General features: G+C 35.4%; 13 protein-coding genes, 2 long non-coding RNA genes and 1 pseudogene across 19 annotated transcripts in view; 7 read left to right on the top strand and 9 right to left on the bottom strand.

The window, feature by feature from the left end:
• Positions 1-2,131, bottom strand: part of LOC104746226 (transcription factor TCP18) — a 2,151-nt gene extending 20 nt beyond the window's left edge. Inside the window, exons 1-4 of one of the 2 annotated variants that reach the window (XM_019236956.1) lie at positions 1,245-2,131; positions 1,035-1,130; positions 464-909; positions 1-168 (exon numbers count right to left, since the gene is read on the bottom strand). The exon at positions 1-168 is cut by the window's left edge and continues 20 nt beyond it. In XM_019236956.1, coding sequence (XP_019092501.1) covers positions 97-168; positions 464-909; positions 1,035-1,130; positions 1,245-1,923 — 1,293 coding nt within the window. In that variant the 5' untranslated portion in view covers positions 1,924-2,131 and the 3' untranslated portion in view covers positions 1-96. The remainder of the gene's footprint in view (positions 169-463; positions 910-1,034; positions 1,131-1,244) is intronic. The other variant, XM_019236957.1, reaches the window with a different exon arrangement.
• Positions 9,089-13,813, top strand: LOC104746225 (DNA mismatch repair protein MSH2-like). The gene is made up of 13 exons (XM_010467654.1): positions 9,089-9,349; positions 9,472-9,521; positions 9,707-9,739; positions 9,850-10,923; positions 11,068-11,622; positions 11,790-11,900; positions 11,991-12,080; positions 12,181-12,252; positions 12,331-12,441; positions 12,534-12,660; positions 12,808-13,001; positions 13,142-13,285; positions 13,409-13,813. The coding sequence occupies exons 1-13, from the start codon at positions 9,301-9,303 to the stop codon at positions 13,610-13,612; spliced, it is 2,814 nt and encodes a 937-aa protein (XP_010465956.1). The 5' UTR covers positions 9,089-9,300; the 3' UTR covers positions 13,613-13,813.
• On the bottom strand, positions 16,116-17,226 carry LOC104746224. Its single transcript, XR_760837.2, has 3 exons — positions 17,002-17,226; positions 16,707-16,908; positions 16,116-16,591 (listed from the first exon to the last, which is right to left on the bottom strand). It is a non-coding gene; the product is annotated as an uncharacterized LOC104746224 (long non-coding RNA).
• On the top strand, positions 21,542-22,797 carry LOC104748300 (putative F-box protein At4g09790). The gene is made up of 2 exons (XM_010469964.1): positions 21,542-21,907; positions 22,084-22,797. The coding sequence occupies exons 1-2, from the start codon at positions 21,542-21,544 to the stop codon at positions 22,795-22,797; spliced, it is 1,080 nt and encodes a 359-aa protein (XP_010468266.1).
• On the bottom strand, positions 23,164-28,026 carry LOC104746223 (histone deacetylase 15). Of its 2 annotated transcripts, none has more exons than XM_010467653.2 (18): positions 27,839-28,026; positions 27,431-27,599; positions 27,153-27,335; positions 26,940-27,042; positions 26,777-26,841; positions 26,556-26,631; positions 26,389-26,453; positions 26,215-26,270; positions 25,920-26,043; positions 25,715-25,840; positions 25,548-25,598; positions 25,365-25,433; positions 25,052-25,160; positions 24,830-24,909; positions 23,967-24,049; positions 23,839-23,884; positions 23,599-23,773; positions 23,164-23,515 (listed from the first exon to the last, which is right to left on the bottom strand). In XM_010467653.2, exons 2-18 carry the CDS (start codon positions 27,563-27,565, stop codon positions 23,400-23,402), a joined length of 1,662 nt encoding a protein of 553 aa, XP_010465955.1. In that variant the 5' UTR covers positions 27,566-27,599; positions 27,839-28,026; the 3' UTR covers positions 23,164-23,399. The 2 variants fall into 2 exon arrangements, with proteins under 2 accessions (XP_010465955.1, XP_010465954.1); XM_010467652.2 differs by having other exon boundaries at positions 27,431-27,582.
• Positions 28,178-28,708, bottom strand: LOC109129025. Its single transcript, XM_019236468.1, has one exon. The coding sequence runs from the start codon at positions 28,658-28,660 to the stop codon at positions 28,505-28,507; it is 156 nt and encodes a 51-aa protein (XP_019092013.1). The 5' UTR covers positions 28,661-28,708; the 3' UTR covers positions 28,178-28,504.
• LOC109129042 lies at positions 31,885-32,347 on the bottom strand. Its single transcript, XM_019236571.1, has 2 exons — positions 32,136-32,347; positions 31,885-32,052 (listed from the first exon to the last, which is right to left on the bottom strand). Exons 1-2 carry the CDS (start codon positions 32,241-32,243, stop codon positions 31,957-31,959), a joined length of 204 nt encoding a protein of 67 aa, XP_019092116.1. The 5' UTR covers positions 32,244-32,347; the 3' UTR covers positions 31,885-31,956.
• Positions 32,499-35,486, bottom strand: LOC104746221 (carbon catabolite repressor protein 4 homolog 3-like). Of its 2 annotated transcripts, none has more exons than XM_010467649.1 (13): positions 35,085-35,486; positions 34,789-34,958; positions 34,636-34,701; positions 34,403-34,455; positions 34,219-34,300; positions 34,038-34,124; positions 33,672-33,764; positions 33,554-33,586; positions 33,350-33,462; positions 33,138-33,237; positions 32,962-33,050; positions 32,775-32,859; positions 32,499-32,686 (listed from the first exon to the last, which is right to left on the bottom strand). In XM_010467649.1, exons 1-13 carry the CDS (start codon positions 35,422-35,424, stop codon positions 32,555-32,557), a joined length of 1,443 nt encoding a protein of 480 aa, XP_010465951.1. In that variant the 5' UTR covers positions 35,425-35,486; the 3' UTR covers positions 32,499-32,554. The 2 variants fall into 2 exon arrangements, with proteins under 2 accessions (XP_010465951.1, XP_010465952.1); XM_010467650.1 differs by having other exon boundaries at positions 34,789-34,952.
• On the top strand, positions 37,850-39,238 carry LOC104746220. Its single transcript, XM_010467648.2, has 2 exons — positions 37,850-38,614; positions 38,741-39,238. The coding sequence occupies exons 1-2, from the start codon at positions 37,900-37,902 to the stop codon at positions 39,169-39,171; spliced, it is 1,146 nt and encodes a 381-aa protein (XP_010465950.1). The 5' UTR covers positions 37,850-37,899; the 3' UTR covers positions 39,172-39,238.
• Positions 43,709-45,626, top strand: LOC104746219 (protein ASPARTIC PROTEASE IN GUARD CELL 1-like). Its single transcript, XM_010467647.2, has one exon. It carries the CDS (start codon positions 43,758-43,760, stop codon positions 45,264-45,266), a length of 1,509 nt encoding a protein of 502 aa, XP_010465949.1. The 5' UTR covers positions 43,709-43,757; the 3' UTR covers positions 45,267-45,626.
• LOC104748298 lies at positions 46,534-48,807 on the top strand. The gene is made up of 4 exons (XM_010469963.1): positions 46,534-48,097; positions 48,174-48,378; positions 48,458-48,630; positions 48,728-48,807. Exons 1-4 carry the CDS (start codon positions 46,534-46,536, stop codon positions 48,805-48,807), a joined length of 2,022 nt encoding a protein of 673 aa, XP_010468265.1.
• LOC109129204 lies at positions 52,856-53,973 on the bottom strand. The gene is made up of 2 exons (XR_002035398.1): positions 53,919-53,973; positions 52,856-53,244 (listed from the first exon to the last, which is right to left on the bottom strand). It is a non-coding gene; the product is annotated as an uncharacterized LOC109129204 (long non-coding RNA).
• Positions 54,416-60,453, bottom strand: LOC104746218 (protein CASP). 2 transcript variants are annotated; one of them, XM_010467645.2, is made up of 20 exons: positions 60,168-60,453; positions 59,703-59,813; positions 59,372-59,550; positions 59,127-59,276; positions 58,806-58,894; positions 58,607-58,716; positions 58,352-58,446; positions 58,195-58,250; positions 57,929-58,094; positions 57,720-57,812; positions 57,451-57,579; positions 57,201-57,320; positions 57,012-57,092; positions 56,427-56,534; positions 56,184-56,327; positions 55,991-56,092; positions 55,811-55,890; positions 55,632-55,724; positions 55,479-55,531; positions 54,416-54,804 (listed from the first exon to the last, which is right to left on the bottom strand). In XM_010467645.2, exons 1-20 carry the CDS (start codon positions 60,271-60,273, stop codon positions 54,776-54,778), a joined length of 2,094 nt encoding a protein of 697 aa, XP_010465947.1. In that variant the 5' UTR covers positions 60,274-60,453; the 3' UTR covers positions 54,416-54,775. The 2 variants fall into 2 exon arrangements, with proteins under 2 accessions (XP_010465947.1, XP_010465948.1); XM_010467646.2 differs by lacking the exon at positions 54,416-54,804 and having other exon boundaries at positions 55,362-55,531.
• Positions 61,912-62,615, top strand: LOC109129298 (annotated as a pseudogene).
• On the top strand, positions 63,525-64,504 carry LOC104746217 (protein PLANT CADMIUM RESISTANCE 5-like). The gene is made up of 4 exons (XM_010467644.2): positions 63,525-63,798; positions 63,891-63,962; positions 64,055-64,264; positions 64,394-64,504. Exons 1-4 carry the CDS (start codon positions 63,603-63,605, stop codon positions 64,465-64,467), a joined length of 552 nt encoding a protein of 183 aa, XP_010465946.1. The 5' UTR covers positions 63,525-63,602; the 3' UTR covers positions 64,468-64,504.
• LOC104746216 (aluminum-activated malate transporter 9) overlaps positions 64,924-67,724 on the bottom strand; it is a 2,874-nt gene continuing 73 nt past the window's right edge. Inside the window, exons 1-6 of the mRNA XM_010467642.2 lie at positions 67,313-67,724; positions 66,862-66,999; positions 66,511-66,780; positions 66,288-66,424; positions 66,044-66,190; positions 64,924-65,853 (exon numbers count right to left, since the gene is read on the bottom strand). The exon at positions 67,313-67,724 is cut by the window's right edge and continues 73 nt beyond it. Of these exons, the coding sequence (XP_010465944.1) occupies positions 65,155-65,853; positions 66,044-66,190; positions 66,288-66,424; positions 66,511-66,780; positions 66,862-66,999; positions 67,313-67,712 (1,791 nt within the window). The 5' untranslated portion in view covers positions 67,713-67,724 and the 3' untranslated portion in view covers positions 64,924-65,154. The remainder of the gene's footprint in view (positions 65,854-66,043; positions 66,191-66,287; positions 66,425-66,510; positions 66,781-66,861; positions 67,000-67,312) is intronic.

Below are 67,724 nucleotides of genomic sequence, written 5' to 3'. Positions count from 1 at the left end.
TCGATAATAATTAAAAACAAAATAGCATACAAATTACATTAGTTTTTTTTCGTCACATCAACCGATTTTAACGGTAAATCACTATCAACACATGTTTTAATAGTTGTACATGAGGTCTCTTGGTTTCGCCCAGAAGCGATGATGAAGATCCGTAAACTGCTGCTGCTGCTGCAAGGTACATAACCACTGACAATTATATATTACAGCTAATAGAAGTTAGTTAATTAAAAAAAAAAAAAAAAACCGGCGCCTTCAAATCTCTGATGTGGATCCACAAACACACCAAAACTAGTATACTAATTAAACTATCTAACGTTAATTAAATGTTTTGATACATTGGTGATATTAAATTTGAGATAGCCTAAACTTGAATAAATATGCATAACTTTAGTTAATAACCATATAAAGAAAAAAATCATAAAAATTATAAATGGGACTCGTAGTTATAGAATAATTAAGGTACCTCAATGGAATTAGCTGCCCCTTGGCTGCGATGGTGACTAATCATTGGAAATGATGAGTTCTTTCTGTTGATTATATCATAAGATTCGTTCGAAATGTGATCTTTCTTATTCATCACGAAGTCGTTGCAAACTGCAAAACGATCGTTCTTGCAAAGTTCTTCGATATCTTCTACGCATTGCGTCACCTTGAAAGAACTTTGATTCCCTTCGCTTAAATTATTTTTTACTATCTCACCCTGATGATGAACTTCTTCTTCCACAATGTTAACCGATTGTGATCTTCCTTTCATCTTCATCATCCTTTTCTCCATTGTCCTATCCTTTGCTCTTTCTCTTGCTTTCGCTCTTTCATCCTTGGACAACTTCTTCAAAATGGGCGTACGTGGTTCTGGCCTCTTTCTCTTCCCTTTCATTGATCTCCCATTGACCTTGTTTCCTGTTGTTTCTAATGTCAACCCATGAATATATAAGTTTTTTAAAACATATACCTCTTTTTTATAATTTTTTGTTACAGAAAATTGTAACTCTATAATCATTGTAAAACATTAAGGCAACCGTTAAGGTACGTACCGGTCGAGTTAGTATTGTTGCCTCTATCGTCGACCGTCCACATGGGTGTAAGTTCACATAGACTAGACGATGTATCCATGGATCCTAACGCTGATCCTAAATTAATTACGAAATTCACAATTTCAGATTAACTATAAAGATAAAATCTTTTCATATAAAGTAAGATAAAAACTTGAATAGACTTAAAACTAGAAAATATTGCATATTTACGGTTGTGAGACTCGTCGCCGCTGCTGAAGCCGCACCGGTGAGAATGGCTTTTCGCGATCTTTCTGATCTCTGGTTTTGCTTGTGTGAGCAACCACTCAACGGTTTTGCTGGCTTTGTCGAATCCAAGCATGTCTTGTAAGCCAAACAACTCTTTGGCGACATCTAGAGAGAGTCTCATCCTACGATCGCGTGTCCCGTTGGCCGTTTTGATCTTGCTGTGCCTGTCTGTTCTGCTTGGTTTCTTGGCTTTTTTCATTTTGGGGTCTTGAGAAGTTGAGATTGTCTGGGAATCTTCTATGTGGGTTATAGTTTCCGAGGGCTCAATGGGTTGATCTCCAATGGTGTTGTTCATCAAGGGAGGGAGAAGTGATGGATGATGATTGTCACTGGTGACGGTTTGATTATCATCATGGCCATTGTTTTGTGGGAGGAAAGAGTCCAAGAGGGCGCAGTCTGGGACAAAATCGAATTGAGGAAAAGGAGAAGGTGGTAGGAATTGATGATGATGGTCAAGATGATTGTTTGATGTGTTGGAGGTAGAGTGAATCAAGATGTCGTCAATGGAAGAAGAAGGGCTAAAAGGGATCACTGGTTGTGAGGGATAATGGTCATTATAAGGGAATAACATGTAGTCGTCGACACTGATGGTGGTAGAAGTACTGAAAGTGTTGTTGTTCATGTCTTTTTGGGGGGGTTTTGAAGCAACAAAATTAAAATTAAAAAACCCTAAGACAAAATTTTGAGAATGACACTTGTACCAAAATCTTCTTCAGACACACAAAAAAAAAAAAGGCGAAATCAAAGAGAAAGATTACTGTTCCAATGACGAAGACATTGATCTCAGCCAAAATCAAAACTAGAAAAGAAAGAATTTTAAATCTTTTTCCTTAGCCTGCAAAATCAAGAAAAAAAAAGAAAAGAAAGAAAGAACAGTAATAGTGATTAGTCAAATAATAGTACAATATGTCTTTGTTCAAGAGAATCTATGTGTGTGTCTAAATGTGTAGAGAGAGAGGATACCTTTATTGAAGCAAAGGACGAAATGGTTGAGAAAGACAACACAGGCAATGTACTTAAATGAGTTTACGTTCTATGAACTAGAATGGAGAGAAAGAGAGAGAAAAAGAGAGAGAGAGAGAGAGAGAGATAGCTATAGAGAGAGGCAGAGAGATATCAGTATGGGGGAAGGAACAACATATACGCTTTTGAAGACTCGTTTATTTTCTTTATATATATTTTTTAAACTCCTAGCTTTGGCATGAAAAAATATATATTCGTTTTGTTTTGTGAAAATGTTATCATAGATGTTCGTTTTATTTGGTTATATATAAAGATTTTGTTATTTCTACTAGTATTAGGACCTTGTGTTTGTTTATGTTCTTATACAGATAAGAATGGAGTTTAATTCTTTGATAGATATTAAATTTTTGACAGCTATATTAACTAATCCAAAGATTATATGTCTCTTAATAATTAATTTCATGGAATAAAAGATTTCTAACTATAGTTAGTTCAATAAAAAAATATTTCACTATATTGAATTGTTTCTTATATAATATATGTTATAAATTTAGGTTTTAGCTATCCCAATAATCAATTTCATAGGATATTATTTTTTTAGTTGGTTGACAAAACATATATTTTACCAATTATTATAACCTTTACATTTAAATAAAAATATATATTTAACTTATTGAAATGACATGTAAAACCCACTTATAGATTTTTATGACCTTAATATTGTTTAGAAGATAAGGATCAAGATATAATGAAATGAAAGAAACAGAAGGTAATAAGATTATAATTTAGAAAAAAATATTAGGTAGACAGATAAATGTTTATTGGCATATATATAAATTTTGGAGTTGTGTATAAATAATATTAAAATAAATTAAGTAATTTCTGAAGAACAGAATAAAGAAACTATAAATTATAATTAACATATTTTTAAAAAATTGATTTACATTCCAAATGAGAAAAATTAAAGGAAAATAAATATTATATTAAGATTTTCTGGTGGTATTTCCAAAAACACTATGAAGTATGATCAAGTACAAAAATGTTATATCTTTTCAAAGAGTGATTCTTTTTAATACCATTTCCCATTTTCCATAATCCATACTAACTTAAGTTTTAATACATTTATTATATATTGCTGAATATTATATATGAAATAAATCAATTGTAATTTAAAATATAAAATATGAATTGTAATATATATATATATATATGGCATATATGCTATAGAGGATAATATCAAATAAATCTAAACAATATTATAACAATTTATTACCATCATGGATCTTTTTCTAAATTTAGAGATAGATATGATTGTTCTAAATTGTTATGCATACAATATAAATTTTTTTGTTATGCAACATCACTCTTCTATAAAATTTGGTAATTAAATTGCGAATAGACCAGATAGTTTCTGAAAAAGGGCAGCTCCTTTTTTTTTCTTACGTAGACTTATTGGATTCCAATTGAGTTCAAATAGCAAAACTGACGAAAGCATTGGAATAAATAACCTCTTTTTTCTTTCGACGTGGCATTGGAAGTAAGTAATAGTACTAGTGTTGTAACTTGTAACAATACCATTGGCAAGAAAAAGAAAAAAACGTTAAATAATCCATTAGTATGATAGTATCTATCTCTATACCTACGAAACTTCAGAATTAAATAACTCATCAATCAATTTGCATCCATTAACAAAGGAGCCAACTTTTATTCATGATTAACCAAAAATGTTCAGCAACTAATCAATAAAAACATGCAAATATTAGTTTATACTTTATTGTGCAAAAACCCATCTACTGTAATTTTCGTGATGTAGAGTTAGCAGATAATTTTTAGAAGGTTACCGTTGTAAGAAGAGCTAGATTAAATTAATTTTCAAATAGGAGGATTGCACGTGGCAGTTTGAAGCCCTAAGAAAAAAAAAACTGCAATTTTAGGAAGAAAATAAATTAAAAAGCTTTAGCTCTCTGAGAGTCTCTCTGTTCAGTATGCCATGACCGACCAATCTTTTATTTTCTTTTGACTCTCTCACACACACACAGTCACACATACACTCTCTCTCTCTCTCTTATACATATGTTTAGGAGTCGCTTTCGCTAAAAAGGGAACTTCTTTTCTCTCTCGTGCTTATCTTGTAAGCTTTTGCATCATTTCATTATTTTTCCATTTGTATTTTTCCACGTAAAAGTATTTTTAAAAACATATTTTAGAAATATCTCTTCTTCACACAGAAAAAGATACATTTTAAAACTAATATGAGAAGTTAATACGGTTAACGGTTGATTAGAGTTTCTTAATTAGGTGGTTAGTATTATACTGTATGTTGATCTTGTCCAAAAAGAAAAAAAAACAGTTAGCTAACAGGCTAAACCATAACTTACAACCTAATTATCAACTTTTGACCAATCAATCTTTAACAGATAATGTGTCAGTCTAATTAATATATAAAGTTGTGTCATCTGCTTATTTTGTACCTTTTTTGAAGTTCAGATTGTAAAACTAATACAAATCACTAAAGTAAATCTGGAGACGAGGATCAAAGTCTTAATAATTAACACCTTAATTAAAGCTACTCACCACAAGTACTTGCACATCTGTTTACGTATTTATATGCATGTATTTGTACGCAGGTAGAACACAAACTTAGGAGTTACGTGCAAAGATGAAACACTGTCCTTGTAAATAATAACTCCTGTTTTGGTCATCCATTGTTATCCACTCTTTTCCATTTCTACATGCCGCCTTCTCACCTAATTATCTAGCACATCCCATGCTCTCACTTCTTTTTGCTCTCTTCCCTCTCCCTCTCTCTCTCTCTCTCTCTCTCTCTCTCTCTCTCTCTCTCTCTAGGCCTGCCATTATCAGGAGGACCACATGACTATAATGGATGGACTCGCTGGCTTCTTCTAAGGTTGCTTTCAATTCTTCTTTCTCATAACCCATGAAGAAGACAACAACATATATCATATCAACAATTTGAGTTTGTTTCTTTAAATTTTATTTTAAGTTGTAATTTATTAGTGAGACTCAAATTAAAGTTTCAATATTTGGGTTATTTCAATCCTTTTTTTCCCTTACAGAAGGGGCCATTGATTTTGCTTTTCCCCTGAGTGCTTTCATTATGTGTTCTATTATATATCTATCTATTCCCAATGTTGTTGGTTACAAATCTCAGTCACTCATTATCATCATTCTCAAAGTACAAAATTTATTTTACTTTGTAATGTGTTGTCATCTTTTTCTTTTCTTTTTTGGTTCTTGGGTAGAGAATGAATCCTTTTCTATATATAGCAACGAGAGTCAATGCTCTTTTAGATTACCATTCATTTGCGCAATTTCCTTTCATGGAAATGTGTTGGAAAATTATGTGTGTTTTGTCTCCCCTTATATTCATGGGAAAATACTCAATATTGACTTCTTCTTCCTTCCATATTCCTGATTATTAAAACGATGTTTGAGTATTCTTGTTTGGACTACAAAAGATGATAAAAATTCTCTAAGAAAATTTATACATCACCACGTCACTGAATTTTGTGCTTATATAGGTACTAGAATTCAAAATTCACTTCAAATTTTCTGAGTGAATATACTCTATAAAATATCTTTGAATTAGTCAGAAAACAACTATACAACATACGCATAAGTCTAAAATAAATAATGAAAACCATCATTTATAAAGAAAAAAACCGCATAAGGGTCCGTCTAAACTTACTATTTCGGTTCAAATGATTTTATTTACAAATTCAATTACAATCACCTCTTGTAAATATATCACGATTTTTAAAGTTGATTTATATCAAATATTTTATTTCTTAGAGTATCGAACAAATGATCGCGACAAGCTTAATGGAAGAGTAACATGTTGATGTAGAGCTTGAGCTTCTTTAGGTTTAGGGATAGTGAAAAGATAGAGATAGCCTATGTTCCTACTTTCACGCTTAAGTTAAGGAGATTTGACAACACCATATCTTCATATTAATGTTTTTTCATATATAATCTAGAGGCATCACCGGGTTGATATCAGAATAGAATAGTATGAGACCAACCAAAATTGAATGCCTAATTTTCATTACAAAAATGTTTTGAATTGTATCTAAGTGTAGTTAGCAGTTATACGGAAGTTGTAATTAGAAATTGATGTTCTTTTCCCCCTGACGATGTACCATCATGATACCCTTTTATTCTAATCATTTCAAAATCTTTATAAATGGCTTCGACCACACACAAATAATGTTCAATTTAATTTGCTTACTTTATTTTTGTTCCATGCTTCACCTCTAAATATAAAATATGGTTTACGATGTAATAGGTTTCTTTTTGTTAAAATATGATGTAATAGGTTGTGTACATGTAAACATACATCTTTATTTATGTACCGTGTATATAGGTGAATTATGCTAAGAGTCTAAGACGTCATGTCGTGATATGGTGTATGTAAAGTTTAATTTAGATAGAATGAATAATCAATATTTTCAGATGATGGATGGTTTAACTTTTGGATGATGGGTTTGGTAATTATTAAACGTGTGCTAATTGGAACTTAGTGTTCTTGAAAGTTCGATGTCACAGAATGTCGAAGTGGGAAAAGACATAAAAAAATAGGTTTTGACAACGAATTATAAATGCACAAACACATATACATAAAGATCACACTAGTATCACTATATAGAGAGAACTGAATATATCTATGTGGGTGTGTGTGAATTATATATACACAGAGATAAGTTTGTGTGCATCATGGGTTGGTTAGGTTGGCTGTACTCTATAAAGTTTATTGGTATATCATCATGACAAGAAACTGGGGACCCTTAAACTCTGTGATGTGATAATAATATCTTCTGTCAATAACATTTTCGAAAACTTATAAAAACCTTAACATAATTTTTGCTGCTAATATACCAACTTTTCTATTTTACTTTAATTATAAGACATATATATAGTAATGTTTGCACAAAAAGACATAGTATATCTTAACGTTATAAGTATATATATGTATATATTTTTTGTTGTTAATTTGTTATGTCATTGTTTTGTCACCATCATGCTCTATTCGATAATACGTGAAACTTAAAACTGTGGACATATAAGCTTTAATTAGTGATTTATTAACATTCAAATTAACCTTGAAATAAATTTACAAACTTAGCCTGTTAATATTGTACATTACTCCTTTGTTTCTGGAAAATGATTAAAAAAAAAAAACCTATTAGATATTCTGTACGAACTTATCCTTTTGGCTTTGAGTATTCCACTAGTTAGTTTTTATTTTCGGGGAAATTGATTTAAAAGGACATTTTTTCTTCAATTTGTCCCATTATGCTTTTTTTTTTTAAGTTTGGTAGAGTAGGTTTTAGAATACAGAAAAAATTCAATTATACCCTTAATAACTCAATTATACCCTTAATAACTCAATTAAACTCTTAATTGTAAAAAAAACCAAAATTTCATTTTTCTGTATTTCTTCTTTTTTGTATACTTCCTAAATTTAATCAAAAAAATACTTTTTTCTTAATCCATTTCCTCATTTTTTAAGAATATATATGATTAGCATAATTTCAGGATTACGTAAATATTTTGTTTCCTTAAATTTCGGATTCAGTTTCTAAATTATGGAGAACATAGAGTAAAGTGTAGAATTAGTGTTCTAATTTTCGCAGGACACATGATAAAATGTAGATTTCATATTCTGACTTCAGTAGAATATGTATAAAGTGAAGAAAACAAATTCTAAAATTTGTAGAATATAGAGTTATGTGTAGAATATATATTCTAATTTCTGTAGAACACATACAAAATCCGACTTCTAAAAGTTTTAGAAGATATATTGATTCTAAAGTTTTCAGAACAAGTAGAGTGCGAAGAATTTGTAATCTACATTATTTAGAACATGTATAGTATGTAGAATTTATAATCTAATATCTTCAGAATATATACAATTAGTAGAAAATGTATTCTAAATATTGCAGAATATTTTTTTTTCAATGTTAAAACACCAATTTTTCATCAAAAACACCATATGGCAACCTATTTCTTATTTCTAGAATTTGTTTTTAGGTGACAGAAATTTTAAAATTGCTTAAAAGTTAGTTTCATTTTTTTAAAGGGTAATTTATGCATAATGACAAATTTAGCGTAGAAGGCATAGTGGGACAAATTGAAGAAAAAATGTCCTTTTAAATCAAATTCCCCTTTATTTTCTTCCAAAAAGGACAAAGCGTGTTTAAAAAAAAGGATAATATTAATGAGGTTGATGAAAATTAACATGGTCGAAGCTCATACATACATATAAAGAATTATTTCAAAAAAACAAAGAATGCAACTCAACATAAATCCAATATAGAAATCAATAAGATAAATAAAGAAAGAAATAAAAAAGGGGGGAATATACCTGACTATTTGGAACCATAAATGACATAAAGATAAGTTCATACGACTTTTGTGGCTCATCAAAGGCCATCATCATCGTCCTCTCTATGCAATTTAGTGCTTTATAGTACAAAACCTTCCACTTCCCTTTGTCCATAGTTTTCCATATTGATTTTTCAACAGAAATTAAAAATTTTCCGGATAATATGTAAAGATATCTACTCATTATCCAAATAATTTGGTCGCTAATCATGTTTTTCTTCTACAAGTAAATGAAATGTTTTAGCATAATTTGGTTTTTCTTTCTGTAACAAAAAAAATACTCAAAACCATCAAATTATTTTGTTTTAGCATATTTCGTGACTTGATCTTCAGTTAGTAGTGAGCTAGGTAATAATATAAGCCCAATACATGCTTTAATGGGCCTTTTATCTTTTATAGACCAAACATCTCGAACGAAACATAGAATCGTGGTGTGGTCTCAATGAACGTCGATACACGCGCCGCCGGTTGCCGCCAATCAGTTTTCCCGCCAAATTAGACAACCATAAATCTCCCTCTAGTCGCTTTCGATTCCAGTTCCTTTGGAAAAAAAACAACGAAAGAGGAACATTTGCACCGTTAGTTGCAGAGCTCAGGCGAAGGATTCTATTCTAGCTTTCTGTATCTTCCAATGGAGGGCAATATCGAGGACCAGAACAAGCTTCCGGAGCTGAAACTGGGTACTGTTAAAAACCCTAGTTTTTTTTTTCATTTTTCGTATTCGATTTTCCAATTTGGGTTTATGGGTTTTGCAAAAGATCTGATATTATCGGTTGTGACATTTTTTAATTTTGTTGGGTAGATGCAAAGCAGGCTCAAGGGTTTCTCTCCTTCTACAAAACCCTACCAAATGTAAGTCTTCTTTCTATTCCTGGGAAATTATAGAGAGCCCTCAATTGCAATAAACCCTTAAAACTAGGGTTTGAAGCAAGTGTAGACATTTTTGTTCATTGGGAAGCTAATTAGGAAAAAAATATGGAGTCTTTAACGGTTTCTGGATCTATGCTTATGTGGGTTTTGATTGTTCTTCCCTTCAGGACTCGAGAGCTGTTAGATTCTTTGATCGGAAGGTGAGTTTATAGTTCTTTAATAATGATAGACTTTGGTTGTTTATACAGTGTACATGATTCTTAGCTTGTTTTGTCATTGATTTATTGAAATTTCTTAAATGCGTTTGCAGGATTATTATACAGCTCATGGTGAGAATTCAGTTTTCATCGCAAAGAGTTATTATCACACAACCACTGCTTTAAGGCAGCTTGGGAGTGGTTCAAATGCTCTTTCAAGCGTTAGCATCAGTAGGAACATGTTTGAAACGATTGCTCGGGATCTTCTACTGGAGCGTAATGATCATACTGTTGAGCTTTATGAAGGAAGTGGGTCGAATTGGAGACTTGTGAAAACAGGTTCTCCTGGAAACATTGGAAGCTTTGAAGATGTTTTGTTTGCAAACAATGAAATGCAGGACACACCAGTTGTTGTCTCCATATTTCCAAATTTTCAAGAGGGCAGATGTGTTATCGGAATGTCCTATGTTGATCTGACTAGGCGAATTCTTGGACTAGCTGAGTTTCTTGATGATAGCCGCTTCACTAATCTGGAGTCCTCACTGATTGCTCTAGGCGCAAAAGAATGCATTGTTCCAGCTGAATCCGGAAAATCCAATGAATGCAAAAGCCTGTATGATTCTCTTGAGAGGTGTGCCGTGATGATAACAGAAAGGAAGAAACACGAGTTCAAAGGACGAGATTTAGATTCTGATCTAAAGAGACTGGTGAAGGGTAATATTGAACCAGTTAGAGATTTGATATCCGGGTTTGACCTTGCCACTCCTGCTCTAGGTGCATTACTCTCTTTCTCTGAACTTCTCTCGGACGAGGGTAACTATGGGAACTTCACAATCCGCAGATATGATATCGGTGGATTCATGAGACTCGACTCTGCAGCTATGAGGGCGTTGAATGTGATGGAGAGCAAAACTGATGCTAATAAGAATTTCAGTTTGTTTGGTCTCATGAACAGAACATGCACTGCAGGGATGGGTAAGAGACTGCTTCATATGTGGCTGAAGCAACCTCTCGTGGATTTGAATGCGATCAAGACGAGATTAGATATAGTTCAGTGCTTTGTTGAAGAAGCTGGGTTAAGGCAAGATCTTAGACAGCATCTGAAGCGAATCTCAGATGTTGAGAGGCTTGTGCGGAGTCTCGAGAGAAGAAGAGGTGGCTTACAACATATTATCAAACTCTATCAGGTACTTTCCGCGCTTTAACCTGACTCTCTGGAATTTTAAAAATTGCACTTTCATTGTTATAAATATGTTTTATGTATCTCTGAATTTATAGTATGTTCTTAGGTTTCTGTGATTGTTAATTCAGTTTTCATCGTCTCTGTGCAGTCAACTATAAGGCTTCCCTTCATCAAAACAGTTCTGGAACAGTACACTGGAGAATTCTCATCACTCATCAGCGAGAGATACTTGAAAAAGCTCGAGGCTTTATCAGACCAAGATCACCTCGGAAAGTTCATCGATTTGGTAGAGTACTCTGTAGATCTTGACCAGCTAGAAAATGGAGAATACATGATATCTGCAAGCTACGACACCACATTAGCATCTCTGAAAGATCAGAAAGAATTGCTGGAGCAGCAGATTCACGAATTGCACAAAAAGACGGCTATGGAACTCGATCTTCAGGTCGACAAGGCTCTAAAACTTGACAAAGCAGCGCAGTTTGGGCATGTGTTTAGGATCACGAAGAAGGAAGAGCCAAAGATTAGGAAGAAGCTGACGACACAGTTTATAGTGCTGGAGACTCGTAAAGATGGAGTGAAGTTCACAAACACAAAGCTTAAGAAACTTGGGGACCAGTACCAAAGTGTTGTGGACGATTACAAGAGCTGTCAGAAGGAGCTTGTTGATCGTGTAGTTCAGACCGTTACCAGCTTCTCCGAGGTATGTTTATTATTCATTTTAAACTTTGCTGTTACAGAATTGGTTGTTTATAATCAAGTAACCTGTCTAGAGATGAATTCATATTTTCATGAATGGAAATGGATGTTTAAAATCAAAGGCAGTAAACTACATTCATTTCTGAAAGCTTATATATTGTATGGTTTTAGGTCTTTGAGGACTTAGCATTGTTGCTCTCTGAAATGGATGTTTTGTTAAGCTTTGCTGACTTGGCTGCCAGTTGCCCTACTCCATACTGTAGGCCAGAAGTCACCTCTTCGGTCAGTACAATCTCAAGTGACTGTTTTGTTCCGAAAATTATTAGATTTTTTTTCCTGACATAATATTGAGAGCATGCTTATAAACTGTAGGATGCTGGAGATCTTGTATTAGAAGGAAGCAGACATCCATGCGTAGAAGCTCAAGACTGGGTGAATTTTATACCAAATGATTGCAGACTTGTAAGTATTGTAATGGTAAAATAAACGCCTTTGTTTTTCTTTGTTTCCTGTTTGACTTAAAGCAATTCCTTGTTTGCCCTTTATTGTTCTTTGAAATCAGATGAGAGGGAAGAGTTGGTTTCAAATAGTAACAGGACCTAACATGGGAGGGAAGTCCACTTTCATTCGCCAGGTATGATGATTTCTTGTACTTCGGTTTTGTTTCATAGGCGTATGATTAAAACCAGCTTCCTGCCATTATAAATCCCAGGTTGGTGTCATTGTGCTGATGGCTCAAGTTGGTTCCTTTGTTCCTTGTGATAAAGCATCAATTTCCATCAGAGACTGCATCTTTGCCCGTGTAGGAGCAGGCGATTGTCAAGTGAGTTTTAAGTTTATCGCGCGATGAATGAAACTGCTGATTTCCTGCACACAGCTTATTCCAACTTTTTTTCTTTTTCTTTGGTGTTTTAGCTACGCGGAGTGTCTACTTTCATGCAAGAAATGCTTGAAACTGCATCCATATTGAAAGGCGCTACCGACAAGTCACTGATAATTATCGATGAACTTGGTCGTGGAACATCAACTTATGATGGTTTTGGTTAGTTTCTCTGCAGTTTATCTTTTTCATTTGGATGTTTTTAGCAAGTTTGCTATTCTCGTCACTTCATACTTTTAATTTTCATTTTTTGGTCATATGTGAGAGAATTCAATGTTCTTGAAAATATCTTGGTGAATATATTATTAGGTTTAGCATGGGCTATATGTGAGCATCTAGTTCAAGTGAAGAAAGCACCAACTCTGTTTGCTACTCACTTCCATGAACTTACTGCCTTGGCTCAAGCAAACTCTGAGGTTGCTGGTAACACCGTTGGTGTGGCAAACTTCCATGTAAGCGCTCACATTGACACTGAAAGCCGCAAACTCACCATGCTTTACAAGGTTGGTATAATAAAAAGAAAATGCATCTGCATCTGCTGATCTGTTGCAGTAAAAAGTGTCTCTGTTTAATCTAAATTGCTTGCTTGATTTTCTTACAAAGATGAAATTAATTTTGTGTGGTGTGTTGTTTGTCTGGTTAGGTTGAACCAGGGGCCTGTGACCAGAGCTTTGGGATTCATGTGGCGGAATTTGCCAACTTCCCTGAAAGCGTAGTCTCCCTTGCAAGAGAGAAAGCTGCAGAACTGGAAGATTTCTCTCCGTCTTCCATGATAATCAACAATGAGGTCTTGATTCGTTTTTCCCTTTGTCTTTTGGTTGACGATGGAATCATTCACCCATTCTGCAGTTTGTGCTCTATTTGTAAAATCTAGGTGACAAGTATTAAATTCTCGTCTTGTTGATTGCAGGAGAGTGGGAAGAGAAAGAACAGAGAAGATGATCCAGAGGAAGTATCGAGAGGGGCAGCGCGAGCTCACAAGTTTCTGAAAGAATTTGCAGCAATGCCACTTGATAAAATGGAGCTTAAAGATTCACTTCAACGGGTACGTGAGATGAAAGATGAGCTAGAGAAAGATGCTGCAGACTGCCAGTGGCTCAGGCGGTTCCTGTGAACAAGTACCCATGACGTTTTTTTGGTTTTGGTTTTGTAAATAGCTCAAATCGGTTCTTGTAGTTGTGGTCGTCGCTTGGGATGAAACTGAATTGAGGGCGAAAACTTTATATTCCATGATTTTTGTAATTAAACGTCGTTTCATTTACTCATCAGTTTGTTATGGGACACTTGATGCTAAAGAAATATCGAACTGAAATGAAATATATATCTGAAGTACTGAACCAAATGAAACAATGTTTACTACAAAATGCGATGCGTAATTTTTTTTATATGTTATAATGGGTATTAGAAGAAAACAATTACATCGCCTAAGAGTCATTGCAAAGCTTTTCTTAATACTATACACCATTATCTTATCTGTTATCTGTTAAGTGGGGTTATTGGATTGAGATTTTAATAGAGTTTTAAAAACTTTAATGCAGTAGTATTGGATTTTTATTTATCAAGATTTTTGAAGAGTTCAACAAAATCATTAAAAGTGAATAAGTGAAAGATTGATAAAAATTGCTAGAGAGTTTTGTTGATTAATATTCTAAAATCTTGTAAAGTCCTCCAAACAATTCCTGTATTTTTGTGATATTTTTCATGATTTTATTTTGTAAAGAAAGTGTTTAAAATCATGAACCAATAACATAATAATTGAACTCATTAACAATCCTAAAATCATTAACAATTCAATTATTATGTTATTGGTTCATGATTTTACACATTTTTTTTACAAAATAAAATCATAGAAAGTATCCCAAAAATACAGAGATTGTTTGGATTACTGTACAAGATTTTAGAAAACTAATCAACAAAACTATAGAATACTCTCTAGTAATCTTTCACTTATTCATTTTTTATGATTTTGTTAAAGTCTTCAAAATTCATTATAAATTAGAATCCAATAACTCAAATTTGTTAAGATTTTAAATGACTTTTTACAAATCATTTAACAGATAAGATAATGGTGTATAGTATTATTGTATTTGGTCATGTCAAAAGAAAATAAAATGTATATTGGCAAGGTACACAGTCAAACAAATATCAAGCATCAAATGGCAAACAACACACAAGTTCAAATTAAACAATTTTTTGCCAAATTTTAATTAAAACTGAACCGGTTTTTTATTTACTTTCTTTTGAAACGGAGAGATGGTTTGGTTTTGATACGGAGAGATGTAATCTATGATTGTTAATGAATTCAATTATTATGTTATTGGTTCATGATTTTACACATTTTTTTTACAAAATAAAGTCATAGAAAGTATCCCAAAAATACAGAGATTATTTGGATTACTTTACAAGATTTTAGAAAACTAATCAACAAAACTATAGAATACTCTCTAGTAATCTTTCACTTATTCATTTTTGATGATTTTGTTAAAGTCTTCAAAATTCATTATAAATTAGAATCCAATAACTCAATTGTTAAGATTTTAAATGATTTTTTACAAATCATTTAACAGATAAGATAATGGTGTATAGTATTATTGTATTTGGTCATGTCAAAAGGAAATAAAATGTATATTGGTAAGGTACACAGTCAAACAAATATCAAGCATCAAATGGCAAACAACACACAAGTTCAAATTAAACAATTTTTTGCCAAATTTTAATTAAAACTGAACCGATTTTTATTTACTTTCTTTTGAAACGGAGAGATGGTTTGGTTTTGATACGGAAAGATGTAATCCGATTGGAATAGGTAAATTTGTCTAATCCAATAGTAAGAGCTAGTTGGTTTGAAATATCAGATGAGAGGGATCTAAGAGTTGGATTCAAATAGTAACAGGGCCTAAGATTGGATGGAATTTCACTTTCGTGATCTACCGTATTCAGGTTGAAAACCTCAAATTTGAGTATTCTCGTACGAATTTCAAACGCTAAAAATTATATATAAAAAAATAGTTGGATTTGAAAGTTTTGAATGTCTTCTTTGTTTGAAAATAATATATAATAAAATTAAAAAATAACTCGATATGGAGTACGAAAAAATAGAATAATCGAAGGGCATGTACATATTCGACATGCACCGTTACTATGACCACATGGAGTGGCGACTTCGCGGCGGCCGCTTTAACGTGAGGTAGACAGTTACGTTGCCTCACAATCTTATTCTCAATGTCTCAGGAGCCACCGGCGTTGGTACGAACCGGGTATCTACCGACGCACCTACCGGAACTACGGCGTTTACGACTTTCTCGTAGTGGTTCACTACCGCCGCCTGTTTTAGACTCCTACTACTTGGAATAATTCCAATGTTCTCTCTTCTCCTTTTCTAATTTCTTCAAACGTTATTGGGATTTGTTTTTTTTTTCTTTTTAACTGTTGTCGGGATTTTATGTTTGTGATACTTCTTTTAATCATTCTCTAATCTGTGCGNTTTTTTTTTTTTTTTTTTGACTTCTTAATAAATGTGGAACATAAACAGTGTGACCTATGATTAAATAGTGTCACCTATTAAAAAAAAAAAAGAGTTGAACAGAACATTCCAGAAGTTGTGTAAATTACAGCCCTCGAATTTGAAGGTTACATCACAGCATCCTAATGGGTCTCCTCTAGCTGCATCAAATCCCGCTGATATGATGACAAAATCTGGAGAAAATGCAGAAGGGAAGGTACCAACCTACACGCTTAGAAGATATTCCTCTGCTGCACAGAGAAAATTCAAAATAGACTTCGGAAACGAGCAGAAAGTTAAAAAAAAAATCCCAAAATTTCAGATATAATGCACACCATATACATATAAGGTATATGCATATATATACCAACAACTACATCTACTAATGAATGTTGGATGAGACATGTAAAACAAAAGAGCATAGGTACCTCATCAGCCGCTCCAGTACCGGGATAGAAGTTTCCTCCCTCATGTCTGTGCAAGGATATGTACAATACCTATACAATGGTTACAGATCATAAGTGCAAGAAACTCCTACCTCCATATTCCTCTTCGACTTCAATTCCACCCACCTTGATGAGAACAAATCATCTGTAAGAAATAAAAATAAAAGAGCGAGCATAGTTATAAGAATGTCATATTTCAAGAAACAGCAGATATAATCCCTATGCACAATTTTCAGAAAAATAGGACTCGAAAGAGTTACCCGTAGAGATGGACAAAGGTCGAGCATTGATAGGCTGCCTAAGATTCACACACCAGTCCGGATAGTTGTCCTCTCGTATCTTCAAATTTAGGTTTTTTCCTTTCCAGGATTGGTTCCAATTCGCTTTGATCCAACTCCCTAAGAATACCATATGTTGAGTGACTAAACAGCTCATTGGAATCCGTCTTCGTGCTCATTTGTCCTGGTAAGTAAACAAATAAGTTCATTAAATGGTAGATGGCAAGAAGGTGCAACCGTGCAATGAAAAAAAATGTTGAAAAAGAAATAACATTACCCTAGGGTAACAAGTTTAAGCAGATTCTGGGAGGCAAGGTCACTAAGGTATTTCATGTACACGTTAGCATGCTACTACCTCTACCAAATAATCCCACCCATCTGTCGAGCTGGTTGCAGATGAGTTTAGGAGACAAAATCGAATCGTTTGTTCCGATATATGGCAAATCATTTTGAGTGTCCATTACATGACATTAACAACAGTTTTGTAGACAACAGTATTACATTTGAGTGTTCAGTACGTCATAGAGGGGCAAGTCGTTCTGCGGGTTTTTAGCAAGTAGCAAGCCAAAAAAAAAAAGGTAAAGAGCAAAAAAGAGACAGATGAGGAGTAAAACAAGCAAGGATACTGAGGGTGGACCGTGGACCACTAAAAAGTTACGAATGGTTTAATGTTCCAACCCATAGAGTTATCAACAGCATCAATATGCTCTGAAGTGTGGACCTCATAAGGAACCGCAACAACCCCACCGTTCACATGTCTTCTTTCTCTTTGAACCCTCACAGGAACTCTCAAGAGTTTCCACAACCATGTACAGACGTGACTCTAATAAATATGACTCTAAAATAATGCACACCCCCAAATTGTTTACTAGGAGGCCGACTTGTAATAATATTATGGAAATATTCTATTAAAACGGAATATTTAGTAGTTGTTACCAAAAAAAAAAAGTGAGACAAAGAAAATGGTAAACCTCTTTGGTTGTTATAAAAAAAAAAAAAAAACAAGAGAGTGTGGGAAGATATATATATCCTACTATATTAATTGAGAAATACAAAATTAAAAGAAACCTTAAAAAGTGTAAGAAATTACATGTAATTGCCATTAGAAAATTTTAAATAAAGACTAAAACAATAAAGGCTATAAAAGATAAGTAGTAATTAGTAATTATTTATTTAAAATTAAAATTCCTACTCGAGTACTCAACCAAAATTGCAGGGTTACATAGATAATTAATCCAACTAAATCAAACACATAAACAAACAATCGAAACAAAAAAAAATATCTCTTAACAAAATCTTTTCTCATAAGATATTTCCTTAACAACATCTTTATCCTCTTATAACTAAAAAGAAGAATATACTCTTTAAAAAAACCAAATACAGTATCTTTTAAAAAAATACTCACAACTATATCACTAGAATACGAAGATAAAGAAATAATCATCCTTCACCCTATAAATACAGCAGTCTATTCTATACCAAACCATCATCGAATCATCCATTCAATAAACATTTTAAAGATTGAAAAAATTCCAAAGATTCTAAACCAACAATTTTAATCACAAACCATTGTATTTTTCCAAATTTTTCTAAAATAAAATATTCAACCCGCGGTAGTACCTAGTTATCCCAGTGTTCAAGAAAGCGCTAGGCGGTATCTGGGCAGTGACCCAGCGCCTAGCGCCTAAAACGCTTAGTCGGGGCCTAGACGGTTTTTAGGCGGTTTAGCGTTTACAACATAAAACATTATATATATAAAATTATGTAAAAATATATGTTAGAAAAATAAAAAAATTATAAATTATAAACAAAAGTAAGAAAAGTACATTTATTTAAGTTATATTAACAACATATAAATGATTATAATTACGTATAAATATAAAAGTTAATAATTTAAATATATTTAGTTAAAAACAAAAATAAATATTAAAATAAAATTTATGTAATTTTAAGCGGTTTAGGCGGTCATCTAGGCGTCTGCTGAGCGCTTAGCGCCTAGACGGCGCCTAGACGGCCGCTTAGACCGCTTTCTTGAACACTGAGTTATCCTAATTAAAAAGGCCGTAATTTATTTTATATCCCAGCCCGATATTGAGTTCTAAAAGCAATGACGACGATGTCTGATCTTCCACGGGATTTGGTGGTGAGGATACACTCAAGGTTCCATTGACATCTATAAGAAGAGTGCGATTCACATGCAAAAAGTGGAACTCTATATCCAAAGATCCGAGGTTTGTAAAGATCCGAGGCAGTTAATAATAATGATGTCTGAATCCAGGCTTTGGTTAATGAGCGTAAATCTCCATGGATACGAGGACGACGAGTTGGAGGGAATAGGTAAGCTTACTAGCTTAACTAACAACAACAATTCAGATGATCAAGTGGAGATATCAAAAGTTTTTCACTGCACCGGCTTACTCTTAGTCTTGCCCACGGACAAGACTAGGCTCGTGGTATGGAACCCTTATTTCAGACATTTCACTCTTACATGGACGATACCGTGACTCTTTCTAGTATGAAACCAAAATATTTTTCTAAACATCCTATATTATGAAACGGAGAGAGTATATTTGAACCAAATGAAACAATGTTTACTACAAAATGCGATGCTAATGTCTCTAAACGTTAAAAAGAGAGCACCAAAAAATATGATTTAACAGATAAGATAATAGAGTATAGTATTATTGTATTTTGTCATGTTAAAAGGAAATAAAATGTACATTGGCAAGGTACACTGTCAGACAAATATCAAGCATCAAATGGCAAACAACACACAAGTTCAAATTAAACAATTATTTTGCCAAATTTTAGTTAAAACTGAACCGATTTTTAATGGGATTATTATTGATTTTGCCACTTTTCACTCCAATTATTTTGAATCTGCCATTTTATTCACTTTAAAATCTATACATTTGTGATTTTTTTTTTGCAAAAAAACATATTTCATAACAAATACTAAACCCTACAAAAAACTGGAACCAAAAGAACCCAAATATAATGTATAAAATTGTGTTTTTAAAGTAGATAGCTTCTTCGGCAAATAAAGTTGCAAGAGCCTTTGCAGGGAGCGTAACACGGGATGGAAGGCTTCAGTCCTACCTTGCCCTGGGAGGACCTTCCTGGCTCCATGAGGTTCTGGCTGCGGACGAATGTTAACGCACGAAGATGTTTTGGTTCGCTTTGATCTTCATACTTGGAGGGCTTATTAGCCTCACGATTTGAAAAACAAAAAAAGCTGAGCAACGAAGGTGAGTTTTCACAGCTTCGGTTCTTCATTTGGAGATTGATTTCGAGTTTCAAATTCTTCTCGTGCTTCCCTGTGTGTTTTTTTTTTATCCTTGATTTTGAATTTGCTCTCTGTCTGGTTCAGCAATGATGGAAGCAGCTGGGAATCATCAAGGTCAACGTAAATTTGCTCTCGCTCATCGTTAAGTTATCTCGTGCTTCTCTCTGACTTTGAGATCCCTGTGTTTGATTTTTCCCCTTTTTTTTTTCAAAATTCTATGTGTCTTCTGCGCTTACTGAGATCGGTTTGTGTTAGAATTTTTTATCCTCGAGATGTTGTGCTGTGTTGTGTTGAGTTGGATCTGAGAATTTATTTGCCGGTTCTTGGTTTAGATTTTAATTTGTGCTGGTTCCATGTTGGAATTCAAAATTTCTGTTCTGTGTTGGAATTTTGGAATTCAAAACCGGTCTGTTTGTGTGTTGTGTTGAGTTTGGATTACAACCGGTCCTCCAGACCAGGGTAGTAGTAGGCCTGGAGGACCACAAATCCATCCATCTAGAGGACCAAAAGACACAGCCAACACAACACAACACAATAGTGAAAAAGACCTCAACGGAGAAATTCAAAAGTTCATAAAAACTAACAAATTTACAAAATCAAATCCAGAACTAGGAGTCCAAACTAAAACTCAACACAACACACAACACAATCGATCCATATAAAAATTCAAAAGCCACAAGTGACATCGACATAGAGATACAAAAATAATTCATGTTGAAAACCCTCAAATTATTTCCTCCAGATACATCAACTATTAGATAAAAGTGAAATTTCATCCAATCTTAGGCCCTTATTCATGTTGAAAACCCTCAAATTTGAGTATTCTCGTACGGATTTCATACGCTAAAAAATATATATATAAATAAAATAGTTGGATTTGAAACTTTTGGATGTCTTCTTTGTTTGAAAATAATACATAATAAAATAAAATAAAAATAAAAAACTCGACATGGAATACAAAAGAATAGAATAATAAATATCATTGACATCCAATTATACTAATGAATTATTTTCTTTTCATTTTTGAATGGCAGTTCCAAAAACATATAATTTTATCTCGAAAATACGTATTCGAAAAGAAAAAAATTGGAAAAGGAAGAAATATGTAATTCAAAAAAAAAAATTGTACAGCAAAATAAATATAAAAAAAAAAACACTATAACAAGTCGAATTAGCATAACTAAAAACCAAATTTTGAAAATACATATAAAACAAAACAGGAACCAAAAAAAAACCAAAGAAGAGGACAATTTATAGATTAAAAAAAAAAAAAAGGTTCACATTCTTTTTAGTTTCGTATTTTCCCCATCACAACCTTATACAATAAAAAATAACGATCCGAGTATGCCGACTTGTTACATCATGCAAATTCAATTAAAGCGGAATATTTACTAGTAGCTGTTACCAAAAGAAAAAAAAAACAAAAAAACAAGTGAGAAAAAAAAAATGGTAAAGAAGATGTATATAATCTCCTAATTGAAAAAGCCCTAATTTATTTTTATACCCCAGCCGATATTGAGTTGTAAAAGCAATGACGACGATGTCCGATCTTCCACGGGATTTGGTGGTGAGGATACTCTCTAGGGTTCCATTGACATGTATGAGAAGAGTGCGATTCACATGCAAAAAGTGGAACTCTATATCCAAAGATCCGAGGTTTGTAAAGATGCACATTGATAACGCGGCGAGGCAGTTAATAATAATGATGTCTGAACACAGGCTTTGGTTAATGAGCGTAAATCTCCATGGATACGAGGACGAAGATCAGTTGGAGGGAATAGGTAAGCTTACTAGCTTAACTAACAACAACAATTCAGATGATCAAGTGGAGATATCAAAAGTTTTTCACTCCAACGGCTTACTCTTAGTCTTGCCCACGGACAAGACTAGGCTCGTGGTATGGAACCCCTATTTGGGACATACCAGGTGGATCGAACCCAGAAGGGCTTTCCACATGTATGACATATATGCTCTCGGACACGACCAAAACTTTGAAAACCAAAAAGTCTTGAGGTTTAAAAAAATTGTTTCTTCGGACTTGGTGTTCCCGAGTTCGAAATCTTTGATTTTAAGTCTAATTCATGGAGGGTTCTTGATGGCATCACCCCTGACGACTGGGAGGTAAATCCGTATAAACGTGGCGTGTCGGTGTCTTTAAAGGGTGATACTTACTTTTTTGCTAAAGAAAAATTAGTGGAGGATGCGCAAGGATACGTAAATCTGGGGGACGTCCAAGATTTCTTGATCTGTTTTGATTTTACAAGTGAGAGATTTGGACCGCGGCTGCCTCTGCCATTTCACTCTTACCCGGACGATACCGTGACTCTTTCTAGTGTTAGAGAAGAGCAGCTTGCAGTGTATTATCTGCGCGACACGTGGACGATGGAGATTTGGGTTACGGATAAGATTGAGCCCAATGTGGTGTCATGGAACAAGAAGGTCTTCTTAGCAGTGGATTTGGAACCACTCGTTGGTCCTATTCATCAGTTTGCTTATCAGGGTGGCCTTTTCTTCATTGATGAGGAGAAGAAAATCGCTGTGGTATTCGATAAAGACCAATACCTTATCAACGACAGAGCTTACCTGATTGGAGGGAATGGAGGATACTACAAAGAAGTGGATCTCGGATACCTGAATGGACATAATGGTATCCAACAAGTAGAAGATGTTATGCCACCTGATGATGATGATGATGTTATTGCCCCTCTCGGATGCTCGTATTCTCCTAGTTCGGTCAAGATCCAGCATGGTATTGGTGCGCGAGGCAAAAGGAAAGAACGAGACTAATATTTGGTTTATTATTGTATAGAATTTTGAGGTTTTTTGTTAATAACTTTTCTCCAATGATAATGAAGCTCCGATTCTGTGAATGTTCAGTAATTTTGATTTACATGTGTATACCATATGATAAATTTACGAGTGTCACTAGAGCCGAGTAGTATTGGTTTGGAGATTCCATCGCTCAGTTGTGAGCATGCAGTTTGTGCCTCTATTTATAAATCTATTTGTGATGCGTTAACATTATTTAAAACACCCTGTGATGCGTAATTTTGTTTGGATGGTAACATAATGTGATGCGTGAAAGAGTCACGGTCTCATCACTTGATGATAATAAACATGTGATGCGTTAACATTAAAACATGGCAACAGAAATGCGTGATTTTGTTTTGATGTCCAAACAAAAAAATAGAAGAGATGAAATGGCTCTCGAATGAGACCACAATGTTTACAACAAAAGATGAAATAACGTTTCAACTAATACTTAAAACGCAAATGAATATGGAACAATGAAGAGATATAAATAGTGTGACCTACGATTAAACAGTATTCTCGAGGTATCAAAAGTTCAAGTTAGAATACAGTTGTTGCTACGAGTAGAAAAATGCTTTCTAAAATCTTTTTAATCTTGAATTCATACGAGCTGAGAGAAACTTGTACAAAAGCTTCCTGCGTCCCCATTTCCACCATGTGGGAACCCGAACAAGCTTCCTTTTTATCTGATTTTCTGTAAAAACCAGTAAGAGATTCAATTAGGAGAAAGTGCAATGACGAAGGAAATAGTTTATTTTGGGAAGGATCATCACTCACTTTTGTTTTCGATCAGACGTGCTTCCAACTCTGAGAGTAATTTGGAGTAGCTGATTGCAAGTGATGGCCAGAACTTCATTTGAATATTCATCACATCAAAAACAGTTTGTAGGCCAGCTTTTGAAGGTGTGGTAGCGATGGGCGGGTTGATCTCCGGATGTTCACCCAGAAGCACCTTTATAGATTAAGCCGGATCAGAATGCAGATTTAAAGGATATCAAGTTTGAAATAGAGACTAACCTTGATCACTGCTGTAGCAGAAGAAGATATGGAGCGAAGATTGTAACTGCATTTAACAAAAACAAGAGACTATTCAAAATCTGCCCTTAAAGAATAAGAGGCTATTCAAAAAACGGCAAAACGCATACCCGCCCTCGAGAATAACTAGCATTTTCCCACCGCACAGATCACCCAACATCTGTGTCATTCGAGAATAGCCAGCCGGAGTCACCTGTTAAAAAAAAAAGAGTAGAACAGAACGTTCTTTGTTGAAATCCACGAAACAATACACTGATTCCAGAAGTTGTGTAAATTACAGCCCTGGAATATGAAGCTTACATCACAGCATCCTAATGGGTCTCCTCTAGCTGCATCAAATCCCGCTGATATGATGACAAAATCTGGAGAAAATGCAGAAGCTACAAGGGAAGGTTCCAGTTAAAATTAGACTGAACGCAGATTCAAAAGAATATTAGGTTCATTTAAGCCAAAACGTTTATATGAACAAATTCAGATAGAGTTGAACAAACTCAAAAGAGGATACGTAGAACGACTCTGTACCTATGGGAAGAACCACATGCTGAAACGCAAAGACATAGTCGTTATCACCAACTCCACCGCAACTCCAGGGAACATTTACACAATAACCTTCCCCACCATTTGTACCAACCTACACCCCATAATTATTATTAGAAAATATTCCTCTGCTGCACAGAGAAAATTCAAATAGACTTCGGAAACAGAGCAGAAAGTAAAAAAAAAAATCCCAAAATCTCAGAGATAATGCAAATAAGGTATATGCATATATATACCAACAAATACATCGAGTAATGAATGTTGGATGAGACAATGTAAAACAGAGGAGANAACATCTGTGTCATTCGAGAATAGCCAGCCGGAGTCACCTGTTAAAAAAAAAAGAGTAGAACAGAACGTTCTTTGTTGAAATCCACGAAACAATACACTGATTCCAGAAGTTGTGTAAATTACAGCCCTGGAATATGAAGCTTACATCACAGCATCCTAATGGGTCTCCTCTAGCTGCATCAAATCCCGCTGATATGATGACAAAATCTGGAGAAAATGCAGAAGCTACAAGGGAAGGTTCCAGTTAAAATTAGACTGAACGCAGATTCAAAAGAATATTAGGTTCATTTAAGCCAAAACGTTTATATGAACAAATTCAGATAGAGTTGAACAAACTCAAAAGAGGATACGTAGAACGACTCTGTACCTATGGGAAGAACCACATGCTGAAACGCAAAGACATAGTCGTTATCACCAACTCCACCGCAACTCCAGGGAACATTTACACAATAACCTTCCCCACCATTTGTACCAACCTACACCCCATAATTATTATTAGAAAATATTCCTCTGCTGCACAGAGAAAATTCAAATAGACTTCGGAAACAGAGCAGAAAGTAAAAAAAAAAATCCCAAAATCTCAGAGATAATGCAAATAAGGTATATGCATATATATACCAACAAATACATCGAGTAATGAATGTTGGATGAGACAATGTAAAACAGAGGAGAATAGGTACCTCATCAGCAGCTCCAGTACCGGGATAGAAGTTTCCTCCCTCATGTCTGTGCAAGGATATGTACAATACCTATACAATGGTTACAGATCATAAGTGCAAGAAATGTCATTTCCCAATAATATTTTTACGGCATCCGAGACTCCAAAATCGATGCGCATACATCTATAAAATTAGGCAACTTACAGATTTGTTTTGTTCGAATATCTCTTGGGTTCCATTTCCATGATGGACATCCTGCAAAGGTAGATAAATCATTCATATGAGGCAAACCACACAATGTCGAGTACAACGAATTAAAGAAGTTTGAATATCTACAAAATCACCCAGCATTGAGTTATCAGTAATATTACCCAGTCCACAATCAGCACCTTCTTTGCCCCTGCTGCTTGTGCTACTAATGCAGCAACGGCTGCATTATTGTGAAGGCAAAACCCCATAGCATGCCTGATACCAGCATGATGACCGGGAGGTCTAACCTGATTCAATCAGAGTTTTTTTTTAGACTAAATGGTGTAGTTATCTCTAAATTCAAGAATTATGGTGAATTAGACATACCAAAGCGAAACCATTTTTTACACGGCCAGTGAAAATTTCTGTAGCTAAATCAGCGCACAAACCTGCTGCAAGTCTAGCAGCACGTGCTGAATACTCATTAGCATATGTGTCAGAGGTGAAGTAGCTGCCAGACAGTGGTAAAAGAAAAATGGGATTACGATTTACGAACAAAAAGAGATAAATAATGGGGCAGCTTACGCAAAGGAAATTACGATTCAAGTTTGAACAGTCAGGTAAACAAGCAAGGATATGAACAGTGAACACTAAAAAGTAACAAATGGTTTAAAACTCAAACCTGTAGAGAAGTTGGCTTGTAGTATCAACAGCATCAACATGCTCTGAAGTGTGGACCTCAAAATTGACAAACACAACCCAGTTAGCGAATTGTTTGCAAAAGTACTGCAATGAAGGGATCCTCTGCGATGAACAAAACATTAGAAATGTCTAGGAAAGTTATGTAGCAGCTCACCATCTGGAGTTCTTGTTTCGTGATTTCTCTTGCATTAATAGGTAAGCATCTTCCAGGAAAAATACCTGCAAATTTTTCAAATCTGGTGAGTGCCAAAATTACTCTCAACAGTATGATATTGTAAAATGAAACATATTAATATTCTCATGAAAGTAAACGAAACATACCAGCTGTGGCAAGACTAGCAGCTATAGCTCGAAGACGATCAGGTCTCTCTGGATGCGGATGTGCCTTCACTTCAAACTTTTTAAGCATGCCATCAGAACATATTAAAATGGAAACACTTGCACGAAGAAAAGCTTTGGAGGTAATAATGACATAGAGATGTCAACAGATACTAGAATTTTCTCAGGAAAACATAAACACATAAACGGTAACAGGATCATACTTCTGAGTGTAGCAACATTCTCTCGTCGAACCCAACAGCTGTCGAGCTGGTTGCAGATGAGCTTCCTAAGATCGAATTAAAAGAGAAGTGGACATGCTTACCGTTACTTAAAAACTGAAAAAGCAATATGTCTAGGGGAAGATGCAAAGCTAGTAACTCCTACCTCCATATTCCTCTTCGACTTCAATGAGACCAGTATCTTTAAAAAACGGAGACGCAAAACATCCATGCTTCAGGATGCCAGATTCCTTATGCTCACCACAAATCTACATCAAGGAATCAACTTTACAGATGCATAACAAAATGCACATTGTGCAGACACGTACGAGATAACAGAAAAGTAGCAGTAAAGCAAAAAAAGTAAATGAAAACGTACAAAGCAATGGACCATATCACCAGGGTTGGACATAGTGCAATTGACACAACACCAGTTAACAAACTCCACAGGCGTCTGCACAGGTTCCCAATCACTATCATCCTCCTCATCATCATCATTCAGTAATGTATCCGCACCGTAAATATCTTCAAATGTCATCTCCCTTGAAACCCTAGCTCTTTTCTACATAAGACACAACAATGACCAAAATGTCACAACAAGAGCAGAAACACCTGTGGCAATATGCATAGATCAAACCCATGGTTTTTTTAGCTTACGGCTGGAACTTCAGGAGCAGCACTTATGTCTCCATTGCTAAACTCATCTCCCGAACAAGGAACAGCAACATCACCACCGTTTACATGTCTTCTCTTTGAACCCTCACATGAACTCTCTAGAGTTTCTAAAACCATCGTTATACCCTAACAAGCTGAAAACAAATCTCCCCTGAGCCAACATAGAAACAAAGACAAAAAAAAAACCCAATTGGAGAAATTTAAAAACCAAAAAATCCCCAAGTGTAAGGAACTCTATACACGGATACAACCAACAACTTTACTGAAGAACCTAACTTTTTATTTTTGTGTATTTGTAATCGATTCGCCGATCCAAAACTAAGGAATTGCCTTTTCTCTATGGAAACAAAACCGAATAAAAATTTCAACGGCGGAAGCAGAATATGATACCTGGAAGAAACTTCCGGCGAAAGGATGAACGGAGAAAGGCTGCGTCCGTCGTCTTTAGAGGAGCGTGACGGTACGATAACACAACGGAGAAGAGAAGAGAGAGAGACGACGACGTTCAGACTTGAAAAGTGTAAGAGATTATTTGGGCCCGAGGGGCTCTCTATGTTCATTATTATACGAGACGACGAAGACCCAATAAGAATATAAGCCCATTAAGAAATTTTAGTCCACTGTATTTTATTTATTTCCATCCCCTAATTCTAAACGGTAAATGAATGCAATTTCTTTTTAATATGTTACAATTTTTGTGTGTGCATGTTAATAATCTACAATCCATAGTGCTCAAAAAGGCATCCTCTTTGTCTTTGTCTCTCTAAAAAAAAGTTGATACATTATAAATTCTACAACCATGGCCCATGGTCCATGGGAGATAGTATTGCATGTTGTATATATATATATAGTTCACAAAGAAGAATATTTAGTGATATGAATATATGTATACTGTACGACGACAACAACACACCCGCGTAAAATGAGAGATACGGAAAAGGTAAAGATGTATTTATGTGTGAACTCTCTCCTTTTTATACCTCTATCATCATCTATATATATACACATGCATGATAACATAATTATATATGTATACAAATATGTGTGTTTTGATGATCACTTGTGCGAACAAAGAAGCATAGTAATACATTTCCCAATAATATAGAACCTCCCTTTCTTCTTTTTCAGAAACTCTCCAACTCCTTTTGGTGAAGAAGGCTTGTTCTTCTTCTCCCCATGCTTCACTGCCTCCTCCTTTGACTTCTCCCTCATTGTCTAATGTGAGTATTATATATATGGGGGATTCAGGGTGTAAATTGATGATTGTGTGGTGTTTAAAAGGAATTGAAGGTTCATCATTTATATATATATATTGGAGTGGGAGAGAGAAAGAGATAAGTAGAAAGTATTCCCCACCATTGATTCGGGTCCCTTCAACGAAACAACCCAAAAACAAAGGCCACTTGTGAAGTGTGACCGACTAGCTTCCCGTTATGGTTGAAAATATTTGATGTATTGTTTTCTTGTCTCCTTTCAGTTCAAAGATTCATCATCGGTAGAAATTGATCTATTCAGTTCCATTATTGGATTATGTTAGAAACGACATAGGTTTTGCGGACCGTCCATATTTTATCTTAATTTCTTCGAATTTAAGTTGGACATGCATGCAAACTTACTTTAAGTTTAACTGCTAAATAAATAAATAAACTATTTAAAGGGATTATCCGATTTAGAGTTCTTTTTGAAATAAACGTTTGAAACCTTTTGCATGGTTATGAAATTTCACTTAAGTAATATAAATAAAAGAAGAGTCTTTCCTTTAGAGAAATGCACGAGTCCAAAGAGCTATCCTGCAATCATAAATTAAGATTGACAAGAGTATATTGTCTAGCTACTAGTTTGTGTTAGTATCATTATGTAACAACTGGGTTTCAATCTCACATGATGCACATGTTATTAACAAACACAAAATTACATTCCGTTTCTGTAGTTTTACGATAAAGATCTAAATTATCAATCATTGAAACAGGCTTCATTCGAAACTTTCGACATATTCTGATATTCACACGACGAGAGAAGTAACATTTGACTATATTATTTCTATAAGAGGTTGACCCAAAAACAACAACAAAAACAAAAAAAAACTGTGAAAACGTATACTAGCATACTTTTAAAAGAAAACCGTAGACACTCTTCTGACGAGACACATATGATGATATTTTGCATTTAAATCTCTAGTCATCTAATAATTGATATCCATCACGAATTAAGGTCTAGTCATGTCTTCCTTACAATATGGACAGCTCATTTCAAGTGAATCATCAGAGACCTCAAACATAATATTCATAATCATAAGCTTTTGTTTTTTTTGTCGAACCACATATGTGTATGTATGTACTTCTCGTATAAAAATATCGTAGTATTTGGCCCCAACAGAAAAAATGAAAAGAAGAACTGTAGCTTTTCTTTGTCAACAAATTAAGAATAACGTAGTTTTCTGTTATTTACTTTCTTTGCGCGAATATTATTAATTAGTGGTTTCTTATTGTGCGTTTTAATTTCTATTTTTGGAGTACTATGCTTGAGTTGGCATTTGGCTAAAAGAAATTGCCATTACACATGACCGTTTTGTGGAATATCCGACGCACGTATATCTCTTCCAAAGAGAAGTGTGTGATTTCAAGCTAGTTTTCAAATCTTGTTTCTTACTATTTTGGCGAATGACGGTGCAAGTTTTGCTTCTTCTTCTTTTATTTCTCTTTGCTTTGTGGTTTGACGGGCAACTACCACCACTTAGTCTAAGCAAACATACATAATCATGGTACTGTTTTTTTCTCTTCTTTTTTATTTATGCGAAAGATTTGTGATTCCATCTTTTGTTTTAAACTTTAGTGATTTTAGCTTTGAAACGTGTATTAGTTGAAGTCACAACTATGATTAAAATAAAAAGAAAAAAAATAGAACTTTGACAAAGATATATCAATCTTTCAGATAAGACGACAAAACCGAATAATTCTGAGTGAAGAGATTTACAAAATTGCAGAACCTCACAAACTTCTTAAAATAGATATCGGTTGGGACCAAACAAAAGTGCCATTTTCTAATCGTGTAATCTACGTCGTAGTACAATTAAAATTGTCACGGAGTGTAGGCGAGTTAAAGTTTTACCAATAGAAATAATTATTTAACAGCAAATATTGTATAGGAATATTGTTCCAATGTTAATTAGAAACTTTATGTTAATAAATCTCATGTTTGACGAAGTATTATTTACGTTTTGTAATCCCAACATAAAATTTTCGTCTTAGATATCTATGGACGTTATAGATCCAGATTCTGAAATTTGTTGAACTATAAAATTCAACAATCTAAAGTAGTATAGCAACAGAAAGAAAAAGAAAAAATCCACTTTAGTGGTATATATCATTTTCCATTAAAAGGGGAGAATCACATGGGAGATTTATATATTTTCAAACGTAAGGAAGTGAAAGGTCGAATCCATCACATCTTTCTTCATTATAATTGAGAAAGTAATCAAACTTAATTACGATCTTTACGAAAGAGCAATGGGGAGGGGATGCACCATGCACGTGAAGTTCACGAAGACAAGACATCTCTTGCCTGTTGGCTGTTGCACTCATTACAACCTTTTATTTCCTTAAAAACACCCGATTTACAACCTCTAATTTTTGGATATCCACGAAATAGTTATATATGTAGGGCATATCTAGTTTTGTTTTATTCTTGCCAACTTACTGGCTTTATATAAACCCATCACCCATGTACATGTACCTCGCATTTTTCTAATTTTTACGTTAACAAAAGAAGAAGAATAGCACTATATATATAGCATATTTAACCAAGTTAGTTGATAAATTAACATATCACTTTTTAATATTACGTAAATAGCTCAACTTGTATTATGAAATCACAACTTCTACTGATGAATTTTTTTTTTCTTTTTAATATTTTGAAAATATAATGTGACCTTTTCTCTGACTCTGAGTGAGGTTGGTGCCATCGCATTACGGGATAGAGAGGCCCGCCTGAAAGATCCGAGAGGAAGTCCAAGTAACATGCAACCAGTAGGTCCATGGTGGGTAAGATCAGAATTGAACTTTTCAATTAGTTGGGATCCCAAAAACTTTTGAACGATCCCAATAGCCAACTTTTTTTACTACTATTGAACTCTCTAAATTTTAGCTCATCCTAACCATTTCAAAATCAAATTCATCAATCCTTATGATATACATACTTAATTATTCATTAAAGGATTCTTTCAAAAAACAAAAAAGAAGCATAATTGATTAAGGATTTGTAATTTCAGATGCAACAACTATTTTGATGTACTAATTTAGTTAAGAAACAAAGAAAATACATATCATGGTTATTTAGTTTTCAAACCAAATTCAATTGAAACATTTTCATATAATGCCAGACCAAACCAAACCAAACCAAAAAAAGAGTAAAAAAGAGAAAACAGCATAAAACATATGTTGGGCATTTCGTCGAACACTTTGAAGGCATGCTCCCACGAAACTCAAAAATAAATAAGTAAAAAAAAAAGACTAAACGGAATCTTCATTGATCAGACTAAGATTCTCTTCTTCTTGTCTCTTCAGCTTTTCCTTCTCGTATTGCTTCAACGCTTCCTCCATCTTCATCTGCGTTATTAACCCCAACAGTCTTAAGATCGATCGAGCACAATCGCTTTCTTAAGAGAGAAGACGAAGACGAAGAAACTAACCTTGTAGCTAACTTCGATTCGATGCATTACGTAGAATCCTAGAGCCCCACCGACAAGTGTTCCAGCTATGATCCGTGCGTAACCCCATGTCAACGAGCTCAACGCCATTTTCTTCACTTTCTTCTCTCTTCTTCTTTCGATTCCAATTCTTACAGCTCTTACAAAATCTCGAGAAGCTTTTGAGAGATCTCGTTTCCATTTACCGGAACCAAATTACAATCGTACCGACTGGTTCAATTAAAACAAGGCTTATCTCCGGTTCGGTTTACATCCAGAAATCACAATAAACTGGAACCAATTATGGTTGGTTATCTTACTTTCAATTACGTTAAAAAAAAAAAGTCGGTTTAATACATAGTGACCGGATTTAAAAAGCTGACTATTGATTCTGAATTTCTGATTATCCCAATTTCAATTATTTACGGAGAAGTCGGTTTGGTATCGTACCATATAATTCGGGTAATTTGTAAAAACACAGACAAACCATTTGTAAACCATAAGTAAAAAAAACGAAGCTCGGAAACAAGTGCCAAGTGATCGCTTCCTAGTTCCTGCAAGACGTAGAAGGCTCTTAATGTATAATGTATTAAACATAAAAGTGTAGTAAGAAAACTTAAAACTGTAGAATACAAAACATACTTTACAAGGAAGGCATTTAGTTTTGCAGAGAACGTCAATGGGAAGAGTATCAAGAACTCTTGCAGGTACAAGACCATCAGAGTACCTAAACCAGACCACACGTATGTTTAAAACTACTAGTTAGTTTCATCAACCAACCTGTTAAGTTAGTCACTTTCAAGTTTTGTTTTAATGTAAAATGTTTTACCAGAGATAATCAACCGTTCCGAGGAATTTCGAGTGATACGAGGTTGCTAGAGGTTCGCCAACAGAGTCCCTGGTATTATTAGCTGAGCCCTGTTGTGTACCATGAAAACATTATCTAAGACTAATTGTTTCACTAGTTCTTGCAATATATATAGACAGTAAAGCTTAGTTTGTTACCTTAACTGAGGCGTATGAGCTATTGAGTTTAAGTGGATGTACAGCCCAGTAAGAGTTCTCTTGCCCGGTCGCGACACGGATCTCTTCGTTGGTCCAAGAGCTACAAATTCAACAATAGGTGAGCACAATGGCTATTTCACCAGGCAGTCACTAGACAACCATTAAGTATAGTCGTGTAGACCTAATCAAATCTTCAGAGAAATAATCTTAACCTGCTGTTGAACATTATTGTATTACTAGATTTGCTTCCGGTCTCAAGAACTTGGGTTGGACGACATTTTTTCTGGCCAGACAGCTCTTTTTTGTCATGTTCTATGATATTTAGCTGTAAGATAGAAACATATATAATCCGGTTTAAGAAACTACAAGCGGACAGATATGTAGTTTGAATGAAGCAAGACAGTAAATGGGCATACCTCAGAGGATGCCAAAAAGCTGTACAATGGACTCTGCACGTGATTGGACAAAATCAAATAATAAGATAAGCATATACACAATACCAAAGTGGATGGGTTCTTCTGAAAAGATATGTACCTGGGGAGTGCTATTGAAATCCCCACCTAGAACAATGGGAATGTCACCCCATTTCTTAGAGAGCAAGTGAGCCTTTGAGCAGAGTGATCGGATCTATCAGTCAAGAAGAAGCCATATGAACGAATCAGGAACTAAAGCTATGAATTCATATGGAGACATGCTAGTGAGCATCTCTTGACTGATATTTAGTACATTTTCACTAGTTTAACATAAAACAATGAAACGAAACAGGTTAAAACATGAATCCGATAAATAGAACTGATGAAGACTTAAAGCCAAAAGGGCCAGAACAACATTTGTAAACTTTCATGACTGTCAAATGCTCGTGTAGAGGATATATATACCAATTGAAATGTGGAGACTTACCTGACCTAGCTTCACATCTCCTTTATTTGGATTATAAAGCACGTGAATGTTGCCCAGCAGTATCTTTCTTGACTTACACTTCCGCAGCTGACAGGAACCACCAAAAAAATTGGATCAAGAAAGGAAATCACCTAAGCAAATACATGAAAAAAGTTCATGAAACATTCAAAAGAACTGCTACCTCAAGAACAGCAAGCTGTGCAACATTATCGCACATACCAAACTGGCTAAACTCAATGTTTTCCCTCTCCAAAACTCGAAACCTTGTCAAAAAAAAAAAGATATATCTTAAACAACACTGACTTGGAGAAAATTGTCGTTTGTTCTTCACACTAATACAAATAGATTCCAGCAATAAGTGCTACCTGTCGGCCTTCCAAAACATTGCGCACCCATCAATGTTATCTCCAGTTCGCCGCTGCCATTGCAAAGCTTATATTTTGTAGTCCTTCTATGTAAACTACAACTTTTTGCTGAGGCTTCAGAACGAAAAGTATAAATAAAACCAACCAACAATGTTTTTATATACGTCATACCATTCATTCATTTTTTTCATAAAACCACAGAAAAATTCATAGAACAAAGGAAATACATCAACCTTGTAGGAGCCAGCATATCCAGCTTTCTCCATCATGCTGAAAAGATCAAAATACTTGTCTACTTCCTACAACGGATCCACAAACAAAAATATCAACATAACTCCTTGACACTCAACCCCGTGAATAAAAAAAAACAAGGTAAAGTTCATCACCTGCAGACAGATAATGTCTGGATTGAGACGAATGAGTTCCTCGCATATCAACCTTTTGCGGTAGCCCCATTTAAGGTAAGGGAAAGACACATTGGTGTACAAATCTTTGTGATGTGATGCGTTTCTATCTCCCAGTATGTTGTATGACACTACAGTGAATCTCTCTGAAACTACAGTACACACTACTAGTAAGAACTAAAAGACATCCGCAATAGAAACTCAAGCCTAACAAAACTAAACCCTAAATAGTTCCACGAAGCTTGGTGCACAATTCATGGTAGAATATAGTATACTACCTTGGGAAAGTGGAGTTGTACTATCTGAATCGATCCAATCACGAACAATCCGAGAAGACGGCATTTGATCGGGATGTCGACGACGGGGAAGGGGGTTGTGCCATCTACGGCTGTAAGATTTTCGATTCGAAGATGGTTCGGGATTCGAATCGGACGGTCCAGATGTAGAGGAGCACGACACGGCCAAGTTGTATTTGTTAGCATCGCAAGAGGAACGTAAAGATAAAGGACATCGATAGAATCCAGATGAAGAAAGGTGACCACAGAAGGAGATACGGTTATAAGCTGAGCTTGGCCGTGACCAAGTAGAAGAACAACCGACGCAATTCACACAAGGCATTTCGATTTGGTTCCACAAAGAACAAATTCAGAAATTTTGGAAGAGAAATCTAAAACCACACATACCGCTTGGCGCCCTTACGGATAAAATCTCTATTTTTTTAGTACAATTTTTATTTCCTTACGCACCCATGGGCCAATACCAGGCCATCAGGCCCAAGCCCGCTAACACATGTTCTAATTTGATTTTTTTTTACAGGTTTTTTTAAGGGCAATTGTCATAAATAAGTTTTTATTCCAAAAATACCATAACTTAGTTTTTTTTCCAAAACTACCATTAAAATATATTTTTTTCCAAAAATACCACATAATTGAACTAAAGTTCTAATACTAAAAACTAATTCCTAAATTATAAATATTAAACCCTACCCCTAAAACTAAATTTGTCAACCTAAACATAAAAAAAAAATTATACATTCTTAAAATTCAATTTTTTGTGTTAGTGGTAATTTTGGAAAAAAAAACTTTTGTGGTATTTTTGGAAGAAAAACTAAAATGTGGTATTTTTGGAAAAAAAACTTTTTTAGTGGTATTTAAAGGAATTTTTCTTTTTTTTTTTAATTGGTAACCAGTGCCGGCTTAACTAGGTGGGCGGGCAGTGCGACCGCCCCGGGTACATAAATTAAAGGGGCATATACATATAAGAAAAGGGGCACACAAAAAAAATTTGTAAGTTAAAAAAGGCACAAAAAAAAACTTTGCAAGTTAAAGGCGCACAAAAAAAATTTGTAAGCTAGAAGGGGCACCAAAAAAAAATTATATGAAGCAAAGAGAACAAAAAAATAATTAGTAAGTTTTTCTATAAGTTAAGGGGCATTTTTTTTTTAATTTGCCCAAGGGCATGTAATATGTTTAAGCCGGCACTGTTGGTAACCCTAATCAAAGCCACAATGTTTTCCTTTTATAATATCGACATCAATACTAATTTATCCAAGCATGCCTAGTAATAATAGTATAATGGTACAGTCACCCCAAACTAGATCAATAATAATGTCTGTTCCTTTCTCTCTTTTTTGCAATCTTTGCCTTTAACAAAGAGAAAAAACTCTATTATTGCGTCTACATTATAATGTTCTTGAGACTTTTATTACGAAATAACGCCATATTAACGGATCTTGAAATGTAAATTAATGAAGCATATCAGCATATGGAAAAAAACCTAAAAAGTATGCGATACAAACCATCGTTGATTTAATATTGTATCATGTTATTTAGGGAATAAAGGGAAGTGGGATGGAAAATAAATTTAATGTAAGATAACAAGAAAACAAAAGAGAAATAAATGATACGCAACAACCAAGGCTAAAAGGGTGCGTTACCATTAATCCAGGGAAAGCGAAATAAACCCAAATCTCTCGTCTAACGAAGTAACAACTTACCCACTTTTCACAATTAATTACCATTAGAAACTTACCCTACTTCTCACATTAAATTACCATTTTAACCTATATATAATAGATTCATTCACATCATTCACATTCACCCCTTTTCCATTTTATAACTTTAAAAGTCGTTAATTCCATTAATCCTCCCGTAAACAAATTGCATTGACAAAAAAAGAATCTACAGTACTTAGCAAATATATAAACAACACACAATATCTGAATAAATATACAACACGAAATTTCATGATCAATTAGTACAACACAAACTGACATTAACCCCTTACATCGTACATTTATAATAATTTCAGTAGTTTTGAATTCGATGAATAAGATATCAAAAGTATCCCTATCCAAAACTTCGACTGAGTTTTCTCTAAACAGATGTTAGTCGTAAGTAACATTCAGCTCATGGTGATATGATATAAGTTTGAAATGAAAAATTCATTAAAACACCGCATAAATATTGATTGGTTTAGCGATGGTAAGAAAATACAAAGCTTTTTACTTTACTAGGGATAAGATTTTAGCTTTGCTTTTTACGTAAAAATTAAAAGTGATTTGGTTAAATAATTAAGAGTATTTTGGTATTCGAATTTCTCTGCAATAAAATAAACACACCTATCTTATTCAGACTATCCTCATCGGCACAATTATGTTGTTTCTTAGTTTGTTTCTTAGGGGTAGATAATATTAATTATTGAAACCTAAGCTAAGAAATGCAAGATTCGTTTCTTATTTTAGGATTGCAAGAAACGTCTCTTGCTGGACAAGTGTCACAAAATCAGTGGGTCGAGTTTTATTTGGGACGAAGGGGTTTAATTTTTTTTTTCATCTCTCTTTCACTTTCCTTTTTTCTCTTTTCTCTCTCTCTCTCTCTCTCTCTCGAGACTTTTCGCGATTTCAGCTTGAATCTCTTCTTCCTTCGATTCCGGAAACTGATTGCTTCTCTTCCAGTTGATTCCCAACTGATCACAAGCTACACAATTTAGTTTTATATATACACAACTCTTCTACTCATTCATATCATTCACATATTTTCTACTCATTCACATCTCTTCTACTCTTCTAAAGTAATTTAAATTTTTTATTCAATGGGTTCTTCTTCTCATTCACATTTTAATTTTGCAAAGGATGATGATCCACTTTTTGAGTCCTATTTTGCAAATTTTTTTGATAACCATGATATTCATGGACAACATTTTGTGAAAAAGAAAAAGAAACGAGAATTCATTGAAAGAAACCGGGAAGAAGGCCACAACCGTTTGTGGAATGATTATTTCAGTGAATCTCCGACATATCCTCCCCATGTATTCCGACGACGTTTTAGAATGAACAAGCCATTATTCTTGCGTATTGTCGACCGTCTTACTGCAGAAGATCCTTATTTCCGACAAAGAAGAGACGCCACAGGAAGGCTTGGTCTTTCTCCGATCCAAAAATGTACTGCAGCAATTAGGCTACTAGCATATGGTGGCGGGTGTGATACGGTGGACGAATATGTCCGACTTGGTGAAACAACTGCTCGAAAATGTTTGCAACATTTTGTCAGTGGAGTTGTCAATTTCTTTGGCGATGAATATCTAAGAAGACCCACACCAGAGGATCTTCAGAGATTACTATATGTTGCAGAAGAACGTGGATTTCCCGGGATGGTTGGAAGCATCGACTGTATGCATTGGGTTTGGAAGAATTGCCCAACAGCTTGGAAAGGCATGTATACACGAGGATCCGGCAAACCAACAATTGTTTTAGAGGCGGTCGCGTCATATGATCTCTGGATATGGCACGCGTTTTTTGGGTCTCCAGGTACTTTTAACGATATCAATGTTCTTGATCGATCTCCTGTCTTTGATGATATACTTTATGGTCAAGCTCCACAAGTTACTTACTACGTTAACGGCAGAGAGTACAATTTGACTTACTATCTGACAGACGGTATTTATCCAAAATGGCCAACGTTTATTCAATCCATACCACTACCACAGACTCCAAAAGCATCTTTATTTGCTGACCGCCAAGAAAGCTACCGAAAAGATGTTGAGCGTGCGTTCGGTGTCCTACAAGCTAGATTCGCGGTCATTAAAAATCCATGTCTTTTATGGGATAAAGACCAAGTGGGATTGATTATGAGGGCGTGTATCATACTCCACAATATGATTGTCGAAAATGAACGAGATGGATACAGTCAAGCTGAGGTTTCTGATTTCCCACAAGCAGAGGGTGTGGATCTTTCATATTCTATCAATATGAATTCAAATATTAGCAACGTGTTGAATGGTCAAATAATAATCCGTGATAGAGAAGTGCATGACCAATTGAAACTTGATTTAATTGAACATTTGTGGACTAAATTTGGATATTAATTATGTTTCATGTTTTAATTAAATATGTTTCTATATTTTATTTCATGGTGTGTTTTATGTTTTTGTTTTTTAATGTTTTGTGTAATAATTTAAAATGTTGTATGTTATTTTATGTTTTTCTTAATAAAATATGTTTCTTTGATATATAAAATAATTTTGAATATTTTAAGATATTAATTATTATTTTACTATATTTATTATTAAGAAACCCTTAAATTTGGTTCTACCAATAATCAACAAAATTTTCCTTAACTCTTAGCAAAGTTTCTTCTCTTTTTTTTCTTATTAAATATGCCTTAAGAAACAACTAAGAAACTAAACCAATGAGGATAGTCTCAGTGACGCGTATCTAGGGATGTCAAAATACTGGATAAAAAGTCGCTTGTAGTAAGAAAATTTAGCAAGTCAATCCCTATCAAGACAACCTGTACCTATCTACTCAGGTCCGTACAGTTACCAGACCTACGCTGTAACTTTTCTTTTTATTTGTGTTAAATTCTACAAAGTACACGAATCTTCTTCCGTCGCCGATACATTTAGTATTTTATTCGGTGTAATATGTTTATGCTGTGTCGGGATCATATTTAAACATTCACACTAGATTAAGATTTTATATTTTTGTATAATCATTCTTGATATTATTTTTTGTACATATAAAAAATACTATATCCAACTATAAAGTTTTTTATACATGTCATAATGTGATAATAACATAATTGATGTTGGCTTTTATAACCACAGCAATTCTGGCGTGAGTGACTCTAGGTCTGGGCAAAAAAACCGATAACCGATTAATCGAACCGAACCGAACCGAACCGAACCGAAAAATCGGTTTTGGTTTGGCTTTGGATACTTTCAAATAACCGACTGGATAATATATTTCTTAAGAATCGGTTTTAATTCGGTTTCGGTTAGCAACCGAATAACCAAAATAACCGAAATAGATCATATGTATTATATAAATATATATATATGATATATATGATATATATGATATATATAAATACCGTTGTTTCCTTTTCTCGACTTCAACCTTAATACAGTAGCCCTAATTCCCTAGACCCTAGTAATACATTACACATAACACAAACCGGCGACAGACTTCGGCTAAAACTCCATCATTGCCTCAAACATCTTTGACAGAACTCAGAAGAATAGAAGGTAAGGATTCATATCATCACTGACTGAATCTCTCTCTTTTATTTTTTTTAATTGATGTCATAATTTGTCTTTAAAGTGAACCATTACTATTTTACTAAATTGATTTTGCAAATTGCTACTATACAAGTTGTCGTTTATGATCCTTCATTCATTCCTTCTATAGAAATATTTTTTTGTTCGTTGACCATTGTGTTTGACGCTTTGGCAATTGTGATTGTGGATTTACATATATGTGATCGTACGTGTCTACGTGACTACGTGGTGGGGAAACAGGGGTTGTATTATATGTATTTTAATTATGATAAAAGCAAGTCTTTCACAATTGATATATACGAACTGTTTTTAACTTCTCTTTGTTACTTTGTAGATGGACTCAAGTAATTTTCCACAAGAACAAGAAGGAAACGAGGAGGCTGAAAACATTACTCAAAGTCCAGCTCCGGCAAGTGTCCACAAAGGCAAACGAAAAGAGAAAGCTGGTGAAACTACTTTCAAGCCACCACAATCACAAAAGACCACAGAAAAACCAATGAATCCAAGGTCTCCCGTGTGGGATCACTTCACAAAAATTGAAGGAAAGAAAGGCAAGTGCAATTGTAACTATTGTGGAAAGGAGATGAGTTGTCTTGCAACTTCTGGGACGTCAAATTTACATACACATCTGCAGATTTGCAAGGAATACAAGGCATGGAATGAGGCAAAGCAAAAAAAATTAGAACAAGATGGTGTTGAAGGTAATCTGAAATTAGGGAAGGTTTCTAAAGAGGTATTTAGGGAGGCTACAAATGAGATGTTGGTATTAGCTGAACTACCTCTATCATTTGTTGAGTGTCTTGCTTGGAAACATTTATGTAATAAGTGCAAACTCTACCAGCCTCATTCGCGCAGAACAGCCACAAGAGACATTGTGGAGTTTTTTGTAAAGAAAAAAGAATCTCTCAAGAAGCTGTTCAAGTCTACAAAACAGAGAGTGTCTCTTACAACAGACATTTGGGTTGCTAACACTACAGGTGCAAGTTATATGGTCATTACTTTGCATTTTGTTGATGCAAACTGGAATTTAAGGAAGTTTATTATTGGTTTTAAGAATGTTTCTGACCACAAAGGATCAACTATATCAGCGGTTCTTTTGGAGTGTTTAGCTGAATGGGGGATAGAAAAGATCTTCACCATCACAGTTGACAATGCCACAGCCAATACTTCAGCACTCAAGATGTTCACAGATGAATTTAAGTTACTGGGAGATGACTCGGTTGTGTTAGGTGGAAAATATATGCACATGCGGTGTGCTGCTCATATTCTGAATTTGATAGTTAAGGATGGTTTACATGAGGTGGAGGCTAGTGTGACTGCTATCCGTAATGGGATCCAATATGTGAGGTCTAATACTCAGAGAAGGAATGCATTTGAGCTGCGTGTTGACAATGCTAGGATAACCCGAGGAAGCATGCCTTTGGACGTAAGTACTAGGTGGAATTCAACTTATCTAATGCTAACTAGAGCTATCAAGTATAAGTTAGCATTTGATAAGATGGAAGCTGAAGATAAGCTCTACAATGATTATTTTCTACATTGTGAAAAAGATGGGACAAAAAGGATAGGACCACCTACTTCAGTTGATTGGGTAAAAATTGAAAGACTAGTAAGCTTTCTTATTATCTTTTACAACGCTACACTCGAAGTTTCTGCATCTACTAAAGTTTGTGCTCACAAGTGCTATGATGAGATTGTTAATGTCGAGTTGAATCTCTCTGAGTTGTGTTTGAGTAGTGATCCAGAAGTACGTAACAAAGCTTATGAAATGAGAGAGAAGTTTGACAAATATTGGGAGGGTTTGAAGAATATTAATAAACTTCTCATTGTTGCTAGTGTATTTGATCCACGGAACAAAATGCAGTTTCCAAATCTTTGTTTTGAACAGCTTTATGGGAAAGATAGTGAGGAGACTAAGACGCTTACAGCTTCAATAGAAGTTGTATTGCGCCAACTGTTCCAGGAATACAGTTGTAGTTTGAGCAAACAACAAGAAGAAGAGAAATTACCTCAGTCTCAATCCCATCATAATATGTCATCTTCTCAGAGTGGTCAAGAAGGTTATGATGATTTGTCAAATAAAATGGAAGTTGCAGCTGATAATCATGGCCTTAAGTATAAAAGGGTGAGAATGATGTACAAGGAATTGGTTAAAGAGAAGGGAATCAAGGATGCAAGCAATGAGTTACAAGTATATTTGAATGAAGATGTTGCAGACCCAACTGTTATGATGGGGACAGAATTTGATGTTTTGTCATGGTGGAAGGTTAATAGTGGAAAATTCCCAGTTTTATCAGAGATAGCGAAAGATGTCTTTGCTATGCAAGTCTCGTCTGTTGCATCGGAGAGTGCTTTTAGCACTAGTGGTCGAATACTAGACCCATATAGAAGTTGTTTGACTCACTATATGATAGAGGTTTTGATGTGCACAGAACAATGGCTAAAGGATGATCTTCACTTCGCTGAAAAAGGAGTAGTCACCATTCAACAACTGCTTGCGGAAGTTGAACTGCATGATACTCTTGAAAAAGGTACAAACTGATCTCTTTAAAATTATGTTTCATTTGTTATTTTGAAATGTGAATTGTAAGCGCTAACCTTAACTATTTAAATTATATAGAGTTTGGATCATGTATCACATATTGAAGTTGTTGGTTGCTTGGGAGGAGACATCATGACTCGGCAATCTCAACTTAGTTCTCTTTTTTATTATCTCCGCTTCACATGTGTTTTTTTATACTTTGTTTTTGATTCACGGCTGTTTGGTGGTGGTAATTTGAAACTTGGTTTTTAATTTCTTGAATCTTGGTTTTCAATTTCTTGAATCTTGGTTATTATATTAACGTTGTTGGTTGCTTAAGAGAACACATACTCGACAATCTCCACTTAGTGGGAATGACACAGCTTTGTTCTCTTTTTTATTATTTTGGCTTCACATGTGTGTTTTATACTCTGTTTTTTGTTCATAACTCTGCTTTTTATTCATAACTGTTTTTTATTCACGACGGTTAGGACTTAGAACCATATTTGCGTCTTATTTTGTCTTATTTTTTGGTTTCATTTGGTTAGTTTGGTTGATTATGGATTGAAACAAAACATATCCAAAACTGTGGTTATTTTCGTTTTCAAATTTAATATCCAAACCGAACCGAACCGAATGATATCCAAACCGAACCGAACTGAAATTTCTATAATATCCGAATGGTTATTATATTAGCATATCCAAATTAACCGAAACCGAACACAACCGAACCGAAACCGACTGTTTAACCGAATGCCCAGGCCTAAGTGACTCTCTCCTCAGTCCATTTATTTTTCCTCTCTATAAATAAAAAACATTACTTACTCTTTCTCTCTTCCACTTAACTCATATCAACCTTCGCCGGGAAAAAATGGCTCTCGCGCGACTTATCTCTCTCCTCACCGTCACTCTCTCTCTCTTCCTCCTCACCACTACCGATGCCTCATCTCGACCTCTATCCACTCCACCTAAAACGTCCGTGCTCGACGTCGTTTCATCTCTCCAGCAAACACAAACCATCCTCTCACTCGACCCGGCTCGTTCCTCATTCACCTCCACCAGACCCGAATCCGTATCCCTATCCGACCCGGTCTTCTTAAACTCCTCTTCACCACTGTCTCTAGAGCTTCACTCCCGGGACATTCTCGTCGCGTCACAGCACAAAGACTACAAGAGCCTAGTACTGAGCCGACTCGAGCGTGAATCATCCCGAGTCGCCGGCATCGCCGCGAAAATCCAGTTCGCCGTCGAAGGAATCGATAGATCCGATCTCAAACCCGTTTACAACGAAGATACCCGTTACCAAACGCAAGAACTAACGACACCTGTCGTCTCCGGAGCCTCACAAGGAAGCGGCGAGTATTTCTCAAGAATCGGAGTCGGAACTCCGGCGAAAGAGATGTACTTGGTGCTCGACACGGGAAGCGACGTGAACTGGATCCAGTGTCAACCTTGCTCCGACTGTTACCAACAATCCGACCCGGTTTTTAACCCGACTTCGTCTTCCACGTACAAGTCACTCACTTGCTCTGCTCCACAGTGCTCTCTTCTCGAAACCTCCGCTTGTCGCTCAAACAAGTGTCTCTACCAAGTTAGTTACGGAGACGGATCTTTCACCGTCGGTGAATTCGCTACCGATACGGTGACGTTTGGCGAGTCAGGTAAATTAAACGACGTCGCTTTGGGATGCGGTCACGATAACGAAGGTCTCTTTACCGGAGCAGCTGGTTTACTCGGTTTAGGAGGTGGAGTTTTATCGATAACTAATCAGATGAAAGCGACGTCGTTTTCTTACTGCCTCGTCGACCGTGACTCGGCTAAATCGTCGAGTCTTGATTTCAACTCGGTCCAACTCGGAAGCGGAGACGCGACGGCACCGCTTCTACGTAACCAAAAGATCGACACGTTCTACTACCTCGGGCTCAGCGGGTTCAGCGTCGGTGGTCAAAAGGTCATGATATCTGACTCGATCTTCGCGGTAGACGCTTCGGGAAGCGGAGGGGTGATCTTGGATTGTGGAACCGCCGTGACTCGTCTTCAGACAGAGGCGTATAACTCGCTTCGCGACGCGTTTCTTAGACTCACTACGAATCTCAAGAAGGGGACTTCGAGCATCTCTCTGTTCGACACGTGCTACGATTTCTCGTCTCTTTCCACAGTGAAAGTACCGACGGTGACGTTTCATTTCACCGGAGGTAAGTCGCTAGATTTGCCGGCGAAGAATTATCTGATCCCTGTGGATGATAGCGGAACGTTCTGCTTCGCTTTTGCTCCGACGTCGTCGTCGTTGTCGATCATCGGGAACGTGCAGCAGCAAGGGACACGTATCACTTACGATCTAGCGAATAATCGTATCGGGTTGTCACCGAATAAATGCTAGAAAAAAGGAAAAGAAAAGTAGACAAATGAATAGTTTTACAGATATATCAGTAAAACTTTTATGGAACTACGAAAAGAAAAAAAAAATCTTCAAGTGTGAATTTTTCCTTTTTCTATGTCTTTTGTTATAAATTAATCATAAGTTATTTTCGACTTTTATCGAATTAATAATAGGATTGATTATTTATAAGTTTGAAAAATGTTGTTGTCTCCAGCAAGAAGTAATCAGTAGATGTGTTTGAAAGTGTTCTGTCTTTGTGAGACGAAATGAAGAATAGTCAAAAAAGTTTTACGTTACACAGAAGTCCTTTTTGTAACTAAATAAAAGTCTTCATAGAAACAGAGACTTCTCTTGTGGCCCCTTTGTTCTTCAATATTTTATAAATTACAGTCTGAATCTACTACCAACTGTGTCTGTGTGTGGAAATCAATCAATGTGAAAAGTTAAGTTGCGTAGTCCAAAAAGAAAAAGAAAAAGCAATGTTTTCACGACCGGACCGGACGGCCGGTCCGACCGGTTGACCCGTGACCCGGACAGTTCACCGGTTTGGGTCTACTACTAATAACCGGAAATTTTAAAACCGGAAAAACCCAGAAAAAACCGCTATAAACCCACGACCCGGTTATTCGAACCGGACCGGCCGGGTTGCAGTTCAAAAATAATATTTTCGATTTTGAATCTCTGATTTTTAAGACCAAATATAGGGTTTAGTTTTGAGAACCTCTCGTCGCTTGCTTCATCTTCTCTCGCAGACTCGCAGTCCTCATCTCTCGTAGTGCTTAGCCAACAGTTTGTTTTCAATTTCTCTTTTATTTTGAATTTCTTATGTCTCTAATCTCCATCATCACTTGATTTTGGACATTTACATAATACTTTTTTCATGATCGTGGCTCTGTTTTTTAATCGTGGCTCTGTTTTTTAAACTATCATAGTTAATCATCAATTCATCATCGTGTTTGCATATATATAAATCGATTATGTCCTATAATTGTATTATAAATAACTGATCTTCATGTGTTGTGCATCTTTTAAGAATCTGTTATAGTATTATGTTTGATCTATGTTTTTTTTTCTTGTGTAGTTGTGTATTTTACAAGTAATGGAAACTGAAGAAGACTATGAAGAAATAGCAGCTGCAAACCGTTCAGTCAGAGGAAAAAATGATATAGCTTGGTCCTATGTGATTCAATCAAATGATTCAAGAGGAAAAACAGTTTTGGAATGCTCATTTTGTCACAAAAAAAAATTAGGAGGTGGAATTAATAGGATGAAACAACATCTTGCGGGTGTGAAAGGAAATACAGATGCGTGTTCACAGATTCCAGGAGATGTGCGATTTAAGATATTGAACACATTAAAAGAAATTGAGAACAAGAAGAAGAAAAAGCTTGTTTTAGATGATACGAACGATGGCCCTGAAAATCAAGATGGTGATGGAGATGATATCGAAGGTGATGTTCGCCCAAGTCAAAAGAGGAAGAAAAAAGGTATTGATCTACATGAATACTTTAAAAGAGGTGTGCATGATCCGACCCAACCAACTATAAAAGCTTGTATGCAAAGTAAAGAGAGAATACATGATGTGGACATGTCTGTTGCATTGTGGTTTTATGACGCTTGTATTCCAATGAATGCCGTGAATTCTCCACTTTTCCAGCCTATGATGAATAAGGTAGCAAGTATGGGTCATGGATATGTGGGGCCTTCATACCATGCTCTACGTGTTGGATTGTTGCGTGATGCTAAGGTGCAAGTTTCTTTGATTATTGATAAGTTTAGGAGTACTTGGGCCACTACTGGATGTACTCTTATGGCAGATGGATGGAAGGACACAAGACAAAGACCGCTAGTTAATTTCTTAGTTTATTGTCCTAAAGGAATCACATTTCTCAAGTCAGTTGATGCTTCTGATATCTATGCAAGTGCTGAGAATTTATGCAACTTGTTTGTTGAAGTTGTGGGTATGGTCGGTCCAGAAAATGTAGTTCATTTTGTAACTGATAGTGCACCCAACTACAAAGCTGCTGGAAAGCTTCTCGCTGAAAAGTTTCCCACCATTGCTTGGTCTCCATGTGCAGCTCATTGTATCAATCTGATTTTGGAAGATGTGACAAAACTACCTTCTGTTCACAATTTAGCGCATCGGATGTCTAAGGTAACCATTTTTGTTTACAACCATAAGTCGACTTTAAATTGGGTCAGAAAAAGACCTGGTTGGAGAGAGATCATTCGACCTGGAGAAACACGTTTTGCTACAACTTTCATTGCTCTACAAAGTCTCTATCAACATAAAGAAGATCTACAAGCTTTGGTTACAAGTACAGATGCTGAACTCAAGCAGCTTTTCAAGACGTCTAAAGCAAAGGAAGCTAAATTGATTATCCTAGATGAGCGAATGTGGAATGAATGCTTGATAATCGTCAAGATTATGACTCCTATCATTCGATTGTTACGCATTTGTGATGCTGATGATAAGCCTTCTTTGCCATATGTGTATGAAGGGATGTATCGAGCAAGATTAGGCATTAAAACGATGTTCAGAAAAAGAAAACCTCTCTACCAACCTTATACAAACATCATTGATAGAAGATGGGATCATATGTTGCGCCATGATCTTCATGCTGCAGCGTATTATTTGAACCCAGCTTTCATGTATGATCAAACTTCAGTTTGTGAGAAGCCTGAAGTTATGAGTGGGTTAATGAGCTTAATTGGAAAGCAAACAGAGAACAGCAAAACAAAGCTCGTTCAAGAGCTTAGATCTTACAGAGAACGTGAAGGCAGCTTTTCTCCTGATATGGCTCTTACTTGCAGCAAAACATCACAGCCAGGTAAGTTATTAAACATGGATTTGACTTGCATTTTACTTTATATATGATTTAATTGATATTTTAATTGATATTTTAGATGAATGGTGGAGATATTTTGGTTATGATGCTCCTCATTTGCAAAAGTTAGCAATAAGAATTCTTAGTCAAACTGCTTCTTCATCTGGATGTGAGCGCAATTGGAGTGTGTTTGAGCGGATTCATACCAAGAAGAGGAATAGATTAGAGCATCAACGACTTAATGATCTCGTCTTTGTTCACTACAATTTACGTTTGCAACAAAGGTGAATATCATACTATCAAATAATATGACCTCGTGAGTCTTTGTGACGTAATGATCTCGTTTTTGTTTTACATGTACAGGTCAAAAAGAAAAAGATCATATGATCCTGTTGACTATGAGTCTATTGATAAAACAGAATTTTGGATTGTTGAAGAAGAAGAAGCAGGTGAACTTGAATATGATGAATTAGAGAATGCTCTTGCTGAGGAATATCCCAAAGACCATGAAGACACAAACCCTGAAAAGTCTAATGGTATCTTTAAAAGTTTAAATTGTTCATTTCACTTTTAGAATTTTCTTTTAGTTGCCTACAATATTTGATTAAACTATGTGATTTCTAGATGTTTCAGATATTGATGAAGACTTCACTATGCCACCTGAAGAACATGAAGGCAATGGGGGTAGAGACAACGAAGATTGGTTGTTGTGATGGAGATGATGTTCTTGTTTTACTTAGTGTTTTTTTTTTTCATAATCGTGACTCTTGCTCTTTTTTTTAAGCAATGCTCTGTTTTTTAATCGTTACCCTGTTTTTTAATCGTTGCCCTATTTTTTAATAGTGGTAGAGACAAACAAAGATTGGTTATAAACTATATATTTTCTATAAATATAGTAAACATTTCATAATGAATTGACCCACGGTCGAACCCGGTTGAACCGCTGACCCAGTGACCCAGAAGGTAGTCCGGTTCGCCGTCCGGTCCGGTCGTGAAAACATGGAAAAGAAGCCATGGTAGAAAATTTGCATATTTCACACTTGCCTTAAACAAATTTTTTTTTTTCGTTTTTTGTTTTTTTTTTATCCTTAAACAAATATTTACATGGAACTGTGAGCGAATTGATGATCATTTTAATCACCGATTACAGTCAGACATAATAGTATCACTTAAAGATAATTTAAATATTAATACTAAAAAACAAAAGTAATATTATAAAGTTTTCAACCGATCGAGTCTGTTCCCATGTTTCCTTGTTCACGTTAATTTGCATAGGAGACCATAACAATTACACGGCTAACTGTGTCGTAAGCAAACATGCATGCATGGAGCCACGTCTTGGGAACGAGATGACGAGGGGGGACGTTTAGGGCTTACTTTACCTTAGCCATTGTAACGACTATCGAGTAATCATGTGCATATAAGTCACGGGTGAGTTAGTCGGCCTCGGCCCGTTACTAATTTCGTCATAAAGGTTATTTTCTTACCGTATTCTACTTCATTTTTCTATATAAAAATATCGACTTTTTCGTTATAAGATGGTCAGATGATACGGATCACCATATACTATTCACTACCTTGCGGTGGTATGACATAGCTATATCTAGATTGTTGCAAAGGAATTCATAACTTTTTAGCAACTTCAAGAAAATGCCCATTTCGTATTTAACGCTACATGACGTGAACGTACGGTAGAATATTGTTAGTGGAAACTTAGAATGCCATTTCTGTTTTAGATTAAATCAAATGGGAGATGTTTAATTTTAACGAAATACATATGTAACATATGTGAATATATGATTTTGCTCATAGTTACGATGCATATATATACTTTAAGCTAAGATAGTGACATTTTGTGAATTGTGATTAAGTTAAAATTATATTTATTTTAATCTGCCGTCCCATTCTAACTTTTCTTTCAATTGTGAAGTCTTATCAATTGAAAACAACATATTATGAAATTTAAATCATGGCTGATTATCGTATGTCCAAATAGTTTTTGATTATATAAAGTATTCCTTCGTCCTAAAATCTGAAATTTTAATTAAATGATATATCTCAAAAAACAAAGTTTTGCAGTAATAAAAAAACATAACAATTTGGGATTAAATATGGACGTAGTGGCGATGGGGCTGATGAGGGGTGAGGTAATTCAAGAATAAGAATCACATGCAGAGTGGCCCCCCAATCTCATTATGCTTCTTTTGTACAATGCCATATGAATGTCGCCTACGCTATTTTTGTCTCGTCAAACTCTTTTAAGAGTTTTTAAAATCATATCATAATTAACAACAAATATTAACATTCTTTCCATGAGTTGTGATTATTTAAAGAGTGGAGAAAAAACGAAGGAGATCATGGTGGTGCTAAAGATCTCAGAATCTAGTGAATCATGTGATCGCTTGTCCTTATGTATGTATATCGGATGAACTCGGCCTGTGATTTGATTGATGGTTTTCTGAACAGCGCGCGATTGGAGATTACTGATCCACCTGGATCCAACCAACGATTTGTTCACACAAGTTATTTTTTTTTTTCTCGAAAAATATCCGACAAGTTATGAGCCACACGGTGAATATTGTGGTCCATGTATAGTTTATAGGCTACGAGCGAGATAGGACGAGTTTTGATCATCGCCCTTGTGAGTAGTTTTGTTTCCATTGCGAGCTATATATGATATCTTTTACGTCTCTTACGGAGTCTTTAGCATTAGTCCGTAAATAAGCTAGAGCTGTTAACCTGAATTTTTTTGTTTGTATTGTTTAAAGTTAAAACAAACAAGATTTGCGTGTGTGTATAGTCCCCTGGAATAATTGCTTAATTGCGATGCATTAGCAACTTGATTGCAAAAGAAGTGATGTACTAACAACGAATTAAAAGCGTCGTAGTTAGATTTTTATTACTAGAAAAAAAAGGACAGGAAAGTAAAGGAGCACCGTTCCCCTCGTGGTCCTCTCATTACCACACGTGGCCCCCACCCTATTTTGTTGTCGGCACGATCTCAACTCATAGTATGATGACACGTGTTACTGTAGCCTCGCAGCAGACGACGAATTTAATTCTCTTATTACAGAACAGTACAAGTTTAGTTTCACATTAGATACTGCGGGTGCGGGTCACGTGGACAAGAGCGAATGACGCCAAATAGTTACTAGTACTACAAATCATTATAGGACTACTAATCATGCAATTATCCGTTAAACAGTTTTTGTACTTAACACGATAACTTAAAACATTATTTACGTAATAATTATCGTTTCACCTATACACTCTTTTGAAAATGTTTTTTTTTTTGTTTTTACATATTTCAGGAAAATTATTAGAGTTTTTCATTACAATACTGGAAAATAAATTCTATTAAAAAAATACAGATAATTATAAATATATTTTTAGAAATTTTTTTTATTATTAATTTTGACAAAGATGAAATGCAGATATATAAAAAAAACTAAAAAAGTAACATTAGATTTTCGAAAATCAGAAACGCATATATACTTTTTCTTTTTTGGAAACGATGGATCATTTTGTTTCTTAATAAAAAGTTGTTTGGATTATTCATGTGTTGTTTTTGCGATAAGGTAGTTATAAGGATGTTGATATATTTGTCATGAACTAAGACAATTACTTGATTTGATAACTTGTGTTTTATTGTATGATACGTAATTTGTCCAAATAATCCTACCGCGAATGACAATGCTACCCTTAGTCCAGATGGCCCATGGGGACATGTATAAGTAAAATTTTGAAGCACTCAATACGTTGGGATTTGTATGAAGACGTTGAGTTTCAGTAAATGTAAGTGAAGTCACCATATAGATGGGTCACTCATGCTCTGCATCTATTGTTCTCCAGTCTCCATGAAAGTGAAATTCATTAAACAAATAAAAGTGAAAATTCAATAATAGTATGAAGACATATGGAACAACATTTGAAACATATAAAGATATCAGATTTAGATACTCTATACTAGTTACGCCTAATAGTGTAAGTTATGACTATAAAGGAATCTCAGATTTAGATACACTATAAAACATAAATTGTGTAAGTTATAATTAACTAACCAACACATGTAGGATGGCTACCTAATACAGTATTTAATCAGGGCATAATGACGCAGTTAACTTATACTAGTACGAAAACTTAATTATGATCATATAAAGACAAGACAGTATGCGACATTAAATGCGTTTAATTTAAGTTGATTTATTGTAAACATTATGCAGGAAAATTCATTAAATTCTATTTACAAGTTCCAAGATGCGCATTACATTGGATACTTCTCGTTTTTAAATTAGAGTACATCCTGAATCTCGTTTCATAAATTTTGTTTCAAGTTTGGGAAAAATCTTGAAATGAACTTATATGTTTGTATTGATCTATGGATAGTGAAATATGGGACACACACGACACACACACACCCCTTTGTAGGGCCGATACAATGATTCCGTTCTCATTTATGCATGAACTTGTTTTTCACGGAAAGGGTGATGACAAGTAATTCGGGCCGGGGAGCTGTTTTTTTGTTTGCCCATGTCTTACTCATGAAACTGAAACATTGAGAGTGAAAACGAAAGAAAGCTACATAATAAGGGACATATAGGTAATATTACAACCTTAATGACCGTACTTGTTGGGCGGTCGACCAAAGTTGACGGATGGAGAAGACCCGTTAAAAGAGTCTCATCGCAAAGTGGTGGTTAGCAACTTAGCATCATTCTCTTCTCTCTTTCGGTCCCCAAATTTATAATTTTCACACCTCACTTAATATAATACACATACTGTACTACATAACCCATTCGTATGTATATCACATGCCATATAGTTTATAGCTATATAAAGAGTTTCACGTACGTATTAGAAAAGAATAATTTTCACTCTAATTACCAAATTTTTTTTGTTCTCTCCATGAATTGCATGTTTACCAATACCCTTTAAATAAATCAACTGCATAAGCTATTTTGGCTACCATCACAGATGTGAAGACACTGTACTGATACATATGTGCTTTTGCTCACGACCCTCTTCTTCTTCATAGAGGGACTTCTACAAAGTGTTCATAGTGTTCTGTCCATTTATTTAGAGGCTCCTTGAGCAGAAATTTTGTCTGACATTCCAACAGTATCATGAAGACTTTCTTCTTTTCAACAAGGCTAAAACAGGAGGAGAATATTACATTAGTAACTAAATCTGCTTGAGAAATCATATACTACTACTAGTTGTATATCTCCATGATATATGGACAGGCTAATCTCAAGTAGAAAAGACATACTATAACTATTTGTATGTAAAGAAGAAAGCCAATCCTCGTATCTTAAATTTAACCTTCTACTCTTGTAAAAGTTGCTAGACATAGACCAACACCTACCCTTGTATCTTAAATTTATTCTTCTTCTCTTGTAATGTCATTCATGTAAACATCGATTTTATTAATAGAATTAATGAGTGATATAAAAAGGTTGGAACTAAATTGCAAGTCCCCAATAAAATATTAAACTTGTAACTTGTAGCTTTTCCATCTAAAGTTGGTTGTTATTTTTGTCACCGATGTTTAGAAGAAAAGGTAAAACAGACCTTAAAGTCGATGTATATGAACGGATGTAATAAGTAATAACTCTCTAGTGGCTATCTTTATTTGGCGATTACCTCAATTTTTTAAAGTAAGCATTTTTTTATGTGGCTTTATATATGTATTTAAAGATTCGGATCCTTCTGTACAGAAGATATGATAATTCAACCGCTTTAGATTTGCCCAGTGAACGAACACTAACAAGACCAAAAACACAACGACCAAAAACGAAGAAGTTTAGGGAGAGAGCTTAAAGACCGTGAGGGAGGTTTATGGTTGCATCTGTCATCAGATTCTCCTCTGCTCCATGGCTAACCGATACAAAAAGAATATATTAAATAAAATCAATCACATAATGGACAGATAACAAAANTGGATAGTGAAATATGGACACACGACACACACACACCCCTTTGTAGGGCCGATACAATGATTCCGTTCTCATTTATGCATGAACTTGTTTTTCACGGAAAGGGTGATGACAAGTAATTCGGGCCGGGGAGTTGTTTTTTTGTTTGCCCATGTCGTTTTACTCATGAAACTGAAACATTGAGAGTGAAAACGAAAGAAAGCTACATAATAAGGGACATATAGGTAATATTACAACCTTAATGACCGTACTTGTTGGGCGGTCGACCAAAGTTGACGGATGGAGAAGACCCGTTAAAAGAGTCTCATCGCAAAGTGGTGGTTAGCAACTTAGCATCATTCTCTTCTCTCTTTCGGTCCCCAAATTTATAATTTTCACACCTCACTTAATATAATACACATACTGTACTACATAACCCATTCGTATGTATATCACATGCCATATAGTTTATAGCTATATAAAGAGTTTCACGTACGTATTAGAAAAGAATAATTTTCACTCTAATTACCAAATTTTTTTTGTTCTCTCCATGAATTGCATGTTTACCAATACCCTTTAAATAAATCAACTGCATAAGCTATTTTGGCTACCATCACAGATGTGAAGACACTGTACTGATACATATGTGCTTTTGCTCACGACCCTCTTCTTCTTCATAGAGGGACTTCTACAAAGTGTTCATAGTGTTCTGTCCATTTATTTAGAGGCTCCTTGAGCAGAAATTTTGTCTGACATTCCAACAGTATCATGAAGACTTTCTTCTTTTCAACAAGGCTAAAACAGGAGGAGAATATTACATTAGTAACTAAATCTGCTTGAGAAATCATATACTACTACTAGTTGTATATCTCCATGATATATGGACAGGCTAATCTCAAGTAGAAAAGACATACTATAACTATTTGTATGTAAAGAAGAAAGCCAATCCTCGTATCTTAAATTTAACCTTCTACTCTTGTAAAAGTTGCTAGACATAGACCAACACCTACCCTTGTATCTTAAATTTATTCTTCTTCTCTTGTAATGTCATTCATGTAAACATCGATTTTATTAATAGAATTAATGAGTGATATAAAAAGGTTGGAACTAAATTGCAAGTCCCCAATAAAATATTAAACTTGTAACTTGTAGCTTTTCCATCTAAAGTTGGTTGTTATTTTTGTCACCGATGTTTAGAAGAAAAGGTAAAACAGACCTTAAAGTCGATGTATATGAACGGATGTAATAAGTAATAACTCTCTAGTGGCTATCTTTATTTGGCGATTACCTCAATTTTTTAAAGTAAGCATTTTTTTATGTGGCTTTATATATGTATTTAAAGATTCGGATCCTTCTGTACAGAAGATATGATAATTCAACCGCTTTAGATTTGCCCAGTGAACGAACACTAACAAGACCAAAAACACAACGACCAAAAACGAAGAAGTTTAGGGAGAGAGCTTAAAGACCGTGAGGGAGGTTTATGGTTGCATCTGTCATCAGATTCTCCTCTGCTCCATGGCTAACCGATACAAAAAGAATATATTAAATAAAATCAATCACATAATGGACAGATAACAAAAATAAAACAAAACCAAAATTGGTAGGTTTGGTGGGTTTACCTGAGATAGCTGTAAGCTGACATACGGTAGAGACAAGTGAAGACAAGTACGTGCAATCCTATTGTGTAGAAGAAAGAAAAGGTCCTTGCGTATCTGAAAGGTCCAATTGTCTAATTAAATACCGATGGTTCTGTGATCGAGTTTGAATAAGATCAAAAACTGAAGAGCGAGATGCTTACTTGTTTCCTAGAAGGAAGCGACCACTGCTGAGTGTAATCCGATCTCTGATTCCCAAATCTTTAATACGTTGCTCTCTTTCCTATGGAACACATGAATAGTCGCATATGTAAAGAATCGAATGAGAAAAGAATCTAAGGCTTGTGTGTCCATAGTAGGAGAATGTTTTTTTTTTTTTAAACCTTTTTAGAGAATGCTGCAAAAGGGTTAATGTCATCCTCGTAAATTTTCTTGTATTTTGATTCGACATCCGAGCTGAATCCACTTTCAAGATCTTCTACATACTGAGATTGGAGAACGATATCAACCATGGGTAAAACCAGAGCACAAGACAGAAAAGGTTTAGGGGAAACGCGCAATGCAGAAAAGAAATACCTTTTTTGATCCCCGTGAAACAACTTTATCCTGGTTATAGTCTTGGACATAACGGATTTTTCCATAGAGTTTGACGTTGTCAGCTTTGGTCTTCTCCAATTCGTCTGTGAGAAAGCCTATCTTCTCTTTTAATCGCCTTATCTCCTACAACGTCAAGAGAATCCAGAATATACAGTTCAAATACATTTATCTCGAGATAGAGAAGACAGAGGAAAGAGGATATTCTTTTATGTACTACAGTACCTCTTCTGTTTCCCGTAATCGTGCTCGGAACCGATCTCTTTGGCTGCAGATAACTTTAAGCATTGAACTCTGATCTTGGTCTGATGGAACATGCTTCTGATCCATAGGCTAATTATAAAGAAACAGACAACAGATAAAGAGCATTAGTAACTGATAAATTCATTAGTTTGTGTGAGGTATATATAAAAACTATATCTTGGAAACTATATATCTTGGAAACCATATATCTTGGAAACCATATCTTGGAAATACCCCTCTAGTCCATATGAAAACTTTCAGATGTTTTGGCAACAAAGCTCAACGTTAGTTTGAAAAAAACACTTAGATCATAGTAATATATATATTTTTTAACAAAATTCCTGGCTATATTTTTATTCACGTCATAAATAGAAGGCAGAGCGAGCATACACGTTAGACAATCTAAAATTTCTAGTAGAAAACTTAAAGCTACATATGTTATTCTTTATCAAGATCTTAATTCTGAATGATTCGATGCTTTCCCTTTTCTAATGGGGAATTTTCTCAGCTTCGCGAGTGTTGAATGAGAAATTACTTGATTCCTATACATAGGTCAGATTGAAGTACCTCAGACTGCTCGGCCACACCTGCTTCTGAGAACTCCCACTCATTAAACAGAGCACCTTTTCGTTCTTTTGAACTGTAACCCTATGTAACAAGTAAACAAGGTTTTAAGTATAGTCGAAGACTTTGATCTGGGTTTTCCGCTTCACTAGCACAGTTACCTTAAAATGGTAACTACACATTCTTACGTACCTTCAAAATATCATCCTCCAACTTTTGTATCAGTCTTTGTTGTTCATTAACCTTAGCTGTCAGTTCCTCTCCCTTGGCTTCAGCCTTTTCAAGCAAGTAAGTTTTCTCCGAAAGTTGAACCTGGGAGAAGAGGCGGTATTAATTAACCAATGACATCGACTTGTGTATGTTCATGTCAATGAAGCGGGAAAGGGCAACGAAGAGACAAAACTACAGATGGAGATGGTTCATTCCGTAGAAGTTTATGTACCTTTAACTGAGTGACCTCATGTTCCATTTTTCTGTTTTTATCAAGAAGAAGCGACTCCATTTTGCTCATCTCTTCACCAGTGGTAGCAGCATCCCAGTCTTCAGCCTCAATTGAATTGTAACCTACAGCCTAATATGCAAAAATGGCATGACACCATACTTGATAATATCATTACCAGAAAGAACAGGCAAATGGATCCTTGGGTCTGTGGCAATATGTCAATTAGGAGGGAAAAGGGAGCATCAAAAAACACTTGAAATGATGAATACCTGCAGAATTTTCACTTTTTTGCGCAGATCATCAACTAATTTAGCTGATGGTCTTTCTTGAAGCTCTTTCTTCATCTCTTCAATGATAGTATCCTGGTTTAATATAATTAAAATGACGGCAGGCTAACACTAGACCATGGAAAGCGATAGGAAACTGATTTCCAAAAAAAAGTATAAAAATTATTAGCATAAAGACAAAGAAATTTCACCTTTTTATTGAGCAACGAATTGAATTTCTTTATTTCGGCAACATGACTTTCTCGTTCATTTGCTAGAGCTGTCTCAACATTGTGAATCTCCATATTAAGCTCTGAAATAATTTTCTCTTTTGCAGTTAAAGAGTTCTCCAGCATACTATTCGAATCAACATTGTCACTGCAGCGAGCACAACAAAAAATCAAACAAAGCAAAAAATTAGATAAGACCAACTTGAAATTATGTTCCTTGTTATATGGATGCATAAGCGTCACCTCACCTTTTCTTATTATCAGTATCTTCATTAGCTGTTTGCAGCTGAGAACGCAGATGTCCCTGTTACAACCCAATAAACAAAATTGTGCAAAAATACCCAGTTTATCTTCAGACATCCCCTTAATTCAAACATGACATCAAGAGAGAATTTTGTGAAAGACCTTTTCCCTCTCAAGAGTAAGGAGGCGGGTTTGAGCACGCTCCACTTCATCCATCAATAGACCAACTTCAGATTGCTTCGCTGCCGTTTCTTCATCTGATAATTTAGACAAAAGAAAGATGTATTAATAATTTAAGAAGGGACAAAGAAAACGTGAAACAAAAACTGAAAATGTTATGGATGCGTATTGATTACGGAGACCATTCCAATTATGAAAGCACAAAATGAGTGACCGTGTTAACGCTCAATGCACAACCTGACTGAGCACGGAGTTCAAAAAGTTGGCTCTGTGCTAGCTCATGCAATTTTTGCATAGTGGAGACGCTGTCTTTTGCTTGCCTTAACTGATCTTGCAAAGCTTGCTCCCTGTATAAAAGATGAATATGTAAAGGTTAGTGCTAGCTCCAAAACTGCCTATAAATACCCAAAACATTCAGAAAATAAATTATTTTTACCTATCCTTCAAAAGCTCCATCGTTTTCTGGTTTTCCTCAGCCAGATTTCGTTGCTTGATTTCAACAACCTCTTTGATTTTTTCTTCCATCTATATCCAAAATACAACAACACGATATCACTGTTAATCTTCGAAAGTTGTCCGTTACAAGATCACGAAATAGCATCTCTATATAACTCGTCTTTCTGACTCAGTGCATAAGTTTGCATTTGACCTCCCAGAAAAGGCTCAAGCATTCGAGGAAGCTGTGCTTTACAGACTGTTACATTCGTTTAGTTTTGTCACTATACCAATTAAAACAAAAGGTTCAAAGCAAGCTGACCTGCTGCTCAAGCTGGCGGTTCCGTTCTTCTAGCCTTCTTATTGTCGCCTGCTGATTTTTCAGATGAGTTGCTTCTGTCCTAAATTCCTCAAGCTCAACTTTCATTTTTCGATTCTCAGATTCCACTTCAGATAATTTACGATCTTGCTCCTGGAATACAGCAATTAGTAAGTTCAGCTGAATATCATTGAGGCTAGAGGACTTTAGGTTTCTATTATGCAAACACTAGGTAAGTGGAGAATTACAGCAATAGAGGCAAGAGCAGGAAATGGATCTGGTGCTTCATAGAGCTTCTGATAGATATTTAGGAAAGCATTCTCCCCAAATTTGGCCCTCTTGGTAATATTATCTACTTCTTCTTGATATCCCTTGAGCAGAGAATTGAACATACTAAGTTTGTCCTCAGGCGACGCTTTCTTGAAGTCTGTTACCAAGATAAACCATAGAATATGTTAACATCTCCTATTATATTCATCCAACTGAATGACCTAAGAAAACATCAAGGTACGTTTAGATGGAACTAGTTATTAATTCCCCATAGTATTAAGCGAAATAAAAGGTGAAACCAAAAAATACCTCGCGTGCTCTCTGCAAGCTTACGCCGATTTTTCTGGCTGTTTTCTTGGTTTTCAGCTATTCGAAGCCCTTGCTCGTCAAGCAGACTCTTCTCCTTCTCCAGATCAAATTCTGAAACAAATATTTTAAAGACCAGTGAAATCATTTGGGAAATAAACTTATCAAACCAAATAATCAGCAAGAAAACAGTGAGCCAGTTCACCAATTAGCTGTTCAAATACTAAAAAGTGAACCGATAACTTCAAAAGCAATCAATTGGGAATTCCTCAATGCGATCACACTAAACTACCATTGCATTCTCCGGAACATCAATCACCGTCTCTAATTTTAATTCAGCCTTCCTACTTCCACCAAAATCTAAAATAAACCTAACCACTAATTTCTCCTACTACTAAACAAGCTCGAACTCAGCTTTCACTGAGAGTCGAAGCAAACGTTGAAATTAAACATGAATCTGAAACAAACCTTTCCAAAAATTGGTGACGACAGGAATGGGAGAGGAGGAAGAAGACGAAGAAGAAGGAGGCGGAGGAGTTTTATCTCTCTCCGATCCATCTTGCAAAGCCTCCATTGTACTCGTATGCGGATCCCGATCTCGTTTCTCCGATGAACTCACAAGCAAATCCCACTTCAATACGAAGAAAGCTTCTGGGCTTTCGAATCGAGTTTATGAATTTTTCTGAGTTTTGTGTGTTGTTTATTTGTTTTTTTTACTACTCCGATCAGATCTGCTGATACATTAAGAGTTTTTTTAGTGGTAAAGTAGTAATTTGGTACTTAAAAACATTTCCAGCCTAAACAGGCTTCAAATTTCAAAAACCAAAAGCAATAGAATAACTAATGGGCTGATCCTTGCGCTATTCATAGGCCCCTATGTTTGCTACAGTGGTAGAATTATTTCATTTTATTGCATTTAAGTTGAAAAACATTTGTCAGATTTGTTCTGACTATTTTATTATTTAATGATTTTTACATTTTCAACCGATGTTTTCAAAACCGGACCGGACCGGCGGTCGAACCACGTTAACCCACGAACCGGCAACATGTCTGGGTTGGGTTAATATCAAAACCCAAAAGAAATTAAACCGGTAAAAAACCATATCAACCCGCCAAAAAACCAAAAACCGGTGAACCATTAAACCGGATAAAACCGGGTTCTACTTTTTTTTTGAAAAAATGAGTGCAATTAATTTAACTAATTACCTCTTCTTAGCAAATTAGCAATAGTAAGGTTTCTTAGAGAATGAAGATTAAATGTTATACTCTTATTCTCTTATTGTTTGAATTTCTAAAATATTTTATTAGTACTGGTTACACTTTGAGTTTGTTACACTTTGAGTTTATTACTTTTTAAGTTTTTTTAAAAACATTATGATTATTGAAGTATTTTATTTGGCATATCCAATTATATCATAGTTATAATAATTGAAAAAAAATAGAAAACCTATTCATACCTATTATTTATAAAAGTATCATCAAAATCAATTGAACCCAGTTGACCCCGGTCAAACCATGTTGACTCATGACCCAAAAGCTTTCCCGGTTCAGTTACCGGTCCGGTTTTAAAAACATTGTTTTCAATACTCGTTAAACAATTTTAGGAGAGTTTTTTTTTTTCTTTTTGTTCCCATTTATAAGTAGTATTAATTTACATATAAAACCAGATTACGTACATTATACAAACTCTCAAAATTAAACTAGTTTTGTTGAAAATTTTAGCCATTTAAGGATATAAATATACACTTAGTAATAAAAAAATTAGTTCATATATATTATATCTCTCACCTCCTTACATATATATTGATTAATGATTAACTCGATCCAACCCCTAAAATCTGATCTCACCTTCCATAAAAGAACAAATCAATTTATCAAAAAATTTCCTCATCTTGAAAAAGTGCAATATACTAATTAAGGAGTTAAGAATATTTTGCAATGTTTTATGTCTCTTTTTACAACATTTTTGATTTTATTTCCGAAAGTGAAATGTACTAAAGATTAAACCTTTGTGGTGTGTCTCGAAGCGACACCATCAACCATATATATCCACCCTCCATTCTTAAAGCATTTCACAACAAATAATCAAAAAACATTCTCTTCTAAAAATCCTAACTGATTTACGATCTCGCAGCTTTTTATAATAAGATCGACGAAAGACGCAAGTTTTGGTTCAAGCTAGGCAGAAGAATAAATCCAATATTACTTTACAATGGAAAACCAATGGTCTTCGGGTCTTTTCAGCTGCATGGATGACGTCGAAACTAGTAAGAATCTATATATAGAATTGATCAAGTTGTCCTTTGATCTATTGTCACTATTATACAATGATTTAAATTTCTTCATTTTGTTGTGCATTACGTCGGATAAGCTTGCCTCACATTTTGCTGCCCGTGCGTCACTTTTGGACGGATCGCTGATATTGCCGACGAAGGAAGGAACGGTAATACATATATTCATTTACTTGTGAATATGTCCTTATTTGTTAGACAGACATGCATAAATATGTGTGACTCATGTAACGTTGTAAATACAAAATTATGTTGTAGGTTGTATGAAATGTGGGTTATGTTACGTGCTGCTAAGTTTTGTCGTCGCCTTACCGGACTAAGATCCGACGCAAATTCGGGTTACCAGAGTCTCCAGCTTCGGATTGCCTCACTCACTGTTTTTGTGATCGTTGTGCTCTTTGTCAAGAATACCGTGAACTCAAAAACCGTGGTGTTGACCCTTCTATTGGTAATTGCACTTTTTATCTGTTGACCTTGTTACATATATGTACCCCTTTTTATTTCAATTGCCCGATAAATTATAATACAAGCCTAAATAACACAAACTTTTCTTTATGTGACAGGGTGGGATGGGAATGTGCAACGGAGGATGGCTGCTCCTACAAATCAGAAGATGATGGGTTGATTTCAAAGTTTTATGTTTTGCATCAATATTTTAAAATAAATAAATGGTTCATGGAAAAGAGCACTTTTGAGTGTAGTTTTCATAATGACCACATTAGTTTAATTTATTTTCAGTTTTATCAATATTTGTTTATTTTGATTTGATATCACAGAATTGGAAAATCGTCATTTTTTTTACTTCCAAGAGGGCTTATTTTTTCCCCTGATACACAATGAGCTGTATTTGAAACGTCAACTATTTGGACAAGTCAAGGTCATTCCAAGTTTTGAGTTTTGACTTAAGCAAATTAAACTAAACATATGTTAGTGCGTAAATCATGTTTACCAATATCAATTATCATTCTATCATTTCTTTCAGAAAGTTAGTTGCAGTTTTTCTTTATTTTTTTGGTTTCTACATTTAATCAAAACCACCAGTTGGTCCAACTCCAATACGCAATATATAGAAGCCAATAATATTCCAAAACGAATATGATAAACAACGATTGTATCCATTTCCTGTTTTGCGATATCAAAAAGGTTTTCAAGTTAAAGTTACCATATCCACACATATTTTGAATCTGTGTATTCGCATATACACTTTTCATTATCCTCACCTATGATGTCGGATCTTATTAAATTGATTACATAAGCTTTTCTTTTTTGATAATCAACTTGTTCAAATTTGATTACAAAATAAAAGGTTGCATTTGTTTTTTGTTCTCTCTTTTTTTTTTTTTTGAAGAATGGTGACAGCCAAACTAGTCTGGGGAATAATGTTTCATAGAAATCACATACACTTATGAATTTAGTTATATACAAGAGCCCACCATCTCAAGAAAGTTTAAACTTATTCAACTTGTGAAAAACTCTACTTTATATAAACAAAACCATCATCTCTCTCACAAAAACGATTAAGAGACTTGTTATTATAATAGAAAAATTTAGAGAAAAAGAGAAGAAATCCTTTTTAATTTGTTGCCACACTCCAGCCGGGTAAATACTAGCTATGGCTCGACCAGATGGCCAACCGAATCAGGCACAACCTCAGGTTCAACATACGGCTAACCAGAACAACGAGGTACTTCCTCATAACGGTGCAACTGGTAACCAGGCAAACATACCAACGGGCACACCGGTCAATTACCAAACACAAAACCGCTGGAGTTCTCAACTTTTCGATTGCATGAACGACAGTGAAAATGGTTAGATAACTTTATAACATAACGCGATCTTTAAATACATTCTACAATTGGTTTCTTAATATATATTTTTGGTCTTGTGCACATTGGATCAGCCGTGATCACATTGTTAGCTCCATGCGTCACGTTCGGACAAATTGCGGAGATCGTTGACGAAGGCGCGACGCGTAAGTCATTCATACATACACAAAGCTATACAAACAAACACACGCTGACATTGTCATTTGTGTAAATGTATTTATATATGTGTATCACGCAGCTTGTGCGACAGCTGGGGTGTTGTACGGAGCGATATTTTTTACCGGGGCATGTTTCGTCTATTCACACATATTCCGGGCCAAGATACGAAACAAATACGGGCTACCAGATGCTCCGGCTCCCGATTGGCTCACTCACTTAGTATGTATGCCATGTGCTCTTTGTCAAGAGTATCGTGAGCTCAAGCACCATGGTTTTGACCCCATCATCGGTAAACTTATATTCTGCCATCTCTTTTTGATTAGGAGTAATGCTTTTAATATTTGAAGATTTTTTCTATAACTGATGCTGGTTTAAAAATTAGTAATACTATTAAATATCAATTGGTGCAATATAATAGGGTGGGCTGGGAATGCACAAGCACAGCAGCAACAGATGATGGCTCCTCCAACAAGTCAACGGATGATGGGCTGACTCATAAACTTTGGTTATTTTGTTCACAACATATATGTTTTTCCTGTGTTATACACTTTATATATATATATATATATATATATATATATATCATGGCCAAAGATAAACGAACTTTGGTTATTTTATTCACAACATATATGTTTTTCCTGTGTTATATACTTTTATATCTATCATGGCCAAAGATGTAAGGCACTGATTTCATTGTTGTGGGAGCCCATGAACAAACCATGAGTGTGAATTTCACGTAATCTCTTCCTATTTCTGATAATGAATAAGTTTTCTTCAAGTACTTAATCTACATAGTGATCAAATTATCAGTAATTCATGCATAAGATTTTTAGACTTAAATTTCAGAAAATAAACATTTTATTTATTTATTACAAACTGGGTGCTGCAGTTCATCATGGATTACAAATATAGCTAGTAAACGAAAATAATAAATCAGTCAGTTTAAAATCCAAGAAAAATTAGATTTGAAACCCATGATAACATGTCCCAAAATGGTCCAATACACATTTCTGATATAAAGGGTTAAAAAAAAACCCCCTGATTTTTTACCATTATTTTACTAATTCAGTTGTATAGAGTTGGGGTTACTAGTTTACAGTTTACAGTTAACAGTTCAAAGTTCAAACTATAATCTCTCGGGCGTTTAACTGAAACGCCGATGCATCTATTTTTAAAAACTTACATCCCGAAACACCGGCGGATCTTGGGGACAAGTCCGACTCTTTCTCCGGAGAACTCTAAATCCGTGGTCGAGGTAACAATCTCAGGCTCCTTGAAATTAGCTGTCCGGCTTAGCTCCTCGAACGCGTCGACCACGTTCTGTAACCTAGCGACGAACTCAATGAGGAGAGACGCAAATGTTGCCAGTGACAATGCACTAGCGCTTTCGTACGTCTTTGTCGTCTCCACCAACGGTGAAGTTCCGTTTGTTGTCTCCAGATGCGGCGGAAGTACAAGTCGTGCAGGCCACGATACCTGTTTCGAGAAAGTTGGTCTATGGTTCAACGGCTCACGGTGATTCTTCTCGCCCCAGCTCGTTGGTATCTCCAAAACTGCCTCGCTTAGGGATTTGAAGGCGTAGATTGGAGTTGCTTGGTTCTCTGAATCTTCGAGGGAGAGCTCTTCTTGAGGCTCTTGTGATTCCTTGGTGGCTCGGTTTCCGATCTCCCAGCATTCAGAATTGACGAGAAGGTAAGATTTCTTGTCGATCTTGAGCTGTAATTCTTCTGCAGCTAGGTGAACTTCGAAGAGAAGGTCAACTGGTCCTATCTTCTCCATCTTCTTCACCTTTTCACCGAGCTCTCTTAACAATTTGGCTCCTTCTACGCCAACTCTCTGAAGTTCTTGCCGGAAAACTTGTCTCCGTTCCTCTGGTGCCTGTGAAGAAATGTTCCCAGATTAAACTCTAATTTTATGAACAACTCATTTCTCAAATTCTGATTTGTATTCACATCTTGATTACTACTTTGATTCTATCTAAATTCCACAAGTGTATGAATCTCTCTTAGAACCAGAGGAATATCCGAATACACACACATCCATAACAAGTCATATACTATGTTGTTACCTGGATTTCTGAGAGAATGCAACCATGCAGTGCCATCACAGTGAATGCACAATGCTTGAGAGCACCACTGAGCTTGACATAGTTCTTCCATGGGTAGTTAAAAGACTTGTATGGTCCGTGAGGTGGCTCCCATATTGCAAAACTCATCTATGCAAATACAACAGAGACAAAACAAACAAAGTCAGAGGCGAGAAGCAAGGATAGAAAAAACACTTAATGATGATGATTCCACAACGGCAATTACCAAAGACTCTTCTTGGCTGGTTGATTCAACCGCTGATCTGTAACCCTTGTAAACAGGATCCTCTGAGGCTTGGTATGTGAGGATTTTGGAAGGGATTCTCTCGTATTCAAGACAGCGGAGGTATCCATTCACACAACCTGCAAAACCAAAGCCAAAACCCTTTCTTTTACAATTCAAGCACCCTCTTCACAAGACTCAGAAAACCAAAAACATTCCTACTAACCTTCAAGGGAAGTAGCAACATTCAAAAAATTCTTGACAACAAGGTTATGAAGATCCTCTCCAGCCCATATAGGATAGATAAACATATTGACACCTAAACTAACACCAGCACCAAGAGCTATAAGCAGAAACCGAGAGATAGCCACTTCTATGAACTCCCCAGTTCTGAACCCAGAAATCAGAATATAGCAATACGTAAGCAAGAAAACCCGAAACCCATATTCATAAGCTTTCATCGCCGGGTATAGTTTCATAAAAGTTGCGAGAAACCCTGTCAAGACAGAAAAACACATATACATAAGCAGAGAGAACACCAAAAATGAATAATACATAAGATTTGATGACGACATACCAATGCAGAAGATACTAAGAGTGCAGAAGAGCTCTTCCCAGTCGCCACATAATGTGGAAATCTCAGCCATTCCAAGAGCAAGACCTCCAGCTGATAACGTCCCAAGCGCTCTATTAAACCCTTTGCTTAGAGTTGCTCCTATTAACAACCCCAACAATGTATTACCACCACACAATTTCACAATAAAGAAAACAATACTAGAGATGTAATTAAGTTCAATGCTACAGTAATCGTCAATTACACACAGTCCAACCAAAACCAAACACTTGCATTTTTATTTTAATTTTTAAAATCAAGAAAACGACGAATTCATTCTACAGATGAAAGCAACAACGCACGACTCTCTTTCTTAAACCCTAAACCAAAAATTTCGAATTTAATCTCCAAAAATCGTGGGAGAAAAAACCTAGGGAATATAGTGTGAGATAAAGAAGAAGATGAAGTACCGTACCGATGGTGAATTCGAAGACGACGACGACAGTAAGAATAGCCCAAACAGAGTAACGGCTAAGATCCGGATTAGGTTCCTGGAAAAAAATCAAAAGCGCAACAATCATGAGAGCAAGACCAATCTTCGCGGAGAAGACGATCTTTCTCGGATCAGATACTCCCATATCCCAAGCTTTCTTCGCCACATCTTTAACACCGTCGACCACTCCGGAGATTCTCTCAGATAGATTACCACACGAACAACAGCAGCATAGCCTTGTTCTTCCATTATTGCCTCCTTCGAGAAGATCGTTAGATTCGATGTCAGTGAATCTGAAATCGGAGAATCCATTATTCGAAAGAAGCCTCTCTCGTTTCTCTAGTATCGCATGCCTAAAGGAACCTTGCTTCGCCACCGCCATTACTAGACGGGA

This window comes from Camelina sativa, chromosome 15 (assembly GCF_000633955.1).
Source record: "Camelina sativa cultivar DH55 chromosome 15, Cs, whole genome shotgun sequence".
In the NCBI taxonomy this organism is placed as follows: domain Eukaryota; kingdom Viridiplantae; phylum Streptophyta; class Magnoliopsida; order Brassicales; family Brassicaceae; genus Camelina; species Camelina sativa.
The sequence above is the reverse complement of the archived record's forward strand: the minus strand, read 5'-3'. Positions and strand labels throughout refer to the sequence as shown.

Coding starts and splice junctions, on each gene's coding strand:
- LOC104746219 (XM_010467647.2), top strand. CDS start 43,758: ATGGCTCTCGCGCGACTTATCTCTCTCCTCACCGTCACTCTCTCTCTC.
- LOC104748300 (XM_010469964.1), top strand. CDS start 21,542: ATGACGACGATGTCCGATCTTCCACGGGATTTGGTGGTGAGGATACTC. Junction 21,908..22,083: donor CGGACAAGACTAGGCTCGTG/GTATGGAACCCC, acceptor TTTGATTTTAAG/TCTAATTCATGGAGGGTTCT.
- LOC104746225 (XM_010467654.1), top strand. CDS start 9,301: ATGGAGGGCAATATCGAGGACCAGAACAAGCTTCCGGAGCTGAAACTG. Junction 12,442..12,533: donor TAGGAGCAGGCGATTGTCAA/GTGAGTTTTAAG, acceptor TTGGTGTTTTAG/CTACGCGGAGTGTCTACTTT. Junction 13,002..13,141: donor AACTCACCATGCTTTACAAG/GTTGGTATAATA, acceptor TTGTCTGGTTAG/GTTGAACCAGGGGCCTGTGA.
- LOC109129042 (XM_019236571.1), bottom strand. CDS start 32,243: ATGGCGTTGAGCTCGTTGACATGGGGTTACGCACGGATCATAGCTGGA. Junction 32,053..32,135: donor GAATCGAAGTTAGCTACAAG/GTTAGTTTCTTC, acceptor TTAATAACGCAG/ATGAAGATGGAGGAAGCGTT.
- LOC104746217 (XM_010467644.2), top strand. CDS start 63,603: ATGGCTCGACCAGATGGCCAACCGAATCAGGCACAACCTCAGGTTCAA. Junction 63,799..63,890: donor CATGAACGACAGTGAAAATG/GTTAGATAACTT, acceptor ACATTGGATCAG/CCGTGATCACATTGTTAGCT. Junction 64,265..64,393: donor TGGTTTTGACCCCATCATCG/GTAAACTTATAT, acceptor GCAATATAATAG/GGTGGGCTGGGAATGCACAA.
- LOC104746220 (XM_010467648.2), top strand. CDS start 37,900: ATGGGTTCTTCTTCTCATTCACATTTTAATTTTGCAAAGGATGATGAT. Junction 38,615..38,740: donor CGCGTTTTTTGGGTCTCCAG/GTACTTTTAACG, acceptor ACTATCTGACAG/ACGGTATTTATCCAAAATGG.
- LOC104746223 (XM_010467653.2), bottom strand. CDS start 27,565: ATGGTTTTAGAAACTCTAGAGAGTTCATGTGAGGGTTCAAAGAGAAGA. Junction 26,632..26,776: donor GAATGTTGCTACACTCAGAA/GTATGATCCTGT, acceptor ATGCTTAAAAAG/TTTGAAGTGAAGGCACATCC. Junction 25,161..25,364: donor GTACTGGAGCTGCTGATGAG/GTACCTATTCTC, acceptor TATGGGGTGTAG/GTTGGTACAAATGGTGGGGA.
- LOC104748298 (XM_010469963.1), top strand. CDS start 46,534: ATGAAACAACATCTTGCGGGTGTGAAAGGAAATACAGATGCGTGTTCA. Junction 48,379..48,457: donor AATTTACGTTTGCAACAAAG/GTGAATATCATA, acceptor TTACATGTACAG/GTCAAAAAGAAAAAGATCAT. Junction 48,631..48,727: donor AAACCCTGAAAAGTCTAATG/GTATCTTTAAAA, acceptor TAGATGTTTCAG/ATATTGATGAAGACTTCACT.
- LOC109129025 (XM_019236468.1), bottom strand. CDS start 28,660: ATGAGGGAGAAGTCAAAGGAGGAGGCAGTGAAGCATGGGGAGAAGAAG.
- LOC104746218 (XM_010467645.2), bottom strand. CDS start 60,273: ATGGAGGCTTTGCAAGATGGATCGGAGAGAGATAAAACTCCTCCGCCT. Junction 59,277..59,371: donor CTGCTCTTGCCTCTATTGCT/GTAATTCTCCAC, acceptor GCTGTATTCCAG/GAGCAAGATCGTAAATTATC. Junction 56,093..56,183: donor TTTCACGGGGATCAAAAAAG/GTATTTCTTTTC, acceptor CTCCAATCTCAG/TATGTAGAAGATCTTGAAAG.
- LOC104746221 (XM_010467649.1), bottom strand. CDS start 35,424: ATGCCTTGTGTGAATTGCGTCGGTTGTTCTTCTACTTGGTCACGGCCA. Junction 34,125..34,218: donor CACAGCTTGCTGTTCTTGAG/GTAGCAGTTCTT, acceptor GGTTCCTGTCAG/CTGCGGAAGTGTAAGTCAAG. Junction 32,687..32,774: donor CTAAATGCCTTCCTTGTAAA/GTATGTTTTGTA, acceptor TACGTCTTGCAG/GAACTAGGAAGCGATCACTT.